Below are 72,089 nucleotides of genomic sequence, written 5' to 3' on the forward strand. Positions count from 1 at the left end.
CGAGGGACTCACTCCAGCAGTAAACTGCTGCTAGGACATTGCCAGCACAACACGGACATCTAAATAGGCTTGGCGCAAACCCACTGACCTGACAGCGATGGAGTACTGTTAGCCAGCAGAGGAGTCCTCCGCAACAATCGTGCACTGCTTACGTGATGAGAAACAGTCTGTCAATGCAGATTGCAGTTCAGCCAGCACACATCTTAGTAAGGAAAGCGGGATACTGTTAGCCTGGTGGAGTATTTGGATACTCTCAAATACTGTGCTTCCAAATTCATTTGGTTGCATCCCCTTGGGCACACCTTGGGTTCCTCTGAATGAAAGGACTCCACAAAATCTTTTGAACGCTTTGTTTGAATTCTTTTACTTGCTTCCATATATAATCTTTATTCTGAAATTTGCAATAATGAATACCAACATAGAACACTCAATGCAAATTTTCCTGATGGAATTGGTATACTTCACTCTGTACCAAAGCTATTTTAAGTATAAGGATGAGTGGTACCTCCAATTAACAGGAACCTCTATGGGGAATTGTGCAGCGCCGGTATATGCCAACCTCTTCATGAAACAATACGAGGAGACACACATTTTTTAAAACCCAGAATGGTATAACAACATGAAATTACTAGTAAGATACACAGAAGATGTCTTCATATTATGGAAGAATTCACAAGAAATGCTACAAGAAGCACTAACAACATTGAATAGTATCGATGAAAGGATACAATTTACTTGGGAAATACAGAAAGACAAAATTAAGTTTTTGGATGTAGAAATCACGCTCACTAACACCAAATTGGAAACTGACCTATTTTGGAAACAAACCGACAGGAACAACACCTTACATTTTACCAGTTTCCACCAAATGTCCTTGAAACAACACCTACCAGTCTCACAGATGATAAGAGCCAAAAGAATAACATCAGATGCAGATAAAGCCATCAACAGAATTAAAGAAATGGGACAGAGACTTCTGGACAGGGGCTATCCACAAAACATAATAGAGAAAGCCAAGCCAACTTGTTAAAAACGACAGAAAAACAAAGTAACACTAGAATGGTAGTGGTTTCGAAATTTTCAACGTCCAGTACAGACTTCAAAAGAATTATCGTGAAACACTGGCCAATTTTAAGCATGGAACCAGACTTTAAATCCCTCTTTACGCAACCACCCATATTTGCCTATACTAGAAGTAACAACATGGGAGAACTATTGAAGACCGACACTCCACAAAGGATAGTAGCTAAAGGAACCAGATCCTTCACCAACTGCAACAACATCATAAGAGGCTGAACTATAACACACCCTATGGAGGGTCACAACATAAAACTAAGGGTATCAGCCACATGTGACACATCCAACGTAATATACCTACTCAAATGCCCATGTGGGAAGGTATACGTAGGAAAGACTGAACGAAAAATGAAAACACGGATCAATGAACACAAGCCAAACATCAGAATACGTAATGAGAAATAATCTGTGGCAACGCATTTCTGTGAACAAAACCATAATATTGCACAACAGAAGTTTTTGGTCTTTGAAGTAATCATAAAGAAAGAAGGCAGAGACAACAACAAATATCTCCTACGCCGGAAGAACTTCTGGATACATAAGTTGAACTCCATGAAACCACATGGGTTAAATGATCGTATGGAACTAGCTTGCTATTTATAACCCGATGTCTGTTCTGAGGTATAATAAGTGGGATTTACCTTTATCCCCAAAAACATGTTGTATATACATAAACACTTTTCATGACAAACATTGAATACTGGGGTCACTTTTTTTCAACACCTTTTTTCAAACCCGTTTTTTCTACCCGTTTTTCTAATTGTCACCCATTTACTTTGGTTCTTAGCTTTTTGTCTTCGGCTTAATATGGCCGCCCGTTATCACACCATAGCGTAGACTCTAACATAGTCCGTTCTCGAGTTCGAATACCAACATATGATAACTTTCGGAGCCATTGAGCGCTCCGGAGACTCATAAACACACGGAAATGCCGGCTGTAACAAACTACACAAACTACAACGCTACAAGCTATTACGAAGGGCGCACGTGTCTTCAGCCTGTAAGTTTATAAACGGGTCCGCAATGCTCATTCTGACATGCGGATCAGAATATTTCACTAAACTTTTCTCCCCATACTTTTTTTACAGGTGAATGTAAAAGAACATTGCATAATACACTGTAAGTGTTACCCGCTCTTTTTTACCATGTTTTCTTCATGATCCGGGCACATTTTAATTTGTGCACGATTCGGGCTTATCACGATCACCTCACCACTGAATGAACATAAGGGGCACGATGGAAACCCAAAACCATCACATACACAATAATTGACACCCCACAGAGACACTGTTTTTTGTGCCACCTGCAAACACCACCAACTGATTCGATCCGCCAAAAAATCAGCATTCAAGGATCGTCTCGACAACAACTCCCACAACAGCAAGGAACTCTTCAACATCGTCAAAGAATTCACCAACCCCACCGCAGCATCTAACGACATCACTCCCTCCCAAGACCTTTGCGATGCACTATCCTCCTTCTTCCACAACAAAATAGCCGACATCCACAACAGCTTCGAGAATACCCCCAGCGATCAACCCTCCCCACCCCCCTCAGATCCTAACCAGCCAACTAACATCCTTAACAACTGGAACCCAATCACCACTGAAGATACCACCCGCCTAATGAACTCAATCCATTCTGGCTCGCCAACAGACCCCTGCCCCCACTACATCTACTCGTACAAGGCTCCCTCAATAGAGAGAGCACCTCTGTGCACAACTAGAAGACCACAGGTCTAATTCCATATGAACCAAAAGTACAAATGTTAATACCATGTGCAGTATTAGTCAGCTGTCACATTTTATTCATGTATAACAGATGAAGATCCATGAATTTATCCACAAACTTAAATTCATTCCAAAGGAAATGAGTTCCAATCATCAAATCATTACGCATCCCATTATGCATCCCAATGCATTTCGGGTCAAGCCCTTCTTCAGGGGAAAGCTCTAAGGAAACAATCCAAAATGAAAACATTTCAATCTCATGTTCTGATAAATAATGATCAATAACATACATCATAAAAAATCCATCGTGATATATCTTCATGCATACAACTGAAATGAACCGAGGGGTGAGAGCCAGTGCCTCCGTCATAGATACGGGTGAAAAACATAATAGGTAAACGTGCTAGTGACAATACAAAGAGACATAGCAATAACATGACCATTATCCCTGAATTAAAGAGAAAGAGTGAAAGTGCTCAAAATAGCCCGCTGTGGTAATGCTCAAATTCCATTCGACAATGCGTGTTACAAACCAATGCTCCGTATGCGCTGAACCACCCTCGTGATATAACGTCTGAAAACTGTGACAACCCAAGATAACGTGGCTAAACGTGGGTCCGGGTGCCGGTACTTACAGGGTGTGGATGATAGAATGACTCTGCAGAGAGTCGCCAAAGCGGTTAGGAGTCCGAGAGGTGGAGGTGAAAGTGTTCAATAAAACAAAAGTACGTCGGAACCAAATCCAAAAAATAAACAAAGGACTAACGACATGTACTGCAAGCACGATAGAACACCACATTGGGGGCCATCTTGGAGTGGCAAACAACGGACAGAAAAGCAAGAATCTATGTAAACGTGCATGAACAATAAGTGCAAAAACGGATAAACGAACAAACATGTAAAAGGAATGCAGGTACAGGGTAAAACAGAGAAGTGAAACATGTTTACAGGTAACATAAAAATTCCATACGGTCATTGAGACCATTCGGTGCCATAGTGGACATAAGGCGGATCCAAAAGTTTTCTCTTTTCAACAGAGTGTTCTTGTTATTGTAGGTAATTTTGACTTGTTCAAGAATTTGAAACTTCAATTGAGCCACACTGTGTCTGTGTTCAAAAAAGTGAGTGGCCACGCTGGATTTCGAATTTTGTGTGCGTATATTGCTTTTATGTTCTAAGATCCGTGCACGAATCTTTCTCTCCGTGTGTCCAATATAGCACTTGCCGCAAGGACATTTGAGCATATAGATGACATTGCTGCTGTTGCATGTGGCGTTCACTTTCAATTTTATCGTGTGCCCTTTCATGGGGTGAGTCGTTTTGTTACCAGGAATACAGTTCCCACAATTACTGCAGTTGTAACAGGGCTTTAAACCATTGTAAATCAGAGGAGAGATCGTTGAGGTTGGGTGGTTCAATAACTCCTTGACGTTGCGACCTCTGGTGAATGCAAACATGGGAGGCTGGTTAAATAGACCATTAAAGTCGGGTTCCATAGCTAGGATGGGCCAGTGTTTCCGTATGATATTTTGAAACTGGTTCGACAATTTAGAATGTTTAGAGACAACCACCATTCTATCAGAGGTTTTTTTTGGTTTGGATTTCAATAGTTGTGCTCTCACACATTTATCAGTTCGCTCCATGGCTAAATCCAAGATGAGTGAGGGATAGCCCCGTGCTTTCAGTCTCTCCATGGTGTTTCTAAGGGCTTGTTTGCATTCCTGTTCTTTGGACACTATACGTTTCACTCTTAAAAGCTGAGCGTAAGGTAAGTTGTTCTTAAGGCTGAGTCGATGAAAACTGCTATAGTGCAATATGGAGTTCCTGTCTGTGGGTTTGCGATAAATCGTCGTATACCAATCAGTGATATCACGATGTACTTCTACGTCCAAGTAATGGACGCATTTCTCGCTGTGTTCCCAGGTGAACTGGATACGTTCATTGATGTTGTTCCAAGATTCCAGAAAGTTGATGAGGGTTTCAGTAGAGCCTGCCCATAGCAAAAAGATGTCATCTATGTACCGGAGGTACAGTTTTCCATGTAGCAGCCAATCGTTTTGGCACAGAATGTGAGACTCTTCAAATACTTGCATGTAGGTGTTAGCGTAACAAGGAGCTGCCGAATTTCCCATGGCAGTCCCGTTCAATTGGAGTACCCATTTGTCTTGTGTCGTAAAGTAGCTATGATATAAAGTATACATAGTCAGTTGCATCAGAAAAACTTTCAAGTCTGGGTCCAAGTCTGATGTGATCAGAGTTTGTTCGATAGCTTCTCGGACTCCTAACCGCTTTGGCGACTCTCTGCAGAGTCATTCTATCATCCACACCCTGTAAGTACCGGCACCCGGACCCACGTTTAGCCACGTTATCTTGGGTTGACACAGTTTTCAGACGTTATATCACGAGGGTGGTTCAGCGCATACGGAGCATTGGTTTGTAACACGCATTGTCGAATGGAATTTGAGCATTACCACAGCGGGCTATTTTGAGCACTTTCACTCTTTCTCTTTAATTCAGGGATAATGGTCATGTTATTGCTATGTCTCTTTGTATTGTCACTAGCACGTTTACCTATTATGTTTTTCACCCGTATCTATGACGGAGGCACTGGCTCTCACCCCTCGGTTCATTTCAGTTGTATGCATGAAGATATATCACGATGGATTTTTTATGATGTATGTTATTGATCATTATTTATCAGAACATGAGATTGAAATGTTTTCATTTTGGATTGTTTCCTTAGAGCTTTCCCCTGAAGAAGGGCTTGACCCGAAATGCATTGGGATGCATAATGGGATGCGTAATGATTTGATGATTGGAACTCATTTCCTTTGGAATGAATTTAAGTTTGTGGATAAATTCATGGATCTTCATCTGTTATACATGAATAAAATGTGACAGCTGACTAATACTGCACATGGTATTAACATTTGTACTTTTGGTTCATATGGAATTAGACCTGTGGTCTTCTAGTTGTGCACAGAGGTGCTCTCTCTATTGAGGGAGCCTTGTACGAGTACCTTGGTTTCCACACTGCTGGAGCAGACAGTGTTTCCTCTTGCTGCACACTTACTGTTCAAAAGACACTACCTGATTTACCTTCAGCTGTGCGAGTTCCCGTATTTTGTTTGTTCATACTGATTTCTGCCTTTGGTTCTCAGCACGCTTTGACTATGAATTTTGACGCGGTCTCTGGCATGACCGACTTGAAGGCGAGTACATTTGCCTTCACAACAGCAGATGCAGATAAGATTTATGGTCTCATCCAAGACGACATCTCGTCCACGGGTAATACCCGAAGTGCGGAGAGCAACATTCGACAATTACTGTATTTGCTAAGGAAACAATCTAATCAAAAACTACACGCAAGTACCTTAATTCGGTACCATCGGGCACAAAGGATCCCCCGGGGCTTGAGAGTCCCGTTGAAACCACTACTATGCAAGAATAATGTCAAATTTGTTGAGCGTTGGTATTCTATCCTCAACAAATGCTCCCTCGACTTGATCCTCTTGATCGTCGAGGAGTTATCTAAGACCTTAGAAGAACTAGCACAAGAAATTACTAGCGTAAAGAAGGAGCTGGATGAAGCCATGCCAATCGAGGAATTCACCAAAATGCTGGAAGACTTACAATCTCAAATTGAAAAACACACTAGGGAGACACAGGAGAGAAAACTTCGGAAGTTTAAAAGAGATACTATAGACTACAAGCTCGGCGAGGTGTACACCTGGGCAGAGGTGTATGCCCACCGACGCCCTAACAAAGTCTATAACCCGTTCTCAGGAAATGAGACTTCTTCTTCTGAGGATGAAAACAGACATCGACCTACCCGAGAGACACCCGATGTAGACCCTCAAACACCAAGCACCTCTACTGAATCTGCGGTTCATTTTTTAGAACCAGGTCAACAACAAAAAGATCCCGGGGGGGAAAAACCCGCCGAGGTAATCGGAAAAAACCAAACAGTAACCAAACCGAAGAGGAACAACCGACGGAAATGAAACCAGACGATAATCTGGTTATCAATATCTCTTCTATCACATTGTCGACCCTGGAAATCAAAACTCTACAAAAAGGTCAATCCTTTGTGCCCACCACCCGGTCTAACACTTTGGAATTAGAAGTCAGTGTTTTTAAACTGGTACGGAATATCCGTTTGAGACATTACTTTGAGAACATTTGCCAAACGCCAAAGCTTGAAGACGATATGCTGAGAGGTCTCCGACCGCACAGTACCTTCCTGGCTCCTCAGAGCCACAAAATCATTGATTCCTTCGAGAACTTAGTTAGACAAGAAATTGCTCATTTACCTTTCCAATCCAATGTGAAACATGGCAACTGGACCAAAAAAGAGAGGGATATTCTTAAGAAACTTGCTGATAACCCCATGATTACTTGTATGAATGCTGATAAAGGTGGAGCACTGGTGGTTATGGATACCACCTTTTACCAACAAAACATTGAGGCTCACATCAATGACTCCAACATATATGACTTTTTACCGGGAGATCCTACCTTAGAGTTTTCAAAAAAACTGATTGAAATTATTAATACAGCCTTTGACAACGGTACCATCGACGACAGGACGAGAAGATATCTCACTCCCGTTAACCCTAAACCTCCTGCTATGTATATGCTTCCTAAGATGCATAAACATCCGACCCAACCTCCATTCCGACCGATTGTGTCTACCAGAGGAAGTATACACGAGAACACTGGTAAATTCCTGGACAGGTATTTACAACCATTTGTTTTGAAATCCCAGTCACATGTACGTGACACTACAGATTTTCTAGTCAAACTGGAACCAATCATGAACTCTCTTAAAAACACTGAGTTGATTATGTGTACGGTGGACGTATGTTCACTTTATACCTCCATCCCCCATGATGGAGGCATGGAAGCTATCGAACAAACTCTGATCACATCAGACTTGGACCCAGACTTGAAAGTTTTTCTGATGCAACTGACTATGTATACTTTATATCATAGCTACTTTACGACACAAGACAAATGGGTACTCCAATTGAACGGGACTGCCATGGGAAATTTGGCAGCTCCTTGTTACGCTAACACCTACATGCAAGTATTTGAAGAGTCTCACATTCTGTGCCAAAACGATTGGCTGCTACATGGAAAACTGTACCTCCGGTACATAGATGACATCTTTTTGCTATGGGCAGGCTCTACTGAAACCCTCATCAACTTTCTGGAATCTTGGAACAACATCAATGAACGTATCCAGTTCACCTGGGAACACAGCGAGAAATGCGTCCATTACTTGGACGTAGAAGTACATCGTGATATCACTGATTGGTATACGACAATTTATCGCAAACCCACAGACAGGAACTCCATATTGCACTATAGCAGTTTTCATCGACTCAGCCTTAAGAACAACTTACCTTACGCTCAGCTTTTAAGAGTGAAACGTATAGTGTCCAAAGAACAGGAATGCAAACAAGCCCTTAGAAACACCATGGAGAGACTGAAAGCACGGGGCTATCCCTCACTCATCTTGGATTTAGCCATGGAGCGAACTGATAAATGTGTGAGAGCACAACTATTGAAATCCAAACCAAAAAAAACCTCTGATAGAATGGTGGTTGTCTCTAAACATTCTAAATTGTCGAACCAGTTTCAAAATATCATACGGAAACACTGGCCCATCCTAGCTATGGAACCCGACTTTAATGGTCTATTTAACCAGCCTCCCATGTTTGCATTCACCAGAGGTCGCAACGTCAAGGAGTTATTGAACCACCCAACCTCAACGATCTCTCCTCTGATTTACAATGGTTTAAAGCCCTGTTACAACTGCAGTAATTGTGGGAACTGTATTCCTGGTAACAAAACGACTCACCCCATGAAAGGGCACACGATAAAATTGAAAGTGAACGCCACATGCAACAGCAGCAATGTCATCTATATGCTCAAATGTCCTTGCGGCAAGTGCTATATTGGACACACGGAGAGAAAGATTCGTGCACGGATCTTAGAACATAAAAGCAATATACGCACACAAAATTCGAAATCCAGCGTGGCCACTCACTTTTTTGAACACAGACACAGTGTGGCTCAATTGAAGTTTCAAATTCTTGAACAAGTCAAAATTACCTACAATAACAAGAACAATCTGTTGAAAAGAGAAAACTTTTGGATCCGCCTTATGTCCACTATGGCACCGAATGGTCTCAATGACCGTATGGAATTTTTATGTTACCTGTAAACATGTTTCACTTCTCTGTTTTACCCTGTACCTGCATTCCTTTTACATGTTTGTTCGTTTATCCGTTTTTGCACTTATTGTTCATGCACGTTTACATAGATTCTTGCTTTTCTGTCCGTTGTTTGCCACTCCAAGATGGCCCCCAATGTGGTGTTCTATCGTGCTTGCAGTACATGTCGTTAGTCCTTTGTTTATTTTTTGGATTTGGTTCCGACGTACTTTTGTTTTATTGAACACTTTCACCTCCACCTCTCGGACTCCTAACCGCTTTGGCGACTCTCTGCAGAGTCATTCTATCATCCACACCCTGTAAGTACCGGCACCCGGACCCACGTTTAGCCACGTTATCTTGGGTTGTCACAGTTTTCAGACGTTATATCACGAGGGTGGTTCAGCGCATACGGAGCATTGGTTTGTAACACGCATTGTCGAATGGAATTTGAGCATTACCACAGCGGGCTATTTTGAGCACTTTCACTCTTTCTCTTTAATTCAGGGATAATGGTCATGTTATTGCTATGTCTCTTTGTATTGTCACTAGCACGTTTACCTATTATGTTTTTCACCCGTATCTATGACGGAGGCACTGGCTCTCACCCCTCGGTTCATTTCAGTTGTATGCATGAAGATATATCACGATGGATTTTTTATGATGTATGTTATTGATCATTATTTATCAGAACATGAGATTGAAATGTTTTCATTTTGGATTGTTTCCTTAGAGCTTTCCCCTGAAGAAGGGCTTGACCCGAAATGCATTGGGATGCATAATGGGATGCGTAATGATTTGATGATTGGAACTCATTTCCTTTGGAATGAATTTAAGTTTGTGGATAAATTCATGGATCTTCATCTGTTATACATGAATAAAATGTGACAGCTGACTAATACTGCACATGGTATTAACATTTGTACTTTTGGTTCATATGGAATTAGACCTGTGGTCTTCTAGTTGTGCACAGAGGTGCTCTCTCTATTGAGGGAGCCTTGTACGAGTACCTTGGTTTCCACACTGCTGGAGCAGACAGTGTTTCCTCTTGCTGCACACTTACTGTTCAAAAGACACTACCTGATTTACCTTCAGCTGTGCGAGTTCCCGTATTTTGTTTGTTCATACTGATTTCTGCCTTTGGTTCTCAGCACGCTTTGACTATGAATTTTGACGCGGTCTCTGGCATGACCGACTTGAAGGCGAGTACATTTGCCTTCACAACAGCAGATGCAGATAAGATTTATGGTCTCATCCAAGACGACATCTCGTCCACGGGTAATACCCGAAGTGCGGAGAGCAACATTCGACAATTACTGTATTTGCTAAGGAAACAATCTAATCAAAAACTACACGCAAGTACCTTAATTCGGTACCATCGGGCACAAAGGATCCCCCGGGGCTTGAGAGTCCCGTTGAAACCACTACTATGCAAGAATAATGTCAAATTTGTTGAGCGTTGGTATTCTATCCTCAACAAATGCTCCCTCGACTTGATCCTCTTGATCGTCGAGGAGTTATCTAAGACCTTAGAAGAACTAGCACAAGAAATTACTAGCGTAAAGAAGGAGCTGGATGAAGCCATGCCAATCGAGGAATTCACCAAAATGCTGGAAGACTTACAATCTCAAATTGAAAAACACACTAGGGAGACACAGGAGAGAAAACTTCGGAAGTTTAAAAGAGATACTATAGACTACAAGCTCGGCGAGGTGTACACCTGGGCAGAGGTGTATGCCCGCCGACGCCCTAACAAAGTCTATAACCCGTTCTCAGGAAATGAGACTTCTTCTTCTGAGGATGAAAACAGACATCGACCTACCCGAGAGACACCCGATGTAGACCCTCAAACACCAAGCACCTCTACTGAATCTGCGGTTCATTTTTTAGAACCAGGTCAACAACAAAAAGATCCCGGGGGGGAAAAACCCGCCGAGGTAATCGGAAAAAACCAAACAGTAACCAAACCGAAGAGGAACAACCGACGGAAATGAAACCAGACGATAATCTGGTTATCAATATCTCTTCTATCACATTGTCGACCCTGGAAATCAAAACTCTACAAAAAGGTCAATCCTTTGTGCCCACCACCCGGTCTAACACTTTGGAATTAGAAGTCAGTGTTTTTAAACTGGTACGGAATATCCGTTTGAGACATTACTTTGAGAACATTTGCCAAACGCCAAAGCTTGAAGACGATATGCTGAGAGGTCTCCGACCGCACAGTACCTTCCTGGCTCCTCAGAGCCACAAAATCATTGATTCCTTCGAGAACTTAGTTAGACAAGAAATTGCTCATTTACCTTTCCAATCCAATGTGAAACATGGCAACTGGACCAAAAAAGAGAGGGATATTCTTAAGAAACTTGCTGATAACCCCATGATTACTTGTATGAATGCCGATAAAGGTGGAGCACTGGTGGTTATGGATACCACCTTTTACCAACAAAACATTGAGGCTCACATCAATGACTCCAACATATATGACTTTTTACCGGGAGATCCTACCTTAGAGTTTTCAAAAAAACTGATTGAAATTATTAATACAGCCTTTGACAACGGTACCATCGACGACAGGACGAGAAGATATCTCACTCCCGTTAACCCTAAACCTCCTGCTATGTATATGCTTCCTAAGATGCATAAACATCCGACCCAACCTCCATTCCGACCGATTGTGTCTACCAGAGGAAGTATACACGAGAACACTGGTAAATTCCTGGACAGGTATTTACAAGCATTTGTTTTGAAATCCCAGTCACATGTACGTGACACTACAGATTTTCTAGTCAAACTGGAACCAACCATGAACTCTCTTAAAAACACTGAGTTGATTATGTGTACGGTGGACGTATGTTCACTTTATACCTCCATCCCCCATGATGGAGGCATGGAAGCTATCGAACAAACTCTGATCACATCAGACTTGGACCCAGACTTGAAAGTTTTTCTGATGCAACTGACTATGTATACTTTATATCATAGCTACTTTACGACACAAGACAAATGGGTACTCCAATTGAACGGGACTGCCATGGGAAATTCGGCAGCTCCTTGTTACGCTAACACCTACATGCAAGTATTTGAAGAGTCTCAAATTCTGTGCCAAAACGATTGGCTGCTACATGGAAAACTGTACCTCCGGTACATAGATGACATCTTTTTGCTATGGGCAGGCTCTACTGAAACCCTCATCAACTTTCTGGAATCTTGGAACAACATCAATGAACGTATCCAGTTCACCTGGGAACACAGCGAGAAATGCGTCCATTACTTGGACGTAGAAGTACATCGTGATATCACTGATTGGTATACGACGATTTATCGCAAACCCACAGACAGGAACTCCATATTGCACTATAGCAGTTTTCATCGACTCAGCCTTCAGAACAACTTACCTTACGCTCAGCTTTTAAGAGTGAAACGTATAGTGTCCAAAGAACAGGAATGCAAACAAGCCCTTAGAAACACCATGGAGAGACTGAAAGCACGGGGCTATCCCTCACTCATCTTGGATTTAGCCATGGAGCGAACTGATAAATGTGTGAGAGCACAACTATTGAAATCCAAACCAAAAAAAACCTCTGATAGAATGGTGGTTGTCTCTAAACATTCTAAATTGTCGAACCAGTTTCAAAATATCATACGGAAACACTGGCCCATCCTAGCTATGGAACCCGACTTTAATGGTCTATTTAACCAGCCTCCCATGTTTGCATTCACCAGAGGTCGCAACGTCAAGGAGTTATTGAACCACCCAACCTCAACGATCTCTCCTCTGATTTACAATGGTTTAAAGCCCTGTTACAACTGCAGTAATTGTGGGAACTGTATTCCTGGTAACAAAACGACTCACCCCATGAAAGGGCACACGATAAAATTGAAAGTGAACGCCACATGCAACAGCAGCAATGTCATCTATATGCTCAAATGTCCTTGCGGCAAGTGCTATATTGGACACACGGAGAGAAAGATTCGTGCACGGATCTTAGAACATAAAAGCAATATACGCACACAAAATTCGAAATCCAGCGTGGCCACTCACTTTTTTTAACACAGACACAGTGTGGCTCAATTGAAGTTTCAAATTCTTGAACAAGTCAAAATTACCTACAATAACAAGAACACTCTGTTGAAAAGAGAAAACTTTTGGATCCGCCTTATGTCCACTATGGCACCGAATGGTCTCAATGACCGTATGGAATTTTTATGTTACCTGTAAACATGTTTCACTTCTCTGTTTTACCCTGTACCTGCATTCCTTTTACATGTTTGTTCGTTTATCCGTTTTTGCACTTATTGTTCATGCACGTTTACATAGATTCTTGCTTTTCTGTCCGTTGTTTGCCACTCCAAGATGGCCCCCAATGTGGTGTTCTATCGTGCTTGCAGTACATGTCGTTAGTCCTTTGTTTATTTTTTGGATTTGGTTCCGACGTATTTTTGTTTTATTGAACACTTTCACCTCCACCTCTCGGACTCCTAACCGCTTTGGCGACTCTCTGCAGAGTCATTCTATCATCAACACCCTGTAAGTACCGGCACCCGGACCCACGTTTAGCCACGTTATCTTGGGTTGTCACAGTTTTCAGACGTTATATCACGAGGGTGGTTCAGCGCATACGGAGCATTGGTTTGTAACACGCATTGTCGAATGGAATTTGAGCATTACCACAGCGGGCTATTTTGAGCACTTTCACTCTTTCTCTTTAATTCAGGGATAATGGTCATGTTATTGCTATGTCTCTTTGTATTGTCACTAGCACGTTTACCTATTATGTTTTTCACCCGTATCTATGACGGAGGCACTGGCTCTCACCCCTCGGTTCATTTCAGTTGTATGCATGAAGATATATCACGATGGATTTTTTATGATGTATGTTATTGATCATTATTTATCAGAACATGAGATTGAAATGTTTTCATTTTGGATTGTTTCCTTAGAGCTTTCCCTTAAGAAGGGCTTGACCCGAAATGCATTGGGATGCATAATGGGATGCGTAATGATTTGATGATTGGAACTCATTTCCTTTGGAATGAATTTAAGTTTGTGGATAAATTCATGGATCTTCATCTGTTATACATGAATAAAATGTGACAGCTGACTAATACTGCACATGGTATTAACATTTGTACTTTTGGTTCATATGGAATTAGACCTGTGGTCTTCTAGTTGTGCACAGAGGTGCTCTCTCTATTGAGGGAGCCTTGTACGAGTACCTTGGTTTCCACACTGCTGGAGCAGACAGTGTTTCCTCTTGCTGCACACTTACTGTTCAAAAGACACTACCTGATTTACCTTCAGCTGTGCGAGTTCCCGTATTTTGTTTGTTCCCACTACATCTACAACAAAGCTGACTCCATCATCGCACCCCATCTCCGTGACATCATCAACTGCTCGTTCAACTCTGCCACTTTTCCAGATAGCTGGAAACACGCCGAACTTAGCGCCCTCCTGAAGAAACTCACAGCAGACCCCTCGGAACTCAAAAACTACAGACCCATATCCCTCCTCCCATTCCCGGCCAAGGTCATTGAGAAAGCCGTCAATAGCAAACTCGCCTCATTCCTCGAATCCAACAACTCCCTCGATCCATCTCAATCTGGGTTTCGAGCCAAACACAGCACCGAAACCGCCCTCATCGCAGCGACTGACGACATCCGAACACTACTTGACAACGGAGAAACTGTGGCCCTCATTCTACTCGACCTCTCCGCCGCTTTCGACACAGTCTGCCACAGCACCCTTATGCAACGCCTCAACAACATCGACATTCAAGGAAAAGCCTTGGACTGGATCATCTCATTCCTCGCTGAGAGAACTCAAAGAGTTCGACTTCCCCATTCAACTCAGAGGCGACTGAAGTCATCTGTGGCGTACCACAAGGATCTTCACTCAGCCCCACCCTTTTCAACGTTTACATGAGTCCTCTCGCCTCCATCGCGCGTCAACACAACCTCAACATCATCTCTTACGCCGACGACACCCAGCTAATCCTGTCCCTCACCAAAGACCCCAAAACAGCCAAAACCAATCTTCACGAAGGCATGAAAGAAGTAGCCGAATGGATGAAACATAGCCGCCTAAAACTCAACTCAGACAAAACCGAAGTACTCATCCTAGGATCCTCCCCCTCTGCCTGGGACGACTCTTGGTGGCCCTCCGCACTGGGCTCAGCACCCACTCCCACAGACCATGCACGTAACCTTGGCTTCATCCTAGACTCCTCTCTCTCGATGTCCAAACAAGTCAACGCAGTCTCATCCTCCTGCTTCAACATACTTTGCATTCTCAAAAAGATCTTCCGTTGGATCCCCCTCGAGACAAGAAAGACTGTCACCCACGCACTGGTCACGAGTCGACTGGATTATGGAAACACCCTCTACGCCGGAATCACAGCAAAATTACAGAAAAAACTCCAACGCATCCAAAACGCATCAGCGAGACTCATTTTAGACGTCCCTCGCCAAGATCACATCTCCGGACACTTAAAAGACCTCCACTGGCTTCCCGTCAACAAAAGAATTACTTTCCGCCTTCTCACCCACGCACACAAAGTTCTCTACAATCTAGGACCCGAATGCCTCAACACTAGACTGTCATTCTACAAACCCACCCGCCAACTAAGATCGTCCAATCAAGGCCTCGCCGCAGTCCCGCGCATCCGAAAATCCACCATGGGCGGCAGATCATTCTCATTCCTTGCTGCCAAGACGTGGAACTCACTCCCCACTCACCTCCGCCTTACTCAAAACAACATCTCCTTCAGAAAAGAACTTAAAACATGGCTTTTCGACAAATAATGATCCCCTCCACAAGCGCCTTGAGACCCTCTGGGTGAGTAGTGCGCTATACAAATGCTCGAACTTGAACTTGAACTTGCATAGATTGTGAAATATGTTATATGGATGTATTAAAAGCAGATTCTATGATTTCGTTTTTGTGGACATGCTCCCCGAAGAAGGGCTCCCTAGCCGGAAATGCATAGGAGCTAACAGAGTGTAAATAAAAATCACAGGATTGGTGATTACCGAATGAATATGAAAAATGAAATGATGGAAATTTCAGAATAAAGATTATATATGGAAGCAAGTAAAATAATTCAAACAAAGTGTTCAAAAGATTTTGAAATTAATTTGGAAGCACAGTATTGAGTTTAAATTCAGACATCACTAGGACGGAAGACGTCACCAGTGGAGCACCCAAGCTACAGATCAATATTAGATCTAAAATAACCGAAATAAAAACTAGAGGCTGTGCACCGACAATATAAAAAGTGAACTACTTGGATACTCTGCCATGGTGGGACAATGGGAGTCTTGCCAAGATCCTAATTGGGCTGTTAATTTTACCCATGTCCTTACTGTAACTATCACCTAAAAGGTATTTTCACTGTAGCAAGACTAACAGTTCCATAGGGAAACACTAGGATGAAATATTCAATTTAATAATGCTATCTTCGGGTAAGAAACCATTAGAAATGGCATTCCTGGACTCTTTATAATATTTATTAAACACCCAATTCAATGGGGAAGCCAGTTTTATAACGAATAACAATAAAAAGGTACTTTTAGAAAGTTACCTTTCCCTGTCCAAAGCCTCTGAAGCCTAATTTGTATTAGCCTCCAACTGCAGACCTCTGAGTGCTTAACCCTGAATGAGGTATGAAAATCTGATCCCAGAGCAGAGATAAAGGCTTGGGTGTAGGGAGGTATTTCTGTTGATCTGGCTGGATGATCATTTATAAAATGCCCAAGAACTTAATTAACTTCAAAGGGGCCTCTCTTGTCTGAGACAGATACCTGATGGCACCTGCCAATACCCCTTCTTTATTCCCCCAGCCAGGCAGGCCTTAAACCCAGTGGGAAGGTAACTGCTCCCAGAACTGGTACTGGTTTGAGGTAACCACAGAGGAGGGTTGTTCCCCCAAATCTTTTGCCTTACTCCTCCTGAATTCATTTTTGTTGGCTTTAGAACTCTACTCACTTTGGCATTGTTAACCAGTGCTAAAGTGCTTTCACTTTCTCCTTTAAACATGGTGAAATTGGCGTATACCCAACTGGCAAATTTAATTTACTTGTAAGTCCTTAGTAAAGTGACCAGGGCCTGTTACTAGTGGGTCTGCAGCACTTATTGTGCCACCCACTTAAGTGGCCATTTAAGCATGCCTCAGACCTGCCATTGCAAACAGTGTGTTCAGTTTTAAAATGCCATTTTGACCTACCAAAATTTAACCTTTTGGCAGGTCCAAACCTTCCTTTTATGTATATTTACCCAAAGGGTGGGCCTTAAACTGCCTATAGTGCAGGGTATAGTGTCTTTTAAAAGTTGGACATGTATTTTTACGTATAACATGCCCTGGTAGTGAAAATATCTTAAAATCGTTTTTCACTACTGCATGGCCTACCTCTCCCATCAAATAGCATTGGGTTTCCTTATTACATTTAATAACTGAACACTTTCAATTTGGGGAGCAGGTTGGAATATCAACTTTGATAGCTAAAGAATTGTAATTTAAAACCATCTTTAATGGTAAAGTCAGATTTTAGGTCACAATTCTGAAATGCCACTTTTAGAAAGTTTTTGGGGCCACATGTCTAGGTGCAGCTGGCAGTGGATCTTTGTGTATTGATCCCAGACAGTGAGGTAAAGGGGAATAGGTGTTGGCAGGGTGGGCCTTCTCTGACATGATGGGAGGGGGGCAGACCCGTCACATACTACAGTTGCACATCGCAAAGGCTCTGGCTCAGCACACTCACAAAGGGTTTGACACAAGTCTTTTGAGCCCCCAGACAAGCTGGAGCCAGGGTAGGGAGTCAGGAATTATCAGATACCTCTGTAGAGGGAGGAATCTAGAAACTCCTCCAGTTTCAAGCTTGGTATTAACCGCATGCGTGCGGGCGGAATTCCGCTCGCACGCTGAGATATGCGAAAGCGCATGTTACGTGACGAGCTGGGCTCGTCATCAGCGTAGCAGGAGGCTACCTCATGACGAGCCCAGCTCGTCATCAGCGTCGAAGGGGTTAAGCATAAACAGTGGACCATCAGACACAACTTTCTAGTACACCTCTGGACCTATGGAAGACTCAGAAGGACTCCTGTGCTGCTCTTCTGCAAGAATGACTGCTACTCTGCTGCCCTGCTCTACTGCTGCCTGAATAAGAAGGACTGGACCTGTATCTTAAACCCAGAACCATCAGAGTGACTCCAAGGGCTAGTTGGTCAGAGCCTCAGAGACAGAAAAGGATCCAACCTCCTTGAACCCTGAACCTGGACTCTTCCTGAGGTGATTCCTGCCCCCCCAGTGGTGCCAATCCAGTCCTGGACCCTTGGAAGTAGGCCTGAAGGTGCTCTGCAGTCCAGCTGTGGTCTTAGCAGACCTACGCAGCTCGACGCATTTCTTTGCAACTCTGCTTCAGAACAACTGCTGTGCGAGGCATCCTCTATGCAGGACCTCACATCCGCCTCAACACAATGTCTTCTTGATGCAAGATTTCGCAGAGCTACATGTAACTTTGTCCTTGTATCCTGCCCGTGCTCCATCATGGTCAGCTGGAATTTGTGACTTTGTCCCGGTTTGGCGGGGCCAGACAACCACAGTTGGTACTTTGTGTTTCTAAGCAGTCGTTTTGCCTAAATCTTTAAAACTGCATATCTATGATTGTACGGAATTTCATGATTTTGGTGTCAAATCATTTATTAAGCTTTACTCTATTTTTCTCAATTGGTGTGGGGTTTTTCTTGGGTTGTGTTTTCACTTTATTACTGTTTAAAGTGTTGCATAAACCCTTTACATATTAGCTCTAAGTTATGCCTGAATGCTTTAGTGCCAAGTTACCAGAGCGCTGAGCACAGGTTAATTTGGGGTTTGCTTGTGTTTAACCCTGGCAAGGATGGTGGTTACTACTTGAGTAGGCTTTCACCCCTTTTAACCAGTAACCCAATTTCTTACAAGGGGTTTCTTATTTGCATGGCCAAACCTCTCTGTTGGGCACACAGGCTCTGCACAAGGAGAGAAAGAAGAGAAGAGTGCTGGACTTGCTGCTTGTATTCTAAAACAACTCTGAAAGATTGGGATGCTCCCTCTTGTAACCTGGATATACAGGTGGACTCTAAAGGTCATTAGGCTGACCTCCTCTTTAGCTGCATGAATACATTACGCTACAAGAGGCCTTTCTGCAACTACCCAGTTAACCAGTTCCAGATGGACCTGCCCTGGTCTCTGATGGTGGCTCGTGCTGATGTGAGTCTTGATCTCAAGTACTATTCCTCAGATCCTGGAACCTTGGGCTTTGTCAAAGTGTACTACTCTTAACATCCTGAGAAACCTGTGACTTAGCAACATTTTGGCTAGAAAGATCTTTGGAGTGGGATAAACCTGCCAAGCAGATCTAACCGAGGTGAGTTGCTGCTAGGATGAAGATTCAGGTGTCCCTCACTAAGACTTATTCCTCTGCAGCAAATCCAATTCAGCGGTACCTTGTGGAGAATGTATTCTGCCTAGTGGAGCCCTCTTTAACTACAGCCAACTGCCTTGACCCACTGTAGTAATCATGCTCCTAAAAAAATGACTAAGTACAAACAACAAAATCTTTACCATGCGAATGGGCCCAAAGTATCCAATTGGCAAGGGACCTTCCTTGGACACTAAATGTATATTTCTCAAAGCTTTCAGGCCAAAAAACAACAGCTTCAATTGGATCTCATGCGACGGGTATCTGACCTTAAGGAACCATCTCAGCTACAGCCTGCTGCTTTTTCCTTCCCAGAGGATTTTGGACTTCCATTTTTGAAACTTAGTCCAAAGGTAAAGCTACCCACCAGCTCAAACCTGGTTTCAGTATCTGGCCGTACTCCACTGCAGTCAGCCTCAACCGTATCTAGGTTCTGGTATACCACAACCAGTTGACTGCAGATGGTGTTTAATGCTTGTTGGCACTATTTTTACTTAAACTTTAAAAATTTATATTTCCTGTCCCCCTTATAGAATTAGCAATACAAACACAACGGTTTTAGCATAGACTTCGCCTGCACACAGTTTATCCCTATTATCACAAGATGTGCTCATCTCTTTGGGTCAACCGAAAAGACCCAAGCTTTAGATATGAAAAAACACGAATTTGAGGAGCACACTAAGATTTTTGCAACATTTAAAGAATTCCTCTTATAGTTTACAATTCCAAATTGTGCAACAGCCAAATGTGCAACAGCCTACATGTTTCGTCCCTTTTATTTTCTTATGGGAGTTCTTCAGGGCTGTTCAAACATAGAAACATATAGACAAATGTCTATAGATGTGATGTTCGTCAATTGTTTTTAATTGGAGGTCCTGTAAATTTGGAACAGGACCATAGTATTGTATACGAATTGATATTCGTCTATTGACTTTTCTAAAAAATGTTTTTGAATGTGATTTCTACTTTTTTATTGTGTTGCTCTTCTTATTTGTTCTTATTTTTTGTGGCACACAGTTTCAATATATTTTTTTAAATTAACAATAGCCAACCTGTCAAGGCCAGACCTAGTGGCTTTGCCAATGCTTATTTTGTCTTGTGTTCTTTTGCATGTATTGCCTTGCTCTCTCCCTACTTTTTCCTCTGTCCATGTCCATGTGCTTTTGACTCGTCTCCTCCCTGATCTCCGATGATTCCTGTCCTGCTCCCTATCCTCCTTCCTATGTTAAGTATTATATATTTGTTACTATATATTACTTTTTTACGAGGACCGGGCAGCTTTTGTTTTATAGGAAACCCGTTATTATACCAATGGCCATGCATGCGCATGTGTCATCACATTCGTTCGCATGCAAAAGGCAAAAAGAAAAGCGTTTGGCACAGTCAATAGATCTGCATTCCAGAGCCGAGACCTATTGCGTTTGCCAATGCTTGTTTTCGTGATTGTTGTCTGCTCTCAGATATGTACACTCACAGCGGCAATTAGTTAAACAAGATTTATTTTGTGACAATGCAACACTTAGTAGTCATTTATTTGGTTTATTGCATATATATATATATATATATATATATCTTAAAATAAAGTTGCGTCTTGCCTTACGCCCACTGTCACATCATCACGCTTACTTCAATTAATATTCCAGTGGTTTAGAGCACTAAATTAAAACATTTGGCCACTGATCTACACCATTTCCTTGTGCTGCCCATGAAATAATGCCGGCACGTATGGTGGCAAAATGATGACACCTACATGCTAACAGGCGCAGAGATGACTTCATTAAGATGATTAATGCACACACCATTAGAAAGTTACATATTATTGGGTGGAATAGGATCATTTTTACACACAATTTAATAGATTTGTGCCAAAAAACACAATACTTCATTACTCGCTGTGTAAGGAAGATTTATTTAAAATATATTGCAGCTGAAGCACAAGAAGGTACTTTTAATTAACCTATCTAAACAAAGTTATTCTGGAATGTAAATTGCTGATGGTTAGCTTAGCAGGCAGCTCAGCTGAGGTGTTTCTTTATTAAATGTTAACATTCCTGTCCACCTAAGATTAATAAGAGTTCAGCAGAAAGTAAAATAAATGCTTAGTACTGAATTGCATCTGATTTAGGTATGTAATCGACGTTAGTTTCAAGTTCAGCTAGACCCAAATGACCTTGAAATGGTTAGAAATGGTCTGTTGTCAAGGTCCAATTATCCAAGAAACATAATTAGCATCCCTCCGCTCACCTAAGTGCCATTCTCTTTCCCAGTGAGAACTATTGCCTTTCTGTTCAAATCTGTAAGGGAAGCAAATGTTCTCCTCCTTGGGCAATCACCTATAGCAAGTGCACTAGGGCCTCAGGACATTACACGCCTTTAAGTAGCATCCTCAAATGAAATTGGGCTAAAGTGAATGAGACTATATTAGTTGTTTCTAATTGGTAATCAATCCTAAATGTAATTTTAAGGCAGGGATTCTAAATTGCTGAAAAATATAGATCAAAACTCTCAAATGTGCTCAATAACACTGTATGCAAATGCTCTATCACACATAAAGTTATTTTGGATTTGACCACGGAAACGCATGTAGTATCCTACCAAAGTAAATGTATATATGTATTAAAATATGAAAAAAAGAAGTAGGAATTCTGGGAAGTTCACAAGTTTAGGTGGACCGCAGCTCCAATACAGGGCACAATACAATACCAGTGGCATTCTGAATATGCTCACCTTTAATGTCTTTTTTTCTTGCAAAGTTTGTAGGCATAGGATTAGCACAGTGCCATTCACGCCAAGCTAGAAAGTGACAAAGGCCATGTATATCAAAAAAGCAAAATTGCGATTCCCAAATAGCTATTTTTACCGAATCGCTATGTGAGAATCGCAAAGAGCTATGTATGTAAAAAATCGCAAATAAATAGCGATTCGGTAAAAATCGCAATCACAGTTACCGATTTCTTAAATTGCAATTCCTTAATAGCGAAATCGCAATTAAGAAATGGCAATTTTGGGAATCTGCTATTCAGGTGTCGAATGATGACATCACAACCAGGAAGTATGACTGCCCATGCTGTTTCTGATTGCCTGAGGCTGTGTTAGAGGCTGGGAGCAGGAGCACACCACTCAGAAGTCCATCTGTAGTGCAAAGAACCCATCAAAACCACTATGTATACACAGGAGAAGGCAAAGGAGGTTGCTGTAAGGAAAAGGAAACAAAAGTTCAGTGAAAAAGAACTTGAGGTCCTCATTGAGGAGATGGTGAGGAGTCATGAACAGCTGTTTGGCAAGAAATCTCTGCACATCCGAGAAGTGAAAAATCTGGCTGGACATACAGGCCAAGGTAAATGCCATTGGTGTCACACAGCGCTCCATCAAGGACCTTTGCAAGCGTTGATGCGACTTGTGCTCAAAGGCAAAATATAAGGTTGCCAACAGGCTTGCAGAGGCAAAGAAAACTTCTGGAGGTCCATCTACTGACCCTCCATCCATACCCCTTGAGGATTTGGTGGAGTCCATCCTACCGCCAGAAAGCATTGCAGACATTGACCACTCAGCCAAACCCAACACCAGACAAGGTAGGATGCATTCTAAATCTGCCCTGACCCATTACCCACTAAACACCACACTTAGGAATGCCTTAATATCAAAGTATCATTGCCACTCCATTGCACAATTTTGTGGTCACCTAGCAATGCATCATGGGAGATGTAGTCACACACATAACACAGATTACAGCAGATAGGTACACTAATTGTATTAAATGTAATGTTGTGACTAACAGAAAGCAGGACACACAATAAGAAGTTCTCTTGTATTCACAGGTGAACCTGAGACCCAGGGTGACGACACAGAACATGATGAGGCACCACAGCTACAGGAACAGGCAGGGGGAGAAGAGACAGAGCACACAACACAGCTAACACCTGCACAAAGACAACACCGTCACACTGTGGCTCCACTCCAGGAGTTGGAGGGAGAACTGGAAGGCATACAGGATGAGCCACATCCAGGGCAAGAAGAGCAGGCACAGCAGCAACATGACTAGTCTCCTATGCACGATAAGGACAGCAGTCCCATGAGACGCAGGCCTAGGACACAAAACACAACAGACGTAGGAGATGAATCTTCTGTCTTTTCTGGGCTGGAGGGCACAATGGTCAAGGTTCAGCGTCTGCAAGCAAAAAACATGCGGTCAATGAACAGGCAGCTGGTGTCTGTCAATCACAATCTAACAGGCATAAAGGATGGCATCAGGGAGCTAAACCACACTGTTGAAGAGGGCAATAAGGCATGTGCAGACAGCATTAAGGAAATGACTGTAGCCATCAAAGAGCTCAGTGCCACAATGCAGAGGGACCATGCATCCAGACGCAAGGAAAACCAACATCTATTCACGCGTCTGGATCATTATAGTAAGGCAGTCATCCATTTGTGAAATGCCACATCTGTACCATCAAGATGCACTGTGTCGATGCAGATTGAAATGGCACACTGCAGGCAGGATTTTGGGTAAAGCAGAGGGTAAATGGATGACCCAAAATTGTTTAAAACTCAATTTTGGCAAGACAGAAGTCATTCTGTTTGGCAATGACCCCACACTCTGGACCCCAAATTGGTGGCCGGACTCTTTGAGGGTGCTTCCGATCCCAACGAGGAAAGTAAAGAACTTGGGTGTCCTGATTGATGACAAACTCAACTTAGAGGACCAGGTCAATGCAGTGGTCTCGGCGACCACATTTGCTCTTAGAACATGCAAGAAAATGTTGCAGTTTCTACCCAAGGAAAACCAACGTACAGTAGTCATGGCACTAACTTTATCGCGGTTGGACTATTGCAATAGCCTTTATTTAAATATTCAGGAACGACTAATGCAGGGACTCCAACTTTTACAAAACTCGGCAGCCAGACTGCTCTCAGGAACAGCTACATTTGCTTTGATCTCCGGAGAGATCAGAAGACTTCATTGGCTGCCCATTAAGAAACGGTTGCAGTTCAAATCACTCTGTACAGTTTACAAAGCGCTTTATGGTACCGGGCCAGAACACTTTAAGCAACAGTTTCGGTGGTATGTCCCTAACAGACCACTTTGGTCTCCTGGAGCAAAATTGGTAATGGTACCTATCTCTAAAAAAGCCAGCTGGGGAGGTAGGAGTTTCGTAACTGGTGCAGCTAAGGCACGGAACACTCTACCACTTCATCTTAGGAAAGTCCTGATTTACTGGCATTCAGGAAAGCCTTAAAAACCTGGCTTTTTGGCGCATAACTCCGAGCTCTTTACTTATATCTTGTTGGGTTGCGTATAGACAGCGCCAGGACACCTTAGGGTAGCAGTTTAGGCTTTAAAAATATTCTAACATAACATAACATGTTGCCAAGGGCTTGGTGCAGGTCACCAATGCAGTTGACCAGCTACAGACAGCAAACATAGCTCTCACAGGTATTCTGGGGGCAGGGGACCGTGAGGAGGTCTCCAGCCACAGAAACATTACCCCACCCATGACTGAACCCAGACGGCGTAGGGTGAGGCAGGGAACAGCATCAGATGCCTCATCAAAGGAGGGCAGTCTGAACATTGAGCGTACAACGGCTGTCTGTGGATGGAAAAATAGACTGTGTTGCCACAGATTAATGCTAATAGGTGATGTAACCCATGGCACACGTACAGATATCATTCTATTTTTCATGTCCTGTGTACCTGGCATGTTAAACAACAAAAGCCACACATTACATGTGATTTGTAGGGTGTGTAAATACATTTTACCTGATGTTAAGTTATATTAAAACACAGTCATTCAACAGTCATGATTTACTTTGTGTCATCATTACTCAACTAGAAATAGTTGTGTGGTATTTCATCACGTCTCTGTCTGCCATCTCCTGCAACCGCACCACCTGGTGGTCTGAGACATGGACCTGGTTCCAAATCCTCATCTGAATCTGAATCTGTCAGTTCTTCTGGTATTTGTTGTGAAGTTGTGCAGCATGGCACAAGTAGCCACAATCTTGCAACACGTCTCTGGCCTATACTGCAGTGCTCCTCCACTTTTATGCAGACAGTGGAACCTGCTCTTCAGTATTCCAAATGTTCACTCGATGACATTGCACATTGACTTGTTTCCACCATTGTTTTTACTCTCACTCTGATTAGCCGGATTAAGGTAGGGTGTGAGGATGAATGATCGCACAGCATATGCACTGTCACCTACAGAAGTAATGAGTCCATCAGAGTGTGCAAAAATGCATTTACCTAGCAGGTATCCTTCGCCAAATTCACCCCCAGTGAGACGTGTGTATATTCCACTGTGTCTAAACAGGCTACATGAGTCCCATCAATGCACCCGATTACATGGGGAAACTGTGCTATCTGGTAGGAATCTATTTTGGTTTGCTGCAATGCCTGTTGCGTGGTGGGGAATCTGATCTAATGGTGTATCCTCTGTACCATTGCATCCAAGAATGCATGAAAGAAGCGTGACAGGCAACTTTGTGACACCCCTCCTGCTGTAGCTATGACCCCCTGGAAGATCCCTGTTGCTAGTAGGTGCAGTGAACAGAGGACCTGCACATGTGTTGGAATGGCTTGGGTCCTGCAGGTTGGATGCTCAAGTATAGGTTGTAGGTCAGCAATCAGGTCTAGTATAGTTGACGAGTCTAGTGTATACTTCTCATATTTTTCCTACCTCTGTCTGCTGGAACAGGGTTATGCACACTTTGTAAACGTGTTCCTGTTGCCTGTTGCCTGTTGCCTCCTCCTTCTCTGTACTGCTGCTTGATTCTGCATCCTCCTCGCTATGACATACAGTGCTGCCATTGTGAAAGACACTGAGGCATTCTGGGCGTGTTTAAATAGGTTGCACCTGGTTACCACCTGCCCTGAGTTGGTGGTAATTTGAAGTTGCAAATTTGTGATCTGTATTTATTCGCAGTTTGAGATTTTTTCATACATTCTAGTGCGAATTTGCAATCTGCGACATACATTTTTGCAAATTTGCAATATGGGACACTAAATTGTGAATTCACAATTGGTTTTTCACAGATTTGTTGCCGTGCATAATTGGAAATTGCAAATTTTTGCAATTCCCTATTTTGTGAATGCCTTTTGAGATGATACATCCGAAAAGGCTGTTGCCCGTTCTGTGAATCAGCCCATTTGCGCACAGGAAAACACTTAATAAATCTGGCCCAAAGTCTCTTGCCATTTTTAATACAAAGTCTTTAAGAATAGGATTAAATAGTGCCTTACAGACTGAGCTGAAAAGTCGCCCCAATGCATTATGGTAAATGCAGTACATGGCAACACTGTTACAGTGACAGTCTTTACTTTTTCACCCTTGTTGTTACAGCCAATGCTGTGTATCTCCAGTAATGTGTTGTAGGATAGCTGTCCTTCTTCAGTAGAGAGTAACAAATCATTTTGGGGGTGCTGGAAATGCTGCCCAAAGTCTTCTAAGGTCTCTAAATGGACACAGGTGTGTCAGCCAGAGCTATTCAGCTCATTAGCTCAAGGGAACCTTTTCAAACAAAAAGAGGATGGGAGCGCACTGCCTCTCATCCCAGCACTCAGTTGGCCTCAATGCATTAAGGTAAATATAGTGCATGGTAACACTTACTTCAGTGATGATGTTTAGTTTTTCAACCTAGTTGGTGCAGCCAGTGCTGTGTATCTCTAGACACTTGTTTCAGGAAAGCTGTCCTTCTTCAGTGGAGAGTAACACATCATTTTGGGGGTGCTGGAAATGCTGCCCAAAATCTACTGAGTTCTCTGTACCACTCATTGGGCACAGGTGCATGAGTCAGAGCTCGACAGCTCATTAGCTCAAGGGAGCCTTTTCAAACAAAAAGAGGGTGGGAGCACACTGCCTGACGTCCCAGCACTCAGTTCACTCCAATGCATGATGGTAAAAACAATACATTTTGGGGTTAGAGTGCTGCATAAGTTATCCAAATAAGTAGCAAGGAACTCTGGGTAGTTCCTAAGTGTAGGCGGAGAGCAGTGTAAATGAGTTTTTCAGTCTGTCTGCTGCACTGCACATTGTTGAAGAGATATCTTTTTAGCATAGCATTTAGCTTTTGATCTAATGCTGTGTTTTGGGTTGAGACCCACTGGTCATTCCGATTGCTGGTGGGTTTTGAACGTCAAAGCAATCAGTAAAGATGCCTTTAAATTATGTGTTTATCCTGTCACATTTGCTGCCTTCAAAGACTAAAGTCAACTGTCAGGCTATGTCTTCTGAAAAATTGCTGTTTATATTTTTTAACATGGGGATTAGTGTTTACAAACTCCTCTCATTTTGCAGCCAGAGACGGAAAAGTATAGTAAATTATGTGGCAATCTTGTTGGGTTACTTTTGGAAAATGGGCCTCTCTGAAGGTTCACCCCACACAGTTTGCGTTCATCCTGCTATTTTTCTGACCTTGTTTTTGTTGGCTTTAGTACTCTGAACACTTTACCACTGCTGACTAGTGCTCAAGTGCATGTGCTCTCTCCTCTAAACGTGGTATAATTAGCTTACATCTGTTTGCATATTTGACTTATTTTTAAGTCCCTTGTAGAGTGGTATACCATATACCCAGGACCTACAAATTAAATGCTACCAGAGGGCCTGCAGCACTGATTTTGCCAGCTACATAAGTAGCCTTTTAAACCTGTCTCAGGCCTGCCACTGCAGGGCTTGTGTGTGCAGTTTACTGCCCTTTGACCTGGCATTTAAAGCTACTCACCAACCTTAAAACTATGCTTTTAGTATGCCTAAGTCACCACTTAGGTAGGCCCTAAGTCACCCTAAGGGCAGGGTGCTGTGTAAATGAAAGATAGGACATGAATCGGTATGTTTTGCATGGCCTGGTGTCACGTGGCCCATAGGGACATTGTAGTTTTCACTAAGTTAGCTTGAGCATGCAGCAGCTTGCCTGCTGCTTTGCACACGTTTCTACATGTTTTTATTTTCGCAATAATATTCTATGGCTGCTTTCAGATGAGAACTCATCGCTGTGTTCACTCTCTGCAAGTTCCTAGGATTTTGACTGAGGATTGTTAGCAAGGTTGAACAACAATGGCTCTTGTTATTTTGTTTTGGCCAGACCTTAGCCCTTAGAGAAAACATACCGATGCAGCTGTTGTTTGGACAAACGCACTTTGCTATTTGGCTTGCACAAAAAGTTTAGCAACTTGCAGCTGTTTTTCCATGCACAACTCCTGTTGAAAAACACAGGATCCTTGCCGACTGGTCTGATTCCCTCTTTAGCTGACTGCACCACCTGGGGGACGGTGCTTGCTTTAGTGTTTACGCTGTGCATTGGCACCCTCTCCATAAGCGTTCTTCCAAACATTCTGAAAAAGGTACAAGATGATTACGGGGCTAGTCCAGCCGGGGATTTGGGAATGAAATTGGTGGGAATGTTCCCTATTGTCTCCGATATGATTCTGGCCAACATTAAATGTGAAGTTGTTTACAACAAGTACGTCAACGTCTAGCAGTGGTGGCGGAAGTTGATCGCAGCGACAGTTCCCTGCCCATTATTATTGCAGATGTGTATAAATCTTTGGGTCACAATAACTTGTAGAGTCAACCATTTACACAAGCACAAAGTACAACCCCCTCCAGAAAAGGGTCCAGTCTTTCCTAAAAAGGCTTCAAACAAGATGCAGCTGCAGCAACAACAGAAGCCTTGTTCATGTGCAGGTTTGCCTCCACCTGACGCTTCTGAGCGTAGATACGATTTGCTTGACCATTCTAAAATAAGACACCTGAGAGGTTCCAGGTTCCTGATCCTTTTTCTCCTCCTTCTTTTCAGACATTTTCGGCTCAGCAGTTTGGTTGGGGAGGATACCAGGATCACAGACAAGGCAGGTCTACGCATGCTGGACGTGACCCGCAGCACCAGTTTGATGTAAAAGTCAAGCAGCAGGAATCACCTCAATATCAACCCCAATTTCAGAAGAAAAAAGTTGTTGGTTTGACTGCAAAGTATGCCTCAGACGGTGAGAACCCTGCTCCTTGACAGGAGTTGAGCGTTGACAATCCTTGACAGTGCAGTGGAGATTACCATAGTGAGGCAGACACGCCAACAGCGTCTGGAGGAGAAAGCAACGGACACATTTATTACAGTAGAGACCGCGAATATTCGAGTTGCTCCTCCTGATAGGCTTTATAAAGTAAGCCTCCAAGTTGAAGGTGATATTAAATGCTAGATTAAAGAATTCTTTTGGGAAAATCTAACTTCTTGCTATGATATTTTATTGGCTGAGGTTGATTGGCCTCCCCCTTTTGTCTCAGCTTCCTGAAGAGGGGAAGTTGTTATTCTACCCAGTTTTTCACAGTAAGTACTTGACGGCAGTAGTGGATTAGTGTGGCTCACTGGTTAGAGGTGGCAGACCCAAGAGCAGAAGACGGCCCGGGACCAGGGTTCAATTCCTGACGCGGCAGGGTCGTGGACCTTGGTCAGCAGACTCGATAATTCTCGCTTCGGTGCTTACTCTAATCAGGGGTTCCACTCGGCAACTCTGGGCATTAGCTTGCCTAATCTCCACAACGGCCCCATCAATTCCGGGGATGCCTGGCTCCACCATGGGGACTCCCAGCAGGGACCATCCCACAGGGAAAGCCAGGACGGGTTCCCCAGAGTTATACAGCGCCAGGAAACCTATGGATGGGTAGCAGTGCGCTTTACAAGCTCAAATACATTTACATTTACATTTACGGCAATAAAAGGGCTTATGCCTCTAAGTGGGCTAAGGCTGATGTTTGCCTGCTTACAGAGCTGCACTAGCGCTCCTCCTGAAATCTGTGTGTTTAACATTGTTTTTAAATCTGTATGATTGTTTTTATTCTTACCTTGATTGCAATTTAAACTTGTGCTGCCTCTGTGCCCAGTTGCATCTCAGGCTTCTTACTCCCCGGTCTACCGCAGCAAACCCATGCTGATTGTGTGGAGGGAGATGTTTTTCATTGCAAACCATTGATAGTAGAAGGTCATTTTTCACTTCCTGATTGGGCTATTTTGAGCGGCCATTGTGGGAGAGTGACGCTCTACTAGTCTTACTCATCGCCCTATTTAACACAGTATGACGCCGACATGCAGCAGATGCACACAGCGGGCGCGCCTAAGGCAAGCCCGATTGCGTCCGTCCACGGCCGGACGACGGCTAGGGCCAGAGACGCTGCCCATTTTATAAGCGGTGGTAGGTACACCTATAGTAGCTCAGAGTTGATCTCCGTTAGGCCCCCTCCCTGTCTCCATCTGCATTGCTCGAGTCTCCGGCATCCAGGGGAGGAATATTTATGTTCTAGTTGTGGGTTCTCATTAAAGGCTGTTAGCTCGCCCTGTGGCACCAAGAATGTTAACTCCAAATCAACTCCAGCACCCGTTGCGGTGAAACTAAAAGCCGGGTTGATAAATTGTAGATCCATGCCCAAACACGCGTTGGATATTTTTCAGTCTATTGAAAACAATAACTGGGACTTTTTATTCCTGACGGAGAAGTGGCTTTGCGATGATACCAACCCCGCTCTGGTTGTGGTGATTCCTGAAAACTATGGCATAGTCTCTGCTAACAGGCAAAATGGGAAACTGGGTGGTGGTGTAGCTATCATATATAAAACAAGTTGGGAGTTGGTAGCCTCTAACTTTGATCAGTTAGATTCCATCTATCGGCGTCCTCTTCCTGCTCTGCTACTTTATAGACCTCCCAACTCTTGCGTTAATCAAATCCCCATCCGAGCTGATTACATCGCCCAGGCTAGTATACGTTATTCCAATTCTTATTGTACTAGGGGATTTGAATTTACATATGGATTTTCTCGTCTGTCCGCATAGCTCCAACTTTATCTCCACACTAGCGGGTTGTAATCTGTTACAACTTGTATCTCACCCTACCCACAAGGCAAGTCATATTCTTGACTTGATTTGTAAAATTTACCTGAGATCATTGTTCATTTACCGCTAGCTGTAGCATGGTCAGAGCACTTTTTGATCCCTTTTTTATTTCAGCTGACCAGCACTGGTACAGTCACTTCCATTCCTAAAGAGTACAGTAGGAATTGGAGGGGAGTTACTTCGGAGTACCTAACACAACATCTTGGGGTCTCCAAGGCCCACTCTCTCTAATAATCTCGAGGATAGCATTTTAAATCTGAATAAGTGGGTAGTTGATACACTTGATTCCCTTGCCCCTTTTAAAGCTATAAAGTCCTCTAGATCTCTCCTCTCTACTCCCTGGTATTCGGAGGAGCTTAGATTAAAAAAAGCAGAATGTAAAAAACTAGAGCGCAGCTGGAGACTTACTTACTCTGCGATTAGTAAAACAGGCTATCGGGCGGCGCTCAAAGAATACGGCAAACTTCTCATTGGGAACAAAAGAGATTTTCTTGCTGACCGAATCAATAATGCTAAAAACTCCTCTAGGGACATTTTTAAAATTGTATAATCATTTACTGATACTTCAGTAAATCGACTCAGGGATATAGGTATCCAGGGAACAGTGCTTAACTGGTTAGAATCTTTTTTATCTGATCGCAAACAACAGGTCAGGACCCACCCTCTTACTTCCCCAGTCAAACCCCTTAAGTGGGGTGTGCCTCAGGGCTCGGCCCTGAGCCTGCTTCTTTTTAATGTTTACCTGACCCCTCTGGCAGAACTGATCTCTAAAAGTGGGATCAAAATAATATCTTACGCGGATGAAACCCAGTTATTGTTCACCTTCCGGGATGTGTCTGCCTCCACTTTTGAGCCTCTTAAAGAGTTTTTTAGGAATACTGCGGCTTGGATGGACCATAAGTTGTTAAAACTCAACGCGGATAAGACTGAGAACTTATTTTTTAACCAACCGTCCCCCCTCTCTTCAATTCCGTGGTGGCCTGCTGAATTAGGCACTGCACCCTTACCTAAGGACTTGATTAAGAATCTAGGCATTAGATGGGACAAACATTTGTCCCTGTCTACTCAGGTCCAAACGGTTTCGGCCACCTGCTGTGGTAAACTCAAAACCATCAAAAAATTCATTCATTATCTGCCCAATGCAACCCTTAAAACTGTAGTCCATGCGCTGATAACCTCCCATCTGGATTATGCAAATGGACTATATTTGGGTCTTTCAGTAGGCCTGATACGTAGACTCCAGACTGTACAAAATGCTGCGGCACGCCTGATCTGCGGGGTCCCACTTCGTCACCATATCTCTCCCTATCTAAGACATCTTCATTGGTTGCCCATTGCCAAGAGAATAGCATTTAAGGCTTTGACCTTAGCCTTTCGGGCTGATCAAGGAAATGGACCTCTCTATCTAAGGAGAAGACTCCACCCCTATCATTAAGCCAGACTCCTACGGTCTAATAATAAACTGCTCCTTGTCACCCCTCGGTTTTTAAAAACTAGAATGGGAGGCAAATCTTTCGAGGTGGGCACCACTCAATGTTGGAATAATATCCCTCTTCATTTTCGCCTGATTCAGTCGGATCTTGAGTTCTGCAAGTCCCTGAAAACATGGCTATTTAGCCGCATTGAATAAACTTGCATTCCTTTTGCCCTGATCTGTCTGCTCCAGCGCAGGGACACCCCGTTGGGGGTAGCTGTGCGCTTAATAAAATTCTGTTATTATTATTATCCTTAGCTCTGGCATTATATCGCAATCAGGTAGGTTGGGACGGAGATTACCCATTTCATGTGATTCATTTGCATTCTACACCTCAGCCCAAACCACAGTATCCAATTAAACAAGATGCAAAAGCACCCGTAAGTGACATTTTGACCCATTTGGAATATCAGGGTGTGATTGACCCCTGTGTTTCATCGATGAATAACCCTCTTTTTTCCGATATTGAAACCAGTTGGTTCATATTGTATAGTTTTAGATTACAGACACTTAAATGGTCATGTTCATACATTTGCGGTTCAGAACACACATAGGTCTGCGTTGGTGAACAACATAGTTTGAAAAAAGTACAAAAGCACTCTGGATATTTCCAACTGCTTCTACAGCCACTCTTTGGCTCCTGAGAGCTGTGATTTGACCGCATTAAGTGCGTTGGGCAATCAGTGCCGATATGCTATATTGCCAATGGGATATATGGATAGCCCTGTGTGTTCGCGGCAGGCATAGTATCCCTTTTGCATGAGATTGACCCTGATGCCTTCTCATAAGTCGATGACATATACTTGACGGATGATGAACTACAGCCACATCTCTTGCGTGTGGACTCCATAATCACACATTTTGGTTACAAATTAAATTTTGCTAAGTCTCACATCGCCTTCTTGGTGGTCCTTTTTCTTGGTTACGAACTCAGTTATGAAGGTAGGGGTTAGCCCCCCACTTTCTGGAGAAATGTGCACAATTGCAACCTCCATCTACGCTTAAAAAATTACAATCTTTGCTGTTTTTTTTTATTTCGGGACAACATACATTCCTGGTTATGCCCAGCGTATCAAACCTCTTTACTCGTTTATATAACCTTTTTCGTTTTCCAATTGGCATACGGAACATACTGCAATTCTTCGGTCTCTGCAGTCTGACCTGCTTGTAACCAATTTCTTGTTAACACAAGACAATTCAGCAAATATGGTCATAAGGATTGTGCCTGAGGCATTAGGCTTTACTTACTTGATGTTCAATGAAGGGGATGCGGTCCCCATTGCTTATAAATTGCATTTATATACTTCAGCTGAACTGCATTTCTTGTCTACAGAAAAAAGTTTGACAGCAGTCCAGATGGCAATTCTTAAGGAACACTCTCTGGCTTAGGAAAAATGCATTTTCATGGTTTCGCCAGTACCTGCTTTAGAAGCAGTGACGAAGGCTAGTGTCCTGAATTCCAAAGACTTGCATCCACATTGGATATGATGGGCCAGTTCGGTGACGTCGGCTGATGTCAACTTTATATTTGATCCTTTTTTGCAAACACAGGAGTTTTTACAATATGACATGTGTATCCTCCTTCTTTATTACTAGTTCCTCTTGATTAGTACAAATGCATTATTTACCCTGATTGATCTGTGCAGCCAGCCATTGGTTCTGAATTGCTGTTCTGCAGCCTGCGCGATTGTGGCAGGAAAGATTGTTGATGGGGATTTTAAATCCACCTTGGTGCACACACAGACTCTAGGAGTTTGCACAACTCAATTGGAGGAGCTACCTGCTTTGGTTTTGGCTCTTAAGTTTGTTGATCCGGATGTACCATCACCTTGTTGTGTGCGATTCTTTTTACTGTGTATTATCCTTCAATGACAATTTGTTCTTCTGGACACAAAATGATTTTCATGATTCTAAAGGTAGTGCAGTTAAGCATAAAGTGCTTGGGTCCGAGTGGCTACTCTTAAGGAACGTTTGCCACTCACACATGTTAATCAAACTTAAGGCCAGCAACGTGTAGGACCACACACTGTTGGTAATACTTTGGTTGATGAGGCAGCCAAATCTGTAGTGGCCACTTGTTCAGTAGCAGCAGTCACTAAGTCTATGACTAAAATTGATGATATTTTAGCGTCTATATTTGCTACAAAGGAGGGAACAGTGTTTCCCCGTTGTTTCCCTTCATGTTACACATATCACTTGTCCTCTGATCAGATTCCATTAGTGACTATTCCATCCGTTGGCGATCAGCTGATTCCCAAAGAGGACCGCAGACTTTCTTTTTAATAGTGGCTGCACATGAAGGCGCTGCTTCTGAACATGCCGGAGTGACAGCTACTTTTTCCCTTTTACAGCAACGTTTTTGGTGGCATGGTTTATACCAACATGCACGTAAATGTGTTCTTTCCCGTGATATTTATCAACAGATCAAGTCTTTTACTGTTTCACGTCCACTCCACACTGAGCAGTACATTTCAAATCAAGCATTTTGTTGTATTTATCTTAATCACTGCGGTCCTTTAGCATCTTACTATGGTTGCAGTGCATTCGTGCGCTAGATTCCTTTGGGTTTGGCCGGAATGTACTGCTGACACCCTAACTGTTATAAAAGATTTGCGTGTCTTTGCAGGGGCATTTCCCCGTGGCACCTTCCATTCTAACCAAGTTCCTGCTTTTGCCTCTAAGGCTTACCGGGATTCGATGAAGTCTCTGGGGGTGCAGGTGCAATTATTGTCTCCATATCAGCCTGAGGGCAATTCTGTTGTGGAGCGGAAAAACTGTGACTTAAAGCAATCTTTAACAGCAAGGGTTTTAGGTACTTGCAGGGGCTGGCTGACTCATCTTTATGGAGTTCAATGTGCACTAAAGGATCTCCCTAGAAGATCTCTGGGTAGGCTGACCCTATACGAAATGCTCTTTGGCATTAAAATCTTTGTGCCAGACCTTGATGGTCTAGATGTTGTGGCAGCTGCTGCAACCTTTGACATAGATAACCATTGTGCTGTGTTACAGAATCTACAAAAAGCTTGTGATTCACAAACGAAAGCTCATTTCCACGGATTAAGCATTGCTGATTCCTGTTTCTGGCAGGCTTCTTAAAGTTGGAGATCTGGTCCGAGAGAAGGTGAAGAACAAAAAAGAGTTTGGTCTATCATATCGTGAACCGGTCAGAGTGCTTGGCATAAAAGGCACCCGTACTGTGATTCTGCATCCACAGCCTGGTTGCAAAGAAGACTGGGTGCAGTTCGTGGAGGTTTGATATCCAGAACTCTGCGAAGTTACAAAAAAACTCCAAAAAGTTCCGCAAGTGGCAGAGTGTAGTGCGAACTGCTGTTCGCGCTGGTCTTCCTGCCGCTCGGGTAAAAAAATCTACCCGAGTGACAGCTCACGCTCGCGAACTTACAATTCGCAAGCATGAACGGGGAAAAAAACTCCGCTGCACTCCGCAAGCTGGAGTTTTCTGCACTCCGTGAGCACCATGGAGTGCAGAAAACTCTGCAAACTCCATGAAAAGAGCAGAGTTCAATGCCCAGGCCTAGTTGCAAGGAGAATCGTTACATTTCAGTTGAGCATGTGAATATGCACCATATGGCCTATACTGAATAGTATGCCTACAAGCATTCCCCGACGGCAATATTTCCAAGAATCCGTTGGCTTCTGTTTCCTCAATGTCTCCCCAACAAAAGGAGGGAAAGATGGAATCTTCAATTGATTTGTTGACTATTTTATCTTCTACTTCTACAACTGTGGATAATGAGTATGCTTCTTTTCCAGTTGAATTTATAATGGACATTCCTGAATGTACAATACATTCACCTTCCAATGAAGAGCAACCTCAGTTGTTTCAGCTGGGGTCCAGTGGTTACTATATGGACTGTAATAGCTTTTCATCTGATAAGTCTGTCGTCGTCATCTGTGGCAGTGCTCCCTACTAAGCATGGGCGTAAAATCCGTTCCGCTCGTGGATTTTGCGGATTTTCGGCAAATTCGCAATCCGCAAACTCTCGCGAACTTGCCGAAAATTCGTAAAATCCGTGCGAAGCGGATTTTTTGCTTGGTCGCACTTACCAACTAGAATACTATACAATTTCGCGGGAGTAAACACTTGCGAACACGTAGATGCGGCGGGCAGCGACAATCTCGCAATTGCGAGATTGAAAAATTTGCAATTTCGCACAAGAAATCCACCAGCAGGCAGCATAAACCTTGAAAATTATGATTTTTATCAGAATAACTCCTCAGGTTGACATTTGCCTGTACTTTTTCTTTGAAAGGAGTCCATTTTGGGGGGGGGGGGGGGTGGGAGGAAGGAAGTGCCTCACAGTCTCCAACTTCCTGTTCCTGTCCAGCAGGCTCCTCCCAGTGCTTTCTTCATGTGCTGGTCACTTTGATTTGGATCTTGACCTGGAAGGGTTACTTTTTGTGGATGCTGCTGGATATTTGGATTTTTGCAAAACTGAAAGCACTCAGCAGGTGCAAAAGTTCAATCTTATCATTAGTAACCTTTCCCTGTAGTGCTTCCTGAGGGGCCCCTTCAGAGTTCATTTACCTACTTGCAACTATTCTATGACCCTGCTCTGACCCTCACAGCAGGCTCAGAGAATAGCTACAAGTATACAACAAAGGTCCTGTTAAAAAAATTACACTGCAACAGAAAGCAATTACAGACAAAACTGAAAGCACTCAGCAGGTGCAAAAGTTCAATCTTATCATTAGTAACCATTCCCTGTAGTGCTTCCTGAGGGGCCCCTTCAGAGTTCAGTTGCCTACTTGCAACTATTCTATGACCCTGCTCTGACCCTCACAGCAGGCTCAGAGAATAGCTACAAGTAGGCCACAAAGGTCCTGTGAAAAAAAATTGCACTGCAACAGAAAGCAAATTACAGATAAGGAAGCAGGTGCCAGCCAGACTGGAAGTTTAAATTCAGTGACACATTAATCAACCCCAAATTAATTCATGTCAGTTGAAGCAGGGCAGGTGTGCTTGCTTTTTTTCACCCCCATAATCTACAGTGATAAACCAACCAGAGGGTGGCAGTGATGTACCAGAGGGTGGCATGGGTGTACCAGAGGGTGGCAGTGGTGAAACAGAGGGTGCTGTGAACCTGTGATGATGAACCAGACGTAGAAACAACATAGTCACGGCCGTTGCGAGCCGACAAGTACGTTCGCAATTGCGAACTGGTACACAACCCTCGTGAACTGGCAGAAACCCTTGCGAACACAAAAAAAAAATCCGCAAATTCGCGGATTTTGCGGATTGCGAATCCGTAAATACGCAAGTTCGCGGATTGCCAATTCGCAAAATCCGCCCATGCTTACTCCCTACACGTACTGTTGCAGGGATTCTGCACAAATACAGAACTATGTGCAGAAAAAGGGACCTTGGTGTAAACGGACTGTGTCTTCCCAATACCTTAGTACCCACAAACCCAGGACAGACTAGCTATAGTGTCTCAGTTGCTCTTCTACTCACTCCCAGAAAAACAAATGATTAGACACCCCAGAACACAACACTCCCAGATCTCTCAAGAATCGCGGTAACAAAACACACCTTTTCACTCATTCTCTTGTACTCGTCCACAGCAAGATCTGAGAGAGACGCGACACAGTATAAAATAGTTATTTTAACTAACATGCCCTAACAAGTAGTATACGTGCCACAACAAACAGGAAAATGCATAGTATAAATATTTTCAGCATAGCAGTGAGTCCATAAATCATGAAGGGAGATGTCTTTGTAAAAAGACAAATGGAGAAAAGACTATAGTGCCTAACCTCCCTCTCCTCCCCCGCAAACCCCATACCTTAGCCTATAGATGGTAGTTCTACATCATAGGTGCTCGTCTCCCTGGAAACGTCCCTCTCCAAGTGTGTGCTACCTATTCGTGCACCCCACTAAATACCCAAGTACGCTGTCCAAACAACAGCTGCATCAGTATGTTTTGTCTGAGGGCTAAGGACTGGACAGCACAAAATAACAAGGGGCATTATTGTTCGACCTTGCACATAATGTTCGGTCAAAATCCCAGGAACATGGAGTGATCAAACACAGCGATGAGTTCTCATGTGAAAGCAACTTTTGAAACTATTGCAAAAAATAAAGACGTGTAGTAACGTGTGCAAAGCGGCAGGCAAGCTGCAACAAGCTTATGCTAAGTTAATGAAAAACAACAATGTCCCTAAGGGCACGTGACAGTACCAGTCTCTTCATCTCCTGGTTCAAAAAGATTTACCTGGTCCCACCCTGGACAAATATATGGATGGTGCTGAAAATGATTTTCCTCTTCTTATGTATTGGGTTTCCGACTGTGTTTTTCCTGTTGATTAAAGGCCATTACCTACCTGAACGCTCTGCTGTGAACTTGGTTGACGGAGTTCTAGCCCCTCACACTTCATCACATATAATGAAACGAGATCAAGCCATAGTTAATATTTCAGCACTGAGTCATTGCATCACACATGTCAGATACCATCTCAGCTTATATTTTTAAATGAGATGGTACAACAGACTATTTCTTTTGGTTTAGACACGGCGAAACATGTAAATACTCCCTCCATTCCATTATTGGCACCATATGAAACATGGCAAACACATACCGACTATACAATTAAAGACTTAGCTGTTATGTTTGAGAATGGCACACTTAACTCTTCCACTATTGACCCTTTGGGATGGTTACTTTGGCCAACAAGCTCCGCTTTTTTGCCAATTGTGTTTTTTGAATACTACAAAAGGGTTTACACAAAATAGACCTGACCCACAATTCCAACATTCCCATACGGTTACCACATATTGTGTGGGCAAGTTGTGTCAGCAAAGGTTGGAGCATCCACACTGTCCTCCGTACAACATCTTTCTCTTTAAAGTTTAAAGGAACCAACATCAAGTCTTGCCCTAAGTGCGGAGAAGCAAGAGCGGATGACACACATATGTTCCAAAAGTGCCCGCACTATCCAACTACTGGCTCGAGATTGGTAAGACGTTGAATATGGTATTGGGATGCCACATAACTGTAAGTACCCCTCTTATTATCTTTGGGATATATAACAACATAGATGCTAGCATAATTAAACTAAGTAAACAACAGGAAAGTTTACTGTTCGTTTTGATACTGCTAGCGCGGAGAGAAATCTGTATTAATTGGGTTAAACCAGTACCACCAACTCATGCAAATTGGCTAAACTCTATAATAAAAATAAACAAACTTGATAGGAAAGGGAAATACTCCAAAAGAATACATTTCTGGGAAATTTGGGTACAGTTTTTTTTTTTCAAATAAATCATTAACTCCCACTGGGCCACTAGTAAATAAAATCCAATGATTAAGGCGACGACAATAATTCTAGGCAGGAATTATTACTGCCGAGTAGCCAAGTTGGCTAGCTCCCCCTCCAAACAATAGAATTATTGAACACGATAAAGGGTGAGTGGAGAAAACTGATGAATCATAACATCGAAAGGGATACTCCCCAAAGACATCCGACAATGACGGGGCAGTGAAGGCAAAGGAAAACGAAAGATCATCAGACTCCCGAAACCTCCTTATCCATACAATCGCAAAATGAGGATTAATAAAAAAAAAGAAAAAAGAAAAAAAAACATCTTTCACTTTTTTGTGGTGACATAGATCTTGCTTCTTTTATTTTAGGTCTGAAGTCCCCTCAAACAAAACATTTTGTTTATGCTGCATATAATGAGTTTTGGAACCTATCGCAGATTGAAGCTGTGGGATGCCTGCACCAAATTGACCAAGCTAATTTAGAAAAAGTTCTTGCAGTTGTTGATAAGAGCATTAATACCCTGTCTTCCAGCATATATTTGTTGGATAATATTGTATCATCAGTCGTTGACATTGTTCAAAATGATGTGTCTGTTTTGTACTATGATCAAAATCAGGCATGTTCTGTAATGCAACTTGCTTGAAACTTACAGATGCTCAAAAGTGGAAAAGTACCATGGGATTATTTGAATGCTTTAGCGCTTTATTTGCCATTTAATTTAACTGATAAACAGAAATTAATGTCCATGAATGATGCACATATACATTGTTTTATTGAACAGTTAGAACAGTTACGATTTTGTGAGGCAGAGATTGTTTCAGCTGTATGGTTGATATATATGGGGTTATTTCATGACCTATTTTACTCTTTCAATTTACGGCCTTCATGAAACACTATGCTGTGGGTAGATATGAGCACCTGGGCAGTAACTATATTCATGAATAATGGTCATTGCCTTTCACTTTTAGATGTCAACATGCAGATAAGGAAGTTTTCCTTACAGGGGAGGATTGTGATTCCACTGTGGGACATTCACTGGTCTGTAAACAAGTTAAACTCTACGGTACCTGTAATGTTTCAGCCCCTAATCTGTCTTTTTTTGTAAAAGGTACAACTGTCCCAGCTATTATTCCCTCATTAACTTTGCTTTCTAATGGCAGTTACCTTAATTTGAACAGTCACGACTGCTGTGGCTTTTGCACAGGCATCCCGTATATAGTAACAATATCCCAATACATTACATGTTGCAGAAATGTCCTGTTTCCGCACCCGCATGGGATTGTAGATTGTTCGAATTGGCCTTCCATTCCAACTTTGAAAAAAGATTTCAATAAGCTAAGCAGACTCAAAGCGCTATTGTTTCAACAATAAGCTGCTCTCACATCAGTTCGAGAGACCTTCGAATTGCAGGTGGAGAGAACCGCAAGTGAGATTCACTCACTGCTAAATACTAACCTTCCACTCGATTTTGGAAAATGAATACACCAAATACACCTTATGCAGAGGGCCTTGCCTACTTTTTAAACTTGTGGGATCTGGCCTTGTCACCTCCTTGCAGACTATTTTTGGAGTAATCCCAGCTTTTATCCATTCTATTTTTCCCAGCGCCTTCGGAGAGTTTCTCTTGGTGCTCCTGCTAATTTGCAGCGTACTTGTACTTCTACTGTTGCTCCACAATTGTTGCTCGGTTTGTGGAGCTGCCAAACCTGGTCCAGTTGCAGCGGTATCGTGACTGAATGCACCAGCAGTGGAGAAGTGTGGCTCACTGGTTAGAGGAGGCAGACCTGGAAGTAGAGGTCAGCCCGGGACCAGGGTTCAATTCCCGGCTCGGCGGGGTCTTGAGTCCTAAAATGTCCATGGACTCGACAATTCTCGCTCCGGTGCCTACTCAATTCACGGGTTCACACTCTGCGAATCTGGGCAATAGCTTGCTTAATCTCCACAACGGCCCCTCGTGGCGGGATGCCTGGCTTTCACCTTGCAGATACCCAGCCGGGGTTATCTCACAGGGGAATACCAGGACGGGTTCCCTAAGCAAGTGCTTAGAAACCGCTTGGTGATTTGCGCTATATAAATTCCTGTACATTTACAATGCACCAGCTTTTTGTTGCAATGCCATTACAAGCTCTTGACATGAATTACTGGCTCACCTTCCGTTATGCCTATTTCATCTGTGTACAACCTTTGTTCCACTGCCTCCGGTGCCCTTTTCAATGGGCCCTGAATGTCTGCCTCTCCAGTACAACCCACGCTGCCCTGGATTATGTACTGTTAATGGGTCCGGTAAAAGCCCATGGCCAGGAATGTTCCATGGGTAGGCGCCTGTTGTGCAATCCTCTACATGCGCCAACGGCACACTTGAGTACCTGTGCTCGGGCACAGCGCCTCTTGGATCGGAGTTTCATTGAAGTTAGCGCAGGTTGCCCTGATATGAGGTGCAAGTTTTCTCGTTTGACTTACTCAATTGGATGGCATACCTTTATAATATGGAATGTTCGGACAACATACCAGAGTTTATGGCATTCCGCTTTTTCCTCAACATTTCTGAATCTGAAGTTTAGCTATGAATGGATATGTTTTTGGTGTACCCTAGTGTTTGTTTTTTAAATTTTAAGACAAACGTATTATTATTTTTTGTTTTTTTGTGTTTGTGCACACACATTTTATAATTGGACTGGAACTGGGACACTTTGCCTCTGCTTATCTCTGTTTTTAGTTTTGGCATAGTGCTACCAACCTGCCCAAGGTGAGGATATCACGTGGCCCATAGGGATATTTGCGATTTTCACTAGGTTAGCATGAGCACGCTGCAGCTTCCCTGCTGCTCTGCACTTTTGTACATGTTCTTATTTTCACAATAATTTCTATCGCTGCTTTCACACGAGAACTCATCGCTGTGTTCACTCTCTGCAAGTTCCTGGGATTTTGACTCAACATTGTGAGCAAGGTCAAACAATAATGCCCCTTGTTATTTTGTTCTAGCCAGACCTTAGCCGTTAGACAAAACATACCGATGCAGCTGTTGTTTGGACAAATGCACTTTGGTCATATTGGAATTCACAAATAGGTAGCACACACTTGGAGAGTGACCTTTCCAGGGAGAAGAGCAAGACAGCACCTATGATGTAGATCTACCATCTATAGGCTGAGGTATGGGGTCTGCTGACAAAGCCCAGAGATCTTCTAATATATAATAATACTGCTTCTCAGCAAGGGGAGGGCAGTTAGGCTCTATTGTCTTTCCATGATGACATATCCCTTCATGATTTATGGACTAACTGCTATGCTGACTCTCTTTGTACAATGCATTTTCCTGCTTATTGAGGCACATATACTGCATGTTAGGTCACGTTAGTTAAAATAAATATTTTAAACAGTTTTGTGTCTCTGTCAGATATTATTGAGGAAAAGGACAAGTCTGAGAGCGAAAGGGTGTGTCTTGCTATCACGATTCCTGAGAGATCTGGGAGTGTTGTGTTCTGGGGTACCTAATCATTTGCATCTCTGTGAGTGAGTTAGAGAGCAAGTGAGCCGCAATAGCGAGTCAGTCCTGGGCTTTTGGGTACTAAGGTGGTCGGATGACTCAGTTCCTAATTACCAAGGGCTAGATGTTTGCCCTTTTTTGCATGCGCAAACGGGTTTACGAACCAGTTTACGCATGCAAAAACAGCATGGGGAATGTTCAAACCCTATTTTGCGAGTGACTCGCAAAATAGGGTATTGCGAGTCGCTATTAGGAAGGGGCATTCCCTTAATAATAGCAAGCACAACCCTATGTAAGAATGTTTTGTGTCCGCAATTGCGGGCGCTAAACACTCGCCAATTACCGCCCTCTTCAAGAGTGTGGTAATGGGGTTGCAAAAGGGAAGGGGTCCCCAGGGGACCCCTTGCCCTTTGCAGACGGAGGGGAAAATATTTGTTACGGGCAGGCAGTGGTCCCAGGGACCACTGCCTTCCCTTAAAAAATGAAACAAAAACGTTTCTTTTTTTTTTTTTAAATGCATTGCATTTTCCTTTAAGGAAAACGGGCTGCATTTTCTTTTAAACTGCTTTATTTAAAAGCAGTCCCAGACATGGTGGTCTGCTGAGCCCAGCAGGCCACCATACCTGGGAGGCCTGCCATTCCCAATGGTGTGGCAAATTGCGAGCGGGTCATTAATATTCATGAGCCTCTCTATTTCGAACCCCATTGGGAATCGCTAACAGTGTGTTACCCACTGTTGTACATCAAAAATAGCTCCTCGAAATTTTCGAGACGCTATTTTGGCCATCGTACATCTGGCTCCAAGGTCCTATAACCCTGCCCATAGTTTTATGTGTGTGTAGAATCCCTGCAACACTGGCAGTGACAAACAGCCTATTTCGTTTTTTACTACTGTAAGGCCTTCGCCTCCCATAGATTAGCATTGAGAATTCCTTAAAACACTTTTAACTTGAAATTCATGATCATAGAAGAGTAGCTTTTTCATGCTTCATATGTTTGGAATGGTAATGCCAAATTCTCCTTACTGCTAACGTTGGATTTAGCATTTCTTGGTGTGCTTTGCAGTCTGTCTCCAATACACATCTGGGTTGGCTGACAGTTGAGGTGCATCTGCATTCTGAGCACTCATCTGAAGTCATTTACTTTCTGGGAAGGGAGGAATGGGAGGGGCTGACACTTCAATGGGAAGTGTCCTGTCCAAACACAAAACACCGAGTTACCCCTCTTATATAGTCGGGCAGACAGGACTGCATTGAAATGGATCCTGTGCACTTCCGAGAGCTACTTTGAAGTCACCCCCTATATCAAAGGCACTTTTGGGTATAAGTACTGGGTCTCTAACCCCCTAAAATGAGACACTTCTAAATCTTAAACTGAACCTCTGCCAGATGGACTGTTGTGCTGCTTACAGGACTCAACTGGACTGTTTTTCTGAACGGGCTACCTTTCTGCTTGCTGCCCTGCTGCCTGCTGCTCCAAGACTCTGTTGAAGGACAGATGGGCTCTGCCTTCCCTCCAAATGATCTGCAAGGGCTTGCTGGCTTGCCCCCTGTTGCTAGAGACTCTGGAATATCAAAGCCTCTACCACTGTTTCTGCCTGGCTTACTGAAAGTGGGTCAGATATTTGCAACACAGATTTTGATGTATCTCTTGTCTCTGTGTAACAGAACCGGTGCATTGACCTGGTTGCAGGAGTAAAATTGGTGCATGGCCTCTGAATAGGCGATTTGCCTCCAGAGATTGACACATCAGACAGTGTATCGCCGCCGCTGCAGCTTGGTGAGATCAACGCATCCTCTTGACTGCATGGCAGAATGTGGTGCATTGCTCAACACCACTCGACTACAGCAACCAGTTTCGGAACTGATGCATCACCTTCACTGTGTGGAGAAGTTTGATGCATCCTGAGCCATTCAGGACTTGACATTGATGCATTTTGTCGCTTGCAACCAGGGAAAGTACTTTGGTCACTGGGACCTGCGAGGGTCCTGTAGTCGGCCTGCGCTTCCATGAGGTTGGCCCAAATTTTCACTTTGTCCTGGTCCAACGCGACTTAAAATAACCTGTTAGCGCTACTTTCTTCTAAGTGCTTTACTACATTTATTCCTTTAAAATTCAATATCTCAACTTTTAAAGATTGGATTTTTTTTTTGTTTTGGTCTTATTTCGTTTATAATATAATAATCTATTTTTATAAACCTGTGTGGAGTCTTTTTGAGATGTATGCATTGTGTTACTGTGTGTGTGTGTGAATACTCAACACATTGCCTCTTTAGATAATACTGACTGTTCTGTGCCAAGCTACATGAGGGTTAGCAGTTTATCTATTAGTGTGTACCTAGCTTACCCTGTCTAAAGTGATAGATCCTGCCTGGACTGGGAACATACCTCATCAAAAACACAAATCCCATTTTTGACAGGTTCAGAGTGTAAATGGAAAGTCTGTAGGATGTCATTATTTGTAACACATAACCAACTGTCAATAACTATAAATAAACTTTATACGTTTATCAGTTAGGAAAGTAAAAATGAAACACCTTTTTATAATTATGAATTTCGATGAAAACAAAGATGTTAATAGGATCAGAACAAATCAAGACACTTTACTTGGTGATGCACAAATGATACATATTCACTGAAACACGATTTTCACACATTATCATTTGTGTGCAATATGTTTTACCAGTAACATTGTATGTCTGTGGGATATTAGTGGCCATTTCAATGGAAAATGTGTTGTGTGCAAATGATAGTGTCCTACCACACAATGCTCAAGTTATATAAAAAAAAGTCACCTGCCCTATCCCCATTAAAGCTAGGTTGGTTTGCAATGTTTTGTGGTTCAAAAAATTGAATCATGTTTGGGACGCACATGTTTAACACTTTGGGGCTCATTAGGATGGCGGTTTTCCCGCATCCTCCGGGCCGGCAGAAGCCACCGCCGGGCCGGAGGATATGGGAAAACCGCCGGGGAGGGACAAAAGACCCACCGGCAAAATAGGATGGCGGTGGGTCTCAAAATCGGTCCGCAGCTTTTCCGCCGCGGTCGGAAAGCTCTAACATGGCTGGCGGTGTCTATCAGACACCGCCAGCCATATTAGGATGGCGGAAAATAGATGCCTTTCCACGGCGGATTCTCCGCCGTGGAAAGTCATACGGTGATTTCTTTGCCCCCAGGGTGATTGTGTGGGTGGGGGGTGCAAATGGGGGGTACCTCTGGTACCCCCCTGCATTTGCGTGCATGAAGCGGCAAGCACCGCGCGGTGCCTGCCGCTTTGTGCATGCAAATGCTAAGCATGCATATTTAACCTTGCGGCGGGTGCTGCTTCAAGCAGCACCCGCCGCAATGTTAAATATTGAGGATGTGACCGTCAGGCTGGCGGTCACATCCTAATTGCACTGGAGGGACCGCCGCGGCCCCTGCGGACGGTCCTTCCTCCTCTAGGGTGGCGGACGAACGCAAGTCCGTCCGCCATCCTAATGAGCCCCCTAATGAGGGATACTTGAAAATCAGTTGCATACACTTTCAGTGGGTCACTGCAACACTGGAGGTGGTGCACAGCACCCAAGGGTAAATACTTGAACGTCTTGCTGTGCATGGGGTTACTGTGATTTCAAAAGATAGTATCCCTGTACTGACTGTCACTGGCCTTTGAATGAAGAGTGAAAGAGGACTACTATGGGCCAGATGTACGACCCTTGTAAATTGCGCCTCGCAATTTGCGCTTGATTGCAAGGCGCAATTTGCAATGTACTACAGTGATTGTGATTCCACTGGGGTCACAAAATGCGGGGCTCATGAATATTAATGAGCCACTCGCAATTTGCGACCCCATTGGGAATGGCTGGCCCTCCCAGGGATGGTGGCCTGCTGGAATCAGCAGATCTCCATGTCTGGGACTGCTTGTCAGTAAAGCAGTTTTTTTTTTTAATGCAGCCCGTTTTCCTTAAAGGAAAACAGGATGCATTAAAAAACAAAAATGAAACTTTTTTTTCATGTTGTAAGGGCAGATAGTGGCCCCTTGGACCACTGTCTCCTCTTAAAAAATATTTTAGAGCCAGTCACAAAGGGGAAGGGGTCACCTGGGGACCCCTTCCCATTGCGACTGCATTACCACCCTCTTGTGAGTGTTTTGCAACCACAATCTGTTGCAAAACATTGGTACATGACTTGTGACTCGCTATTAGGAAGGGAATGCCCCTATTGAGAGCTCACCAAAATGTGTCGAAAAAGGTAAGTGGCACATGGTAGAGATATTTAAATAATAACAGGGATGACTGCCAGTATATAGAAGAATGAACAGTGGAGAAATATTCCATAGAAATTAGAGCTAAGAGGATACCCAATCTAACACCGAATCGATAATGGAGTGAGTATTGCAAGCAGGACTAACCTGAATGTCTTAAAAGTACGTATCCACTTCCTAATGTCCGCGGCCCATTGTGAAGGATACAAATAACACCCGAGATTGAAAGTTTCACCAGCAACAATGGCTCCGCTGGACTCGTGCAGATCAAGTTAAGTAGATTCTGATAGCGGGTGTATGTCCGCCCAGTCACGTGATTGGACATGGCTTATGAGATTTTAAACAACTAGAGATTATCAAAAAAGTAAAATGAGTCAGACATCGTTAGCCATGATAGAAGGACAACACAGAAGGGTGAAAGTACGTCCAGTGACAGAATCATATGCTGGGAGGATGTGAGGAACAACTACAGCTACAGCTGATAATAAATATGTAGAAAAATGGAGACCCTAACTATAAGAGATATGAAGATAAATATAGGTAGGCAAAAGGTCTCGTTGTTGCCTTAAGTTATCAGAAAAAGTAACATAAATATCTTGCATACAGAAAGGATAAAAGTGGCTATTAGGATAGAAAACACAGGCAGACACCAATAACCCGATACAGCTGTACATCTATAGGGCATTTTTCCATGGAGTCATTTAATTGAGTCCCTGTTGTTGCAAATCCAAAAGCCAGATCCAAAAAACGTCACTCTTCTTATGTTACTTGGTGTTGTCTCTCCCGCTCAGGGGTGTTATTTTTTTCCAATACGGTTCATCTGAGTTCCTTCCCAGTGCTGGACTATGGGGGCAGCAGCTTTACAATTGCGAATATTTGATTTGTGTTCATCAATCCGGAATATAATTTCTCTCCCCATTTCCCCTACATAGGGGTGTCCACAGGGACATAAGATACAATGCACTGAATTGGCAGTCCTACAGCTTGTCATAGTTCTTGGGTCAATATTCTTGTTGGGCAGTTTATTTTGCTAGACACTATGGCATTATCACACGCCTGACACGAGCCACATCTATGAATAATCTGCAGTGCTCAGGGCTACCTGTCAGTCGTGCCGTCAGCTCATCCTCTTCTCCCTCATTACGGGGGAGAAGTGTTGGCAAGAGTCCCACTCTCTGCACCCCCCTTAATGACAAGATGGGAAAAGTGAAAGGAAAGGGCAAGGAACCACCGCATCACTATTCAGACTACAGCTTTCTACTTCAGTTCTCGAGGCTGAAAGAAGCTGTGTACCAGCCCTGATAAAGCTTGACATCTCGGATAGTGGAAGGTATGCAACTACAATAAAACCTTGTAAAATGATGTGGGCATGTGTGTGTGTGCGTGTGTATGAGTGATAGTATAACTAAGTGAGAATGAGTGATTCAGAGCTAGTGAGAATAAGTGAGTCTAAGTTAGAAGTAGATAGCGAGTAAAACTGAGTGCAAGTGAGAGTGAGCTACTGGTTATAATTCTTGGTGTAAGGGGAACCTATGGCAAAATGCTGGCACTGGCATACTGAACTGTTACAAATGGGGTTCTCTGGCAGAGTAAGTACCTTTGTCCAAGTATGAACCGTTCTTCCTAGTCAGGGTAAGGGAGTTACACTCCTAAAATAACCCCTGCTCTCCCCCTTGGTAGCTTGGCATAAGAAGTCAGACTTATCTCAGAAGCAGTGTGTAAACCATTTGCACATAACCAACAGTAATACAGTGAAAACACTACAAAAGGATACCACACCAGTTTAGAAAAGTGTCCAATATTTTTCTATATTCAAAGACCACAACCAAAATAATCCAACATGCAGTACTTTTAAAATATATACTTTGCAAGATATCAATAAAATTGCAGAAATACCTAACAAAAACACAGTTCGTAGGAGTAGGTAGCTCCGTTTGGGTCTACCACAATGCTGAAAACAACAGTCTATCAGTTTCATCCGACTGTGTCGCTACCGGCCAGTGAAAGCGTGAACAGACTCGGTAACAGTACCTTGCTCGATGCGGTGCAGGCAGCGGCTTGGTGATGATCGTCCAGATGGCATTGGTGAGACCAAGGCTTATGTGCAGAGACATGTGGTGCTCAATGCGGTGCTGGCAGGTTGCAGTGCAAGCGACAGAGCCTGTTAGCAAGAGCTGGCGTTGGTCGGCCCAGCCTGCTGTGTGGGACGAGAAGGTGCATCATGAAACTTACGAGTGGTGCCCCCAGCCATGATTCGGTCACAGGTGTCAAAGTCAGCAGCAGCGACAGTGTCGGTGAGACCAGGATGTTGAAGTGAAGCGAGGCAGTGGGGAGTGCGGTGCAGAGAGGTCACGGTGGAAGCAGCGGCTTGGTGGAGGCGGCAGTGGTCGTCTGTGAGACCAGGGTTGCTGTGCAAGATGTGGACTGTGCTCTCTGCTGTGCCATCAGGACACAGAGCCAGCAACTGAGACGGTGACGGAAAAAAGTTGTGTTTACCTTCTCTGTGGCAACTGAAACAGTAGTTCTAGAAGCAGTACCCAGAGCTTGGTGAAGTCTTTTCAGTCCCTGAGACTTCAGAACAGGAAGCAAACTCTATTTCAAGCCCTTGGAGATACTCCGCACAAGTAAAGAAAGATCAGTCCAGTCCTTTCACTGCCCAAGGCAGAAGCAGCAACTGCAGGCCTACCCAACAAAGCAACAATGCAGCGAAGGGGCAGTACTCCTCCTGGCAGCTCCTCCAGGTCTTCTTCTTGGCAGGTTCCTTGATTACAGCAAGATCTGCAATGTTGGGGTGTGGGCCCCAATATTTATACTCACTATCCCTTTGTTCTCTCAAGCAGAGAGTGTCTGTGCTTAGTCCAAACCAGTGCTATCCTCTCCGACACAGCTTCCTGGCAGGAGGTGGAGACAGCATTGGGGAAGGCATACCAGGCCCATTCAGGTGAAAGGAATTCTCATCACCTACTCTAAATGCATCCCAGGCCTATTCAGCCCAGCCCTGACTCATCCGTACTCTCTGGAGGCACTGCAAATCCCCAGCCCGTGTCAAGCCAGACAGTCAATCCACATCCTAGCAGAGGTACACTGGATGTCTAAGTAAGAAGATACCTACTTTCTAAAAGTGGTATTGCCAAACACAGAATATAAAAAGCAACTTGAGTAAAATATGCTTTTTACCATTCTGAGTTCAGGCATACTAAACTTTTCTTTCTACCATGTTCCCAGGGGTAGTTATGCTTATACGATGTTATAAGCAAACTCTCCATTCTATCCTATGGGAACAGGTAGCCTTGTAATAGTGAAAAACGAAGTCAGCAGTATTTCACTATCAGGACATTCCACACACACCAGGGCAAGTCCCACCTTTCGCATACACTGCACCCTGCCCACAGAGGTATCTTGGGCCTAGCTTAGGGGTAACATGTAATAAAAGGGAAGGTTAGGGCCTGGCAAGTGGGTGCACTTGCCAAGTCGACATTGCAGTACCAGACTGCACACAGGCTCTGCAATGGCAGGCTTGAGTTACCTTTTCAGGGCTACTCATGTGGGTGGCACAAGCAGTATTGCCAGCCCACTAGTTTTATTTGATTTACAGGACCTGGCACACTCAGTGCACTTTACTAAAGGGCTGACCAGTAAATCAGATATGCCAATCATGGTAACACCAATCCATAATAAACAATTTTGAACAGGAGCACTTGCACTTTTACCCTGAACAGCAGTTAAAAAGTGTACAGAGACACTAAACCAGCAAAAAACAGCAAAAAACAGTCACAACTGGGAGGTCAGAAAGCAAAAACACAGGGTAAACACACCAAAAGATGCAAACCCACAGCAAAATGCTGGTGCTGACACAATAGAGGTAATAGAGGTACTTTGTGGCATATGGGACACCAGTAGGAAAATGCTGGTGCTGCTATGCATTGGGGAAGACAACCATGGCATACTAGGCAGGGGGACGCAGACAACCATGACAAAATTCTGGATTACACATACTTGTGGTAATGTTGACATATAGGTCACCTGTTGTATACATATGGATGCAGCCAACTGCAGACTTCCGGCACTTGCATACTGTATGTAATTATTGGCATTTACAGTGTGCCCAACGCATATGAGACACAGCCACACCAAACTTCTGGTCCTGGGACGTGGAAGTAATTATTGACATACAGGGGCACCCATTGCCGATTTTATATTTAATGGAGTCAACCTCTTTGAAATGTCTGTCTTCAGTGATTTGGCACACCTTTAAAGTACTTCAGTATTTTAATAAACTGTCATTTTAGAGCCAGTGGTTTTGAGCAAGTTTGTGTGAAAATTGTGCTTCAAAAGACACGATTTAACCTGTTTTAAAAAAAAATCTTTATGGGGTGAAACCCTGCGGGACTTTCCTAGAAATTAGAATTCAGATGAATGATTATGCTACTTCACTTTCAAAAACCACTAGCTGCTACAATATGTTTTACAAATCCTACTGTTTCCAAAAGGTGAGTTAAATTTGGGAATATGGGAGATTATTTGGCCGTCTTTCCATATACATGTTCAATGTCTGTAAGTAAGAGTTTATTAATCAGCCATTAAAATATATAAATTCTAAACTCTTGGTTGTGGCCATGCATTTCTAAATATGGCAATAAACATTATTTCCCCCAGAAACTGAGCGTGTGGATTACAAAGAAAACACTTTTTACGGTAAAGGAACAGCTGGTTCACTTCCCAAATAAATAAACATCAGCACATAATCTCTGTAACGAAAAGGGGCCGATCTAATTCTACTACTACTCCTATGCGAGTTGTCTCCATCACCACCAGAAACCACATTATCACTTCACATTTAAAGATACAATGCCCAATAAAGATCCTTAACCCCATATTACATCCACATAAAACAATATTATTGACCATTTACGTTGTGCGCACTTTCAAGCCGTCTCAATGTAAAATAATATTTACAGGCACAAGTCAGACGAGTCCAGTCTCGCAAATAGCATTAGCGTTTTTCAAGTCCTCTGGAACAGGAAGAGGAGACTTTCCTAGTGGACATGGTCATGTTACCATCCAGGGAAAACAACAACAGAAGAAGCTGTTGTGGGCTGGCTTAGAGACAAATGCAACTGGCAGACAGTACATGGTGCGACAGACAGGGACAGGCCTTCATAAGAAAGAATACCTGTAGTGCCTACTGCAGGTCTCAGGGCATTTCAGTCTACTTTCCACATATAGCAAAATGAGGATGAATTGCACACTGATATACTGCAGTTGAGAACTTGCCATAATTGAGAAAAGGGTGACACCTGTTTTCCAATTCTCCCTCCCTTCCTGGCTGGTGAAGATGGTAACTTAGGGAGCTGGACAGGTCAGGTAGTGCTGGGTATTGGTTTCAAGGATGAAAGGCTTGAGCTGGTGCTAGCACAGAAAGTATTAGATGGCAGTGTGTGAAAGGCAGAATGCAGGTGAGGTTTTAAGACACTGGGTAGTAAGCAGGCATGGGCACTAACCTCCAGCAGGTCAGTCAGGCAAAGAGTGTTAAGGTAAGTTCACCTCGAGGCGACAGGCTGCGAGTGATAGCGAGTCCTATGCTCTCTCCTTGTTTGACATGCGCTTGCTACCAATCACACTTTAAAGCACTGAGAAGCCTCCCCTTTAGTAACATCATCACAACATGAGCAGATTCTCATGATGAGAAGCAGGGATTGGTGGTGCAGTGGGGTAATGCAACCACTCCACGAATTTCTGTTTGACTTTATGGTCAAATATTCAAATCCCGACCTTTGCAATCGGCGTTTCATAGTACAGAGGTTGATAAAAAGAGGACCATTGAGTTGGATACATCAAGTGCAGAAAAGTGGGGTTGAATGGATCCACCTGGATCCCGAATCCGGCACCTGTTATTAAGCTGGATCTAGACTGGTCCCACTGAAATATCCTGAATTTGTTCTGGTGTGATTTGAGGACGTCAGGACACATTTAGCAATGCTTCTACGTTGTCTGTCTTCCGTTTGTAGCAGCAGCCTTCAAGGGATGAGGGAGGTTTCTTATGTTCATGTCCAGCCAGGCTCATCACATAGGCTTCACTTAAAAGTCCGTTAGCTCTCATTTTATTGAATTCTTGTCCTGACTGGTAGCTATCTGGAACCTAACACCTAGATGCTAGTGCAATGGAGGGAAATAAGGCACTCAGCTTGTTATCAACTTCACAAATGTTTATTAGAGACTATGACTTGGACGCAACTTTTTGACTTTGTTCAACCCCTGCATGTAAGGGACAGGCATAATTATATTTTGTATTTAATTTCTTTTATTGTGCTTTATTTTCCTGTGTAGGGTGTCACAGAAATTTACATCACATTTACATATTTTACACAGACAATTAATCATACAAGTCTGTAAATTACTATATAGGAAATGTTACATAATACAAGAAAGGTTACAAGCTGTGCGAGTCGCTTATCTTCTGTATTGGTTGCCATCATATGGTAAAAGTGTTTGGGCTCGAGAAACACATCCAAGTATTAAAACATAACACAGTGGTTGGAGTTGTCTGCACTAATAAGACTTTATTACTACCCAAAGAACCCTCATAGGAAACCACCTCTATGTACAGTGTACTAAAATGGAGTACACTATGTAGAGATTGCGAGAAATCCCAAAAAAGGCAGGTAGAGGTAAAAGTAGATAGTACTAACTCTCTTTTTATGGTAGTCTGGACGAGCAGTTAGGCTTATCAGAGGGTTGTGTTAAGCATTTGTTGTACTCACAGAGGCAATGAATGAGACACACACTCAAGAATAAATCTGAGACCAATCTGTAGAACTAGGGTCAATGTTCATATAATTTTTAAGACCATAAACACAGTTCTAAGGTAAGTACTTTCGGAGGTATGATTCGACTAAGTTCAATAAATATATCACTTCTATGCTCAATTACGCACAATAGTAAACAATGGGGAAACAACAGAAAAATGCATAGAAATTCAGGCAATGCTTTCACGAAGTTCACCTTCTTGTTTTAGGTCAATGTCTGGACCAGGTCCAAAGATCCAGCAGGAGAAGTTTGGGAGTATCTCAAATCGGTCAGGAACAGAGGTGCTGAGGTCTTGGATGCTGCTGCTCAAAGTCAAATGGGGCCACTTGAAAAAGCAGTGTACAGAGGGACTTACAGGTAAGCCCAGTGGGTCCCCTAGAGGGAGGATGATGCAAGGGCCTTGGAACCACAGGAGTAGGGCTGGTTGGACGGTCCTGGGGGCCTGTGGAGCTGGGTGCAGAGCTAACAGGCCAGCCAGGGGTTGTGCATTTTAAGGTACTCACTGTCAGGAGGAGTAAACTTGGAGACCTGATCTCGGGACAGCTGGGTTACTCAGAAAGTGGGTCTCAGGTGACTCGATGTCCCTTGAAGGGTGCTTGCTTCGGTGCTTTGGAGTCCGGAGTGGACTCTTCTTCTCAGTGTTTGCTGTTGGGGATTCCAGTACCACAAGTTAAAGTTAAGTTAAGTTAAAATGGGACTTTTATAGCGCAACGGCTACTCCAAAGGAGTGTCCCGGCGCTTTGAGCTCCAGACCATGGAAAAGAGCAAGAAACATAACAGTAACAGAACAGGGCCCAAAGAGGGGGAAGAATTATCCAGCAAACAACCAGGTTTTCAAGTCTTTCCTGAAGACAAGCAGATTTGAGGTGTTTCGCAGGGACAACGGTAACGAGTTCCATAGCTGAGGAGCAAGGAAGCTAAAAGACCGTCCGCCTAGCTGAGCCTTTTTAATGCGTGGTACCCGAGCCAAAGCCAAGGCTTCTGACCTGAGGGAACGTGCAGGTCGATAGAAGTCCAGCCTCCTCTGGAGATACTTGGCGCCATTGCCATGCAAGGCCTTATGGGCAAGAGTCATGGCCTTAAACAGTATCCTCTTCCGCACCGGCAGCCAGTGGAGGGATACAAGGAGATTAGAGGCGCTAGTGCGGCGATGAAGGCCAAAAATGGCACGCGCAGCAGCGTTCTGGGTGACCTGCAGACGTTGGAGGAGATATTCAGGCAAGTATTGGTACGCTCCAGCTCCAGTAGGACTTGCTGTGGAGATAGATCTGACCCTCTAGAGCTGTTGTACCTTTTCTTGCATTGTTGCTACTTCGAGGTCGTCGGGGGTCAGCAGATCAACAAACCAGACTTCGCGGGATCGGTGCCTGTGGTGTGCAGAGGAGTGATGCCTTCACTCAAAGGGTGCTTCAAGGCAATTTCATAAAGGCTGGAGGTTCCCTGGGTTCTTGGAGTCCTTTCAGGTTTCAGGATGACACAGCAGCAGTGGGAACAGTAGGCAACGTTTGTTGGCTTTTTTCTTCTGTAGGAGAGCTTCAGCTCTGGAGCAGCAGGTCTTCTTTGTCCTGGTCTTCTCTTGTCATCAAATCTTATGTTCAGGACAGATCTCAGGGTGCCATGTAAATACTAAATTTAGGGGCATTACAAAGGGAGATAGGTAGTAGCCAATGAGCTCCTTATCTTTAGGGTGTCCACACCCTCTTGTGACCACTTCCTGTGAGAAAAAGCTCTACCCTAGCCCTAATGGGACATTTTCTCACCTTCCCAAGACGGTGTAATTTCAGGAGACAGGTTCACCTTGTCTGCCCCACCCTAGGGTTGCTGTAGGCTTAGTGGGGACCCTCCTACTAATCTAAATACATTTCCCGCCTTTCCTCCTACCAAAAGTGGATCAGGTTAGGGGGCCTGGCCTCCACCACTATTTTGAGGTTCCTGGGGTGGATTTCAAAGGTAGCACTTCCTTTGAAGTTTCTTTCGAAGGAAGGGCACCCTGTCCTGGAGGAAGTGTGAAGCACCTCTGCCCTGAGCAGGCTTTGTCTCTGTCCTCTGAGAGCACTGGCTCTCACCCCATGAGATCAGAAACATGTGTGGTAGTAGCAGGAAGGCAAAAATAAGTCAGGAACCACATCAGTACTTGGTAGGTTTTCAGGGAACCCCCTAAAAGGGACTCCTGTGTGAATTTATTATTGAATTAAACACTAGCATTAGTGAGGATTATAACAACAAGATGTTTGGTATCAAACACCTTAGAAATCAGTGGAGCCATCATAAAGCTAGCAAACTCATGTTGATGAGTATCCAGCCCATTTACTCTTCATGGCTTCTCTGTTCCCTTCAACATCCCAGAATAGGCTGGACATTGTAGGGGCCTATCTGCTCATGCAGCAGGAGGCCCTCTGGTGTCACACGAGCTATGTCAGTGATCACAGGGATTCTCAATGGCCCACAGGGTCAGGATGTGAGGCACAGCTGTTGCGATTAGACCCAGATTCAATGCAGGGCCACCATTTTGGAAGTGTGGCAGAGGCAAGCTGAGGTGTCCCTGTGAGGCAAAATGACAAGGTGCTCAGCAAGCTGTTGCTCCCAGAGAGTTCCAATTGCTCCAGAGTATCTGGGCTACAGTTAGAGGCAACTGCAAAAAGTCTGGTAGAGTTTGGGCGGGCTCAGAAGCTTTCTAGGTCGTGTTTGCCATGATCCATGATCCATGCCCAAGCCATACCCTCACTCCAGAAACTGTGACGATGGCTGTGAATCAATTGGAGCATAGGCTGAGATATTTCATCACAAGAGCTGCTGGAGACTAATCATTGACAAAACTAGCGAGGCAGGAAATATAGATGGTTACTGCACAACAAGTTTAAAACAGAGTAAAACATGCACTGTTGTATGTTAATGTATTTCATAGGAGAGTTGGGGAAACCCTTTGTATCAATGATAGGAGCTTGTTTTTAATAAATCATACAGAGGAGTCGCAACCTGGACAAACTGATACAACTGCTGTACTCAGCCTAAAAGTGGAACAGGAAGACTAGTAGCTCTGAGACGGGTAAAACTACAAAGGACATGGGAAAAACATCTGATGTATTATCTCTATCAGATCTAAATGGGGACCAATCAAAAGGTATCACTGTATGGATCCTGAAACACAACTAAATCAGTACTATTTTGGAACTAGGACAGAAAACCAGAGAGAAACTGTAACCGGGAGAAGGGATAGGCAATAATTCAGAGAATAATTATAAAATCATATATCAAGATTAAGCTATACACAACAGGGACTCAGAAAACTAAGGCACTGTTGAACAGGGAAACTGGTACAGGAAAATATACAGAAGGAAACCTGCTCAAAGAACTCTGACGCAAGAAGAAAGAAAGTTACATCGAACTCACCAAATATTTGGAAAGATGAGGAAACATAAAGGTGCAAGGGTATAAATACGACAGGGAATGAAAGTTGAAACCATCACAAGAAATATTTAAAACTGAAGGAAGAGCATAGGAACAGAGGATGCAGTGAAACACACAAAACAAGTAGACAAATACGGTAAAGAAGCTAACCCATAAAGCAAGCAGCAGCAAGAGAACAACAGGAATGTGGCTTTAGATTTTTTTCGGACTATCAGGAAGCTGTTCACACCTCTGGCTACTGTATCACAATTCGAGAGCTGCCAGAGTAAGTAGGAGGAGTGTAGTGTCCTGCAGGACACGTTCTAGTGCTTAGCAGAAAGTTGTATCCCCAGCCACTCCCTCGAGAGCTGGACACACTCCACCCCCACACCCATCCATCACGGGTGTCATGAGTGACGTTGCCCCGCCAATAAAAGGGCCCGGGTGCACGTGCTCGTGGCAAGTTATCACACCACGCTACCGGCTGTCTGTGTCCATCCTTTCTCACCATGTGGGCCTGAGGTCAAACCTACATTGGCGATAAGGCAGGTAGCTAACCCCGCATGCCTGCTGCTTTGCTTCATTGTTCCTCGTGGGGGAGGAAATGAACCCGGCAAGCGGTACCCCCTGCGAGACGTCTACAACCACCTGTGTCTGCAGAGGGGACTGAGCCCCTCATGTGACCCGGTCGCCACCTCCTAGACTCGAGAGGATTAGCGGTGCCTGCACGGGCTGCTCACACACACCCATTGCCAGCACAAGAGCCATGGCCGTCCTGATGGGGAGGAACAGCCACCCAGAGCCTGAATCGCTGCCCAGTGCCTGAATCGGTGTTACGGGGGAGGTCTCGGCAGACACCCGTAGGCACCCACTCACAACGCCGCTGCAGCCTGGATGCTGGCCGGCCAGAGTAAGGTCAGTGACCAAGAAAGCGGACAGACTCAAAGAGACTTGCCGCTGCCAGCACTGGGCGAGAGGCACTCGGGCTCAGACCCGCTGAGTACTCATGCCCCGAGGCCTCCACAGGCTCTTGCTGCGCCGACAACAGAGGGAGAAGTGACACGACCAACCCCAGCCCCGACAGCAGCAGCTTGCAGCCAGGGCCGTTTACGTCGTCGGTGGACGGGGAGAAGCTGCACAGCATAAACGTCCCACTACCCCGTTCTCACACCCCTGCATCTCAGCCGCCGGGATCAAGTGAACAATGGCGCACCAACTAGCACGATGCAGAGCGATCCCAGTCCTGGCATCCCATATGAGGTTTGCAATCATACACAACCACCCCATGTGAGCGAGCTACCCCGCCCGCCAGTTGGTCCGGCTCCCAGCCTCCCGTAAAGCCACAGTGCTCCCTAGGACACACCCGGACAGTAGCACCAAGGAAAATAAAGAGAGTGACACTTACTGCCACCGCCATGCCCCACCTCGCACCAGCATCTGTCTCTACAGTGCCCATGGGACAGCAAGGCCTACAGCAGGAGAGAGGCTGCCACAGCCGAGTGGGACACGTCTGAGCCACCTGGTGGTCAGCGTGAACGCTGCACTTCACGCTGCCAGGGAAAGTGGGCAGCGAATGCGACCCCACGCCAACATTCCCTGGACCCGCAGCACACAAGGCAAACTCATGAGGGACACCAGCAGCACTACCTCAGTGTTCCCCGCAAAAGCTACAAAGTCCTGGTGAAAGAGAAAGGGCCCATGGAGAGGAGCCTGCAGCGCCGCCCAGTTTGCCACTTTGCACCCTGGCCAGCAACCCCTGCCTCTCCCTGTGGCAAATGGTTCCACCTACCTCCACAGATGACTTACAGCCCACAGGGTGGCCTCGCCACATTGCAGGCAGGTAGGAGCAGCATGGGTCGCAGTTTAACGAACAGACGTCAGGACCGGCACAAACGGAGTGCTACACTGAAACCCGGTGGCCACCTGCGGTACTGCAGCCACTGTAACCGAAAACACAAGGGAGAAACAGACTACAGTGCAAATGCCTCAGACCCCCACATGAGTAGCAGGGCAGCTCACTTCACCCTGGCACCAAGTGCACCACACGGTTTTCCCAGCTCCCATACTGTGGCCACCGACAGCTATGCACTGAGGGATGGACCACTACCAGAGTACCGATGGAAGGGGTTCCTACTCTGTTGCCACACCAGCCAACTAAAGAAATCAGAAGCTACCTGTTAACAAGGCCTACACCGGAACCGCAGCAGCGAGAGCATGTCTTAGCCGAGACTCATCCACCCGTGAGAGTTGTGCATGCGACTGAGTAACAGCTCCTCAGCGGTCCTGCAGCTGCCCACTGTCCGCACAGAAGCGGCCCCAGTGCAGCCCTCCTGCAGTCCTGCAGCAACCCCAACAACGGGCCTTCCCAGGCGAGGAGAGGGAGAAGAGATATAGCCCCACCGACAGGTTATCGGTTACAGCCAAGCGTGTCAACAGAGGCATCTGATCAGGCAACAATTCTGTGAACTCTCACCTGGGACTCCATCCATGTCCATGACGCAACTCACTATAAGGAACTGTCAGAACCCACCACAGACCATCACCGAAGTCAGCAAGGTGGGAGCTAGGCAAGACCGCAAGACATGTCATCAACAGTGAACTGACGGTATGCAGCGGACGTCCCCAAGCCAGCGGTCATAGTTTAACCCTCAGGTTAAACTACAGGTGCCCGCTGGGAAGGTCCTGCTGCAAGCAAAGTCACCAGCTCATGTCTGACGTCGTCCTGCCACCTGACTCAGAAGACTGATAGATCCTATGGTATTTAGTTAACTGTTTGTTTTGTCCCCACAGGTTGGACTAACGTTTTGTTTGTTCTTCAATAAAGTTGGGGAAGAATGTAGTGACCTGCAGGACACGTTGTAGTGCTCAGTATCTCCAGCCCCTCCCTCGAGGGCTGGACACACTGCACCCCTCGCCCATCCATCACGGGAGTCAAGAGTGACGTGGCCCCGCCAATAAAAGGACCCGGCTGCACGTGCTCGTGGCCAGCTATCACACCATGCTACCGGCTGTCTGTGTCCATCCTTTCTCACCACATGGGCCTGAGGCCCAACACCACAAGGAGGAAGACTGATGTAGGTTGAAAGCATTCCTATACCATCCTTTCCAGCTCACACCTACTCAAATAAGCTGCGAGTAGTTAACATCTATTGCCCAGCCTAAATCGCACTTAACGTTTACAAATACCAGACTCTAACACCCCAAAAGAGGAAAAAACTGAAGCAAAAAAGGAATGTACCTGGTCTGAATCACTGATAGAAAAGCATGCGAATGAACACAGTAGAATAACATAGGTAACAAGCTGGATTTTGCATTGCATGGAGGGTCACAGATGTTCCCCAGGCACTGCCAACTGCTAACCAGATGGCAGAATCCTGGCAGGACGTGTCAACTATAGATATGTATTGTGCAATATACTACTAAGTGCTAAATATTGTGTTACAAAAATATTGAAGCAAGAATATCAACAACAAAAATATTAAGCAGATCAGCAAATATACTGCCACATGCATCAAGCTAAGCAACTGTGATTCCTTAATAGCGGTTATTAAGGAATCGCAATTAAGGAATCGCAATTGCTATGCATGTAGGTTTTGCTAAAAAAAAATAGTGATTCCTACACTTTCCTACACATTTCCCAGTCATTCCTATGGGCCTAGAGGCTCATAGGAATGTATGGTAAACAATGTGCAATTTGCGATTACCAAAGGGGTTTTCGCAAATTGCGAATGCAGTTTCAAGGGTGCCAGGGGGCCAAAAGGACACCCTGATGCACCCCCAAAATTGGCAAGTGTGCACATGTGACGCACACACATGCCCTAAGGGCATGTATGTGCACCACATGGCACTTATAAAAAGTAAATTACCATCAACTTGTAGCTGATGGTAATTTGAGATTCCTTAATGCAAAGTCGCATTCTGAGAATGCTTCTTGCATTGCATTTAGGGAATCGCAAATTGTGATTCCCTAACTGCATTCGCAAAATAGGTAATCACAAACTTTGCGATTAACTATTTTGCAAGTGGCGTTGTGCTTGAGGCATCCCAAAAGGCTAATTACAGGTCGCAAAGGGGCTGATTCTGCAAATCTGCCCTTTTGCGACCCGTAATTAGCTTGATGCATTTGCCCCATAGTTATGTACTGATTACTGAACTTCATACATAAGTACCATGACAATATGTATATCTTAGTGGTAAATACATGACGAGCAAAGAATAGTAATTCTCTACTTATCTTTATATACTTCCTTATATTTGTAGTCTCATTATTTTTGCTGCAATATTTTGGTGGTTGCTATTCTGACATACAATCTTACCATTGGCAATTCTATTTAGCGCCCTTTACCTTAACTCTTTACCTAGCTGTAACATCACATTTCATGTAAGCAGCAGTAACAAAACGCCTCAGTGTTGTCCTATTATTAAGGAGACTCAGATGGTTGCAGTCATCAGCAGTCTCATGGTGCAATAAGCAAACATCCTTCGCTGCCCCTTAAACCTACGAATAAATAGATGGATCCCCAGGCGATTGTCTTCTGCAAATTAAATATTGATTTGCTAAGCAACCAATCATACACAGCATGTAGTGCTCCCAATTAATGCAAGCCTGGAAAACTAATACTAGTAGTGAATTTAAGGACACAAGCCAAGTATGCTACTTTATCAAGCTTGGTCATGTGGAATTCCAGCTGCATGGCCCAAGGCTCAGTATAACGATGTGCAAGAGGCCGCTGTGCCCAAATATATATATATATTTTATTTCGGTAAACAGACTCTCCAGTTTTACATTTTCTTAACAAATCATATGTCTGCATCTCTGTAATGTTGATTTCAGTAGAATAACACATTCAAAATTATAATTAATCATACCTTAAGTATCTTACAGGAACATTAGCAGGCTCTATGTTATAAAGGGCATTCCTAGGACAGGCGTGGGAGAGGAGACATAAAAGGACATCAGTAGAGGCAAATACGAACCTGGGAGTGACTGGAAGACAAAGACGCTGCTGATTGCATGTGGAAGAAGACGGAGGACCCATATGAGACTGAAAATTTAGCACCATCACTATCACTGCTTCTTAAGTCTAAATTTCTATTACCTCTTCTGAAAGACCCCTAGGTTCATATTTCCAACAAATCAAAATGTAGTCCTTTCTCTAATCAGCTCGACCTCTTCGGAATTTAGAAGTGGGTGAGAGGTCAGGAACGACAAACAAAACCTGCGCAACATCTAAGCAGCCTCGTGCCCAGTCCAATAGCCTCGACCCTGGATGTATCAGGACTGGAGGGAAGTAGTTATCAATACTGACTATAAACTTAGTTTAAATTATGTAACGCTACAGTGCTATTGTAAAGCGCTCTGAAACTTTGGGTAATGGCTTAACTATATATAACTGCATAAAATAAAATAAAAATCATTGCCAGTAGTAGTGATTTGGGGAAATGTTTCTCACACAAAAGAAGGGGAAGAGGCAATACACAACCACTCCTCCAGCCTTCCCAATCACAACTGTAACACACACCGAAAGGAGTAGTGTGTAGGGTTCTCTTAGAAAGAGGTGGCACGTGCTCAGTGATAAACTACTGCCCTCACTCATGTTTCATCATCAGGCTTGCTTCAATACACCCCTGTGCAGACCAATGCCTGGGGTGGAGAAAAAGGGAGGGGAAGACAATACAAACATGTAAACTAATATAGGTAATAGATCCTGGGATCACCAAAAGAAAAAGTGCAGTGAAGGATAAAACTATTTCAGTGGTATCTTTATTAACCATTTATTCCTGGACCCACTGACTAGGATTAAAAATGTGAAGGATGGTGGTGACAGGAAAGTATTAGGAGTTCATTCACCCCTCCTTCTGCCAGATTGTCAACATTTTTCTGTTGCTTGACACGTGCCCACAATTTCAGGTCACAACAGCCTTATTCAGATCCAAGTGTCTTCATATTCCTCAATACCCCGAGTTCGGAGTCCCCGGAACCAATTGTTTGCAGAGAGAGGGACCCACTCAGTAACACACTTCAGTTAATCTGCGGGTAAAGAAATGGAAAAAGAGTGGAGTCAGTCATTCCTGTAGTGGGTACCGGTCATGGAAAACAACCTGCTTCACTCCATGTAACCAACTAGCACTCTTTTTGTGAATGTACATTGTTAGTACATCCACTTATGCATGCACCATCTCTATACGCAGACCGGGCATAAAAGTACTATGCCCTATTTTATGGTGTCCCTAGTAGGACATATAACACATGCTTATCCATTCAATATGGTCAAAGAAACCGTACTTGGTTGGGTGATTGTCCCTCAAGCTCTCGTATCGCTCCTCCATCCAAGGTGGTGAAAGGCCCAACTCACTGAGTTTACATTTGTGCAAGCTTAAACTGGTGAGTAAGAGGAGGCGACCCCCTATAGTAATACTATGGGGGAAAATGAAAACATGAAATAGACAAAGTTAAACATTTTAGCAGTGAGCTCTAAACTATGTTTAAACTATCGACACACCCATACAGGTTTTATTCCTTGTCCACCCTGGTTCCAGGTTTGGTGCACTCTGCTAATCAGGTATCTAGTGGGAGTCAAATATTATATGTTTGACCATCAGCTTATGAAGGTTATAAAGGATAGGTTAGGATCGAGATTTATTTTTGATCCCGGTAGTCTTTATGTGCCAAAAAACAGGAGCATGGCTCCTCTACTTTGCAACTGTTCCCTCGCAAAATGTGGTGTGCTGATCCTTCTAAAATCAGGCAGTACATGCCACAGTTCTATGACCGTGAAGTTATTCACAACTGATAGTCGCCTTTTATCGGTATCGGTCTGAAAAAAACATCTGTCATGTATTCCGGTACGACCGCGCCTCACCCGTTTTTGTTTGCCATGGTGCTCTATGTCAGTGAAAATGTAATAAGCTTTTACCCGGATAACAATCTTAAAAACATACCACCCTTATGCTCTCCGCCTGGTAATAACCGGCATACGGAGTGGTTGCCTGCAAGAGTAATGCCCCTTGTTACATACGACCCCCCTCGCAAAATGTGAACAAGGGGCCCCCTCGGAAAATGTGTCATCTGCCTTTGGTACTGTCAGTCATGTACTACGAATTTCCCTTCTTTGGAAATTCAGAGTCTGTGGCAAATTCTGAGCTTCACTGAATCTGTGTCTTCAGTCAACTGCATTGTATCACATTAAATCTCAATTATTCCAATGGCACTGCCAATGACAGTAACAGAATATCTGCTCCAGTTCAGTTTAAATTGCTGACTATCACAAATAAATGTCCACCAAGAGCATAAAAAAATATTCTTGCAAAAATCCAAATGTTGCCTTTTGGTGGCCCAACTGAGATAGAGGACATCAAATGTATCGTCTTAAGCAATAGGCTATTGTTTGTAACTAGTGGACAAGGATTTGGATTTGAAATGCTGTTTTATGTGATCAATATAACATCTAATATGTTCAGAATCTACATATAGCCCAATGCTAAGATAATCATGTCCTGCGGCTTGCCGTTCTGCTGTTGATGCACCTTAAGGGAAGAACGTTACACAGAAATAGTGGAACATCTCAAACCAAGAGGCATAGTTTAAAGATTAAATTTCATACAGTAAAATCCCTCTGCCCCTTAATCTCTTTCTTCCGTTGATGCTCTATTACTTACCGGTAATCTTCATTACCCCAGGTCCTGTTGTCCTCGTCCCATTCATTAACTAATTGGAGATAACCATCTCCCGACAGAATAAAATAGCAGAGGCATGCTGGGACCCTAATACTGCCCCTCCCACCGGGAGTACCTAAGCAGTACTTACCCAGCATCCCGTCTGTACAACCAAGCCCAGACAGGAAGGCCGGCCACCCGGGAGGGAGGGAGGGGCGCATGAATGGGACGAGGACAACGGGACCTGGGGTAATGAAGATTACCGGTAAGTAATAGAGCATTACCCCCAGGTCCCTTATGTCCTCGTCCCATTCATTAACTAATTGGAGAATACCAAAGCAGAAAACCGACCTTCCGCATCCATAAGCACACCCAGCAAACCACAACAAAAGCAGCAACCCAAGGGAGCACCGAGAAGAAGGAAAGGAAACCACAGGGAACAACCGAGCCGCAGCCCAGGACAGCAGGGCCAAAACAAGGACTGGAGACAACCCAAAAAACAGAAGGCCAGGGCCCCAACAAGGAGGCCGCCAACCAGAGAACCCGGAGATAGAGCAGCCGGAACCAAGACCTAAAGGACATGGCCAAGTAACCCACCAGACAAGGCCGCCCAGCCCAGAACGGGAAGGCCCACAGGACACGTCAACCACAGGGAAACGGAGCAAACCGCGACCGCCCCGAAGAAGGCCAAAGAAAGAAGCCAAGACCGGCCAACAGTGCGCAGGTACAGGCACCCAGACCAACAAGGAAGGAGGAAAGCACAGTCCAGAAACCACCCCACCCCACCAAACCTAGCGACACGCCCCCAGAGAGACCAGAGCAGGGGCCGAATAGGAGCAAAACCCCAACCAAACAGAAAAGACAGGGAAGGGAAAAGGCACCAGAAAAACCCAGGCGGTCAAAGGACCCCACAGGGAAGGAGACCACCAACCAAACAAGGAAGGCCAATGAACCCAGAACAGCAGGGGTAGAGGAGGCCAACCCAAAGACCACAGGCCAGAGACGCCCCCAGAAGCACCAGCCGAAAGCCGACCAACAAAGGAGAGGCCAACAAGACCGGAAACCCACAATGAACAAGCCCAACAAGGGCGGGGACAGAGCCACAGGCCACGACCCCCAGAAACCCCCAACCCCAAAAGGGAGGGAAAACAAAGTAGGACCGGAGGCCAGAGCAACCGGGAATACCCAGCAGCCCCCACACCAGGCACAGAGGGCAGAAAAAAACAGGTACCAACACAGCAGAGGCCCGCACAGGAACCCCACACCCAGGTCAAGCAAGCAGCAAGGGCAGGAGCAGCCAAAAAAAGAAACAGCCGAAGGGCACACAGCACCCAGACCAAAAGCCCACAAGGCCCGACTCCAGCAAAGCTGGAGAAGAGCCCAGAAAACAGCACAAACCAGGGCAACAAATGCCAAAGGAACCATAAAGCCAGGATCAGAGCCAGGCAACCCGACCATACAGGAGAACCCGCAGGCCCAACTAAACCCCAGAAGGAGCCCACGCAGCGCCCAGGCAGAGCAATAGGCAGGGAGGAACAGGGAACCTCCAGCACACCACTGCCGGACCACACAGAAGGCCGGAAGGAAACAGAGGAAACCGCCCAGGTGGAAGCCGGAGGAAGCAGAGAAGGCAGCGGGCCAGGCAGCAGGAAACCCCAGACAACCCACAGCCAGGAGGGAGGACACCACCAGGCAAGAGCTCCACGGAACCGCACCCCAACCAGAGAGGGGGCACCCAACAGACCTACACCGGGAACAAAGCCCGGAGAAGCAAGGGAGGCAGAAGCGAACGAGGACACCAAAACCAGGAAACATCCAGCAAAACACCCAAAAAGCAGGCCGAAACAGCCAGGAGGCCCAGGAGGCAGGGCCCGAGGACAACCAGAACCAACAGGAAGCTGGCAGACCCAAGCCACAGGATCCCACACAGGCCCAACACAGGTGAAACAAGCCAGGGAAGCGAACCGCCGGCAGGAGAAGGCCCCGAAGGACCCACCAGGATGTGGCCACAACCGCAGAGCTCCCCGCCAGTACACAAAAGAGAGCGCAGGCAAGGACGCAGAGCCCAAAAAGAAAACCAACACTAAGGAACGGAAAGCCCCAGCAGACAACCAGCCAGGCACCCAGCACAGGAACCAGACGACACCAGAACCCCCCAGGGAACAAACACACCAGGGCGCAGATGAGGCCTAGAGCACCTGGCATACCCACAGAAGAGGGGAAACAGGCGCCCCACCAAGGACACGGCAGCAGCAAAAGACAGCCAGGCCCAATCAGAAGCGGCACGAGCTCCAGGGTAAACACAACTCGGGGGGGGGGGGGCACGGAAAAGAAAAGCAGGCGCCCAACAACCCCAGCCAGACAAGCTGCACCAGGCCCCCACAGGAGCCCCAACCGGGAACAAACCAGGCAGGAACACCAGCAGAACCAGGAGGGGCAGGCAGGAAACCCCCGAAGCAAGCCAAAGGCAAGCACAGGAAGAGCCAGAGCAGGAGCAAACAAGAACAGAAGCAGCCAGAACCCAGAAGCAACCAAGCACGCAGAAGGCCCCGGGACATCACCCGAAGCCCCAGGCCTGGAGCAAAGCAGAACAGAACAGGCACACTCAAGGCAGCACAAACCACCCAGGTAGAGCGCCCCAGAGAGCACCAGGCACAACACCAGGAAGTCGCAAGAGGGACCAAGCGCTGCCCATGGGACGGGAAGAACAAAGCTAGGAACCAGGAGCCCCCCGCACACCAAACCCCGACCAACCAAGCCAAAGCCAGGAAGCGGAGGCGCACAACCTGAAACGCAAGTGGAGCAAAGGCCACAACACAACAGCCAGCCCGCAGCGGAGGCAAGGCCACCCAAAAAAAAGGGGCAGACGCAGCACAACCAAAGCCAGGCCACGACACCCGCCCCCTCGACACCCCAAGAAGGAAGGACGCAGATGGACAAAAAGAAAAGCGGGGAAACCCGCGGCAGGCATACAGGAACCCAGGGGAGCCAACAGGACCCCCCCATGCAGCCCCTCAGGAGCCATCACACCGACCCACCACCAGCTGGGGGCAGGGAGCCTCAGAGGAACCTGAAGAAGGGGGAAGGAGAAGCGCAACCCCAACAGGCGGCCCCCAAGGAAGCGAGAGGTGACCCCAACACAAGAGCAGCAGAGGGCAAGGCGGAAGCAAGCAGGCAGGAAGAACCCAACAAGACAGGGAACCCCAGGAGGAAGCACAGACAGAGCCAGCAAAAAAGATACCAGCCACCACCGAGGCGACAGGAACCAGGTTCTGATAATCGCTACACATTTGACGGACCTTTTCTATACGTCACCTCATGTGTCTTTTTTGAATATTCTCCAGGTCGTTTGTGTGATTATAAAGACATAGATAGTCCACTATCATGGGAGGATTTACCTGTGCACAGCTGTACTGTTCCTGTCAATGGATAGGCTGACTAGACTTAGATACAGAAGAATTACAATACACTATATGGTATGTGTAGTGGATTTGTGTGCCATTATACTGGCCTTTATGACTAAAATGTACTCTGTTTCTGTGAAAGCCCATTTGTTTAAAAGTTTCTGTAACATCTGACAGTTGGAATACGTTTGAATTTTGTCAATATATTAGGTCAATAATTTTGCCAAGATGTTTGCTGTTCCTCCCGAATCATATTGCCCATATTTTTTTCTCTCTCCCTAATTAGATATACTCTCTGTGTGACGTTCTCATGACATGAACTCTGTCGTTATGTAGTACAAAGCATCAAATCATTGTATATATGTATATAATTGTGTGTTTTCATGTGTATTTAGTGTCTTTTCCCTATTCACCATGTATTTTTTAATATGTTTGTTCTAGCTTAAAACTCTGATATGGAGGTTTTTATTAATATATGAGCTTTTGCTATTTGGGTCACTACTTATACGTATAATAATGGTGGGTTTTCAATTAACTTTGGAATATATTACTCACTATTGTATTTGTATTTGTTTAACACTTCCAGCATTGAAAAAGTCTCAGGATTGAGACGAAACACGTGTCGGCGTTGTGAGCTGAGAAGTTTTTATATACTATGAACTTTTGAAATAAAGAATTTGAAGACTACTTTCTGCACTGGATCTTTGTATCTACAAAAAATCACTACTATTGTTATGGACATTGTAAAAGTTGGTGTTTGTCTCCTTACATTATAGGTGGAAAGTTGTGCCACCTGGAGATCAAGTACTGTTTAGAAAGACTATAGCCAAGTCCACGAGTGGAGTGCCGGCGAAACCCTCTTCTTTGTTTGTAGCAATTTGTTGCACAATTTTTGTGCTAAGTAACACCCTGGGGTGGTGGGTGTCAAGAGGGCCACTTGAGCACCTGTGATTGTGGCTAATACATTGTTTAAGAGTTTTATTTTACGTGTTTAATACTTCTTAGAGAAACTTAAAGAATGTGCGGACATTTCTCCTTTGGGGAACACTACTACCCATGTTTTTTGTAACTACTAGTTAGGAAGCATGCAGGTTATGGTAGATGGTCGAATCATGAAATATTTTTGGGACTGGAACCAAATCATTTGGTAAGACTATTGTGAAGCAATGGCAAATAGACACTGGGCACTGACTCACTACTGCACATCAAGGGGCTGCTTATGAGTCACAGGGAGTGATATTTTCTTATCGATACCACTACGCATAAATCAGTGTAAAAACACATCTTGTAAGACCTAATGCTTTTGCACACACAATTTTCTCCTGCTGCAAATGTGTGCAGAAAAGGGTCCAGAAGTGGGAATCTCATAACGTACCAGACCCAATGATTCCAGGTTTTTCCTGCTATTCCCCATTCTGAGCCAACAAAAATGGCTGTAATGTGCGACTGACTGTGGGCTGAGCTCAGTATTTCCTCTAGTTACTGCCCTTTTCTGAAACGGCCCCAAAGAATGTGTCGAGAGGCAAGGACAAGGGAATCCTACTCACTAGGAACCAGGGTGCTTGATTTATGAGAGAAACAACGGTTCCTGTGGGATATTAAAAAATATGACTCAATCGTATCTACAATGCATACCAGCAATTCTAAAACAAGGGTTAATGGGAATGCCACAGAGAGAGCGAACGCAACACCAAAGTTTTCTTTGAAAACACAAGTAAATTTGTATTGTTATCCGGTAATGACAAGGTTTTATACATAACCATGTACTCCATATACACAAATAAGTACAAGGCAGTGCAAAGTGTCCCCAGTGTATTTAAAAGAACCAAAAAAAAGTTAAGTGACATTTAGTGCAATTATATACAGGGTTCCAAAAGGATATTCATCAGAGAAAGCGACCGTTTTGAAAATGTAATCACACAGAATAGTGAAGCACCTCTATACAATCATGAGTGCCATCTTGATGGTTCGCTTCTATTTATCGTCGACGGCGTTTTGACCCGACTAGGATCTGGGGTCTCGTCAGGACTTGAGATGGGCGGGACATCTAGGGAAAGGAAATGGTGCGGTATGTCAGAACAGACATATGTGGTTGCGCAAGCAGGTATTAGGGAAGGCTGGAGGGAGGTAGTTATCTGAGTGTACAGTAAAAATTCACAGAAGGTGAAGTGTGTCAACCGTGGGTGAAGGCAGAGTAAAAATACTCACAGTGAACCCAGCCGGGTACTGTGGTTAATGGCAAGGAGAAACCAGAAGGAAAAAAGAAGGGGAAATGGTAAGATGTAATGAACCTCAAGCGCAAGGGTGGGACCACGAGAAAACCAATGTATCACTTACCACTGAACGTGGTGAATTGGCACTGTATAGATAATCCGAAAATGTGGCGCTGAAATACAATCGATGTGTACCCACGGTGGGGCGAAGATTGCCTGGATTGATACCTGCAATTCAGAAAAGTCATCCGTCAGAGGCGCTGTATGGGAGGCAGGGGACAGGGGTGCGGGTGGGGAGGGTTGAGGTGTTAAGGGGGGGGCTGTCAAGAGGCTGTGTAGGCCTTACCTTTGGCAGGGGCAAACGATCACCTTCAGAAGTCTGACTGGATCCGACTGGCGCTGGATTGTGCACCTTCGACCTACATTGTGGTCAGCAGGGCTCACAATTCAGATTGAGTTGTGATTGCATATGACGCAGTTCAGTAGGCAAGAGACATTGCTACCAGTGTTGCCCTCATGGACCACGCATCATCGCAGGCTGCGCACATGCTAAGCGCCACAGGCGCCACAGGTGCCATTAACTCGGTGCACCACAAGTCAATGCCATGTGGCTGTGGGCTCCTGCTGACCTCTGCCTCTGGCCTACACTGTGGTCAGCAGGGCTCACACACATCCAATCTATTCCTGACCTTCACGGACAACGCATCATTGCTGGCTGTGTACCCCCAGAGCGCTTCAGCTGCCACTAACTCTGTGCACCACAAGTCAACACCATGTGG

The sequence above is a fragment of the Lissotriton helveticus genome, chromosome 2_1, assembly GCF_964261635.1.
Source record: "Lissotriton helveticus chromosome 2_1, aLisHel1.1, whole genome shotgun sequence".
Taxonomy (NCBI): Eukaryota; Metazoa; Chordata; class Amphibia; order Caudata; family Salamandridae; genus Lissotriton; species Lissotriton helveticus.